Source organism: Lathyrus oleraceus, chromosome 5 (genome assembly GCF_024323335.1).
Source record: "Lathyrus oleraceus cultivar Zhongwan6 chromosome 5, CAAS_Psat_ZW6_1.0, whole genome shotgun sequence".
Classification (NCBI taxonomy): Eukaryota; Viridiplantae; Streptophyta; class Magnoliopsida; order Fabales; family Fabaceae; genus Lathyrus; species Lathyrus oleraceus.
In genome coordinates, this window is record NC_066583.1 from 459,488,091 (window position 1) to 459,560,179 (window position 72,089).

The window sequence follows — 72,089 nt, forward strand, 5'->3', positions numbered from 1 at the left end:
GAAACTTGTTAGACTTGAAGATAAAAGGATTTTGAGGATCAGACCTAGAAGAAACACACACTGATGCTAGGAAAGAGATTCCCATTAGCATCAAAAGTGGAAATGAAGCTTTCATTGTAGTAGCAGCCATGTTGATTGAAACTAATATCTCACTTTGGTCGCTCTGGATGAATAAAGTACAGTGAGATGAGTGTATTTATAGATATAAAAAATAAAACTATATAATTAACATGCACCAACAGTTGGCCATGTTGTGCCATGCATATGGACGTGTGTTAAAATGTACAAAATTGAAGTGGCAAAATGAAAAGAACATTACTTGGGTGGTGGAGTTTTGTTTGAATTTGATGAATTTGGACATTCTTATGGAAAAGGAGGATGCTTTATTATTGTCTTCGGCCATGTGTATATGAATTAATGAATTGACTAGAGAATTTTAACAAGTGTTGTATCCTACAACACAAGCTCCAGCTCTAAGACATGCAAATAACTCCATAAACTTGCACTTAGAAGTGCATATGTTTGTACTTGTCATGTGAAAAATGTAATTGTACATATACGTCATTTAATTATCTATCTATTATTTATCCGTCTACTTTATATATACTATACTATACTTAATATATAAAAATGTAATTGTAGATATATGTCATTTAATTATTTATCTATTATTTATCCGTTTACTTTACATATACTATACTTTATTTAATATATTAAAAAAGAAAAAATATAATATATATTATAATCTACTTTTATTACAATCCTCAATTAAAAAAAATATAGTTACATAATTCTCCATCACAAAGATGATAAATTATTAAAACGGTTATATTTGTCATGTCCAAATATTTCAATATTCTCAGGGCATTATTAGTAAAGAGAAGATGGAGTAATAAGGATAAACATACAATTATTTTTTAATAAAAACATTTAAAACTAATATTAATTTAATATTAGTAATTATTATGTTTTATCACACCAAGATCGTTCTATCATTTATCTACACATGATAACTAATACTAATGACAATTTTATAATTGTTAAAATTGTGAATTAAAATTTTTAAATGTTATCTGTGTCCAATAACAAATGAGTTTGTAAAACTGTTCCTAAAAAAATTTAAATGTTTTTTAAGTCCAAGAACAGTTAAGAAATTAGACACGGTCAAAACCATGATACTCACTCCGTCCCAAAATAATTGTCATAGTTGATCATTTCACAAAATTTAAAAAAATATAATAAATGGAAGAGAGAGAATAGTATTTTTACTACAAATAAAAAAAATTAAATGGATGAACATTAGCGATGAAATTTGTTATGAAAATATTCAGTCACAAATAATCCCTCACAAACTCCCTAAATATATGATAAAAGTAAATTTTGTGAAGAGCTTTGAGATGAATTTTATCTATCTTTAACATTTTCCTCACAAATTCCATCAAAAATGTGCAAGATGTCATTGTAATGAATTTTGTGAGGGAAATGTTTCCTCTCTAACATTTTTTTTTATATATAAAAATTGAAGATAATATCTTTTAATGATATTGTAGCTTAAATGTTTATTAAAATTAAAATAGTAGTCAAATATTTTAATTAATAATAATATTTAATAAATATAAAATATAATTTATTTTAGGAATTGTCAACTTTTATTAATATTAATTTTGATATATATGTTCATAAATATAAATACTAATTCTAGTATTTATGTTTTTCAAATTGAAAGAAAACATTTTTTAAATGAAAGAAGCTATATATTTATGTCATAATTTTTTTTCTATAAAATGATTTCTTTTGAAATTTAATAATTAAAAAACATTAACAAATTGCTTCTTCAATTTCTTCTACTTCTTCAACTACATGGGAAGTAGTTAACTTTCTCATAAAGCCCTAACAATATTCACACAGTTTGATTTTGGAACTAATTCCTAGCAGTTTAACAAATTCAAATAAACAGTAGTTATAAGTAGCCGAAATTGAAGAAACATGTGAAATTCCCAGATCTGTAACATGTACGAAGAATGAGTTACAAATGCTTGAAATTGTTAACTGCTTCCCACTTGATCCCTTGAACAATTCCAAAATCAAACTGTGTGAATATTGTTAGGGCTTTATGACAAAGTTAACTACTTCTAAGTGCAAGTTTATGGAGTTATTTGCATGTCTTAGAGCTGGAGATGTGTTGTAGGATACAACACTTGTTAAAATTCTCTAGTCATTCATTAATTCATATACACATGGCCGAAGACAATAATAAAGCATCCTCCTTTTCCATAAGAATGTCAAATTCACAAATTCAAACAAAACTCCACCCACCCAAGTAATGTTCTTTTCATTTTGCCACTTCAATTTTGTACATTTTATGATATGTAGTTTTATCATATGCATGGCACAACATGCCAACTGTGGTGCATGTTAATTATAGTTTTATTTTTTATATCTATAAATACACTCATCTCACTGTACTTTATTCATCCAGAGCGACCAAAGTGAGATATTAGTTTCAATCAACATGGCTGCTGTACTACAATGAAAGCTTATTCCACTTTTGATGCTAATGGGAATTCTTTCCTAGCATCAGGTGTGTTTCTTCTAGGTCTGATCCTCAAAATCCTTTTATCTTCAAGTCTAACAAGTTTCAAACTCTTTTGGAGAATGAAAATGGGCACATTCGACTCTACAGAAATTTGACCAACTTTCTAAAATTTCGAGAATCTACAAAACTACCGTCTTTTGGAATATAAGTCCAAACCTCACACAATATTTCTTCCACAGCACACCGATGCCATTACATCCTTGTTGTACTCAGTGGTAATTTATTATTTATCAAGTTAAATATTTAAAACTAATCACTCATAGTTCATTCAAAAAGAACGGTATTTATTATTTTGAGGAGTGCTAGTAACACTCTCTTTTCAACACTCTCAAACACTCACTTTTTTATTGGTTGAAACATGTGTGGGCCCCTCGCTTTGGAAATAGGTCCCACATAAAGTGGTAAGAGTCACACATATTTCAACAAATGAAAGAGTGTGTGTTTGAGAGAGTGTTGAAAAGAGAGTATTATTAGCATTTCTCTTATTACTTTACATATTTGTTTTGTAAGGATAAATTAAATTCAGTTATAAAATCTAATGTCATTGTAATTTTCAGGAAAAGCTATACTCACAGTGTTGAAACCCGATGATAGAAACTCCTTCAACCTTGAGCGCGGAGATACGATAAAACTTCCTGCTGGCACAATTGCTTATTTGGTTAACAGAGATGACAACAAGGAGCTTAGAGTATTAGATCTCGCCATTCCCGTAAATAGACCTGGCCAACTTCAGGTAATATAACCAATGTTTACCTATTCTCATATCAAATATGCTATGCATTCTAATGTACAAACAAATTTAGGGGCCTCTACCATAACATCACAACAAAAATTGCGCCTGTACATATTTTTCTGTAATGTTTCCCTAATATTTTCTTTATTTTTTTTGTCCTTTTCAACAGTCTTTCTTATTGTCTGGAAATAAAAACCAACAAAACTACTTATCTGGGTTCAGTAAGAACATTCTAGAGGCTTCCTTCAATGTAAGCATAACACACATTTTTTTTTCATTTATGTATGTATTAGTTTGGTATTGTATATGTTAATACTCACTTTGTCAATGTATGTACTGTAAAAAAATATAGACTGATTATGAAGAGATAGAAAAGGTTCTTTTAGAAGAGCATGAGAAAGAGACACAACACAGAAGAAGCCTTAAGGATAAGAGGCAGCAAAGTCAAGAAGAGAATGTAATAGTAAAATTATCAAGGGGACAAATTGAGGAATTGAGTAAAAATGCAAAGTCTACCTCCAAAAAAAGTGTTTCCTCTGAATCTGAACCATTCAACTTGAGAAGTCGCGGTCCTATCTATTCCAACGAGTTTGGAAAATTCTTTGAAATCACCCCAGAGAAAAATCCACAGCTTCAAGACTTGGATATATTTGTCAATTCTGTAGAGATTAAGGAGGTATGATAAAATTATTTTATAATATAGGAAATTTACCAAATTACACAATGAGATTTCACTTGATCAAATTACAATTGTTCTAAATGATTTGATTTTTGTCCTTTGAAGTTATAATGTCAAACTTTTGTTACTAACTTGACATCTCATACACGTCAAGTTTTACATACTCAATAACAAGTTTTATTTATAGAACATATATCTAATGTATTTATTTAATTATTCTTTCAAATTAAATATTAGGGATCTCTATTGTTGCCACACTACAATTCAAGGGCCATATTAATAGTAACAGTTAACGAAGGAAAAGGAGATTTTGAACTTGTGGATCAAAGAAATGAAAACCAACAAGAGCAGAGAAAAGAAGATGACGAGGAAGAGGAACAAGGAGAAGAGGAGATAAATAAACAAGTGCAAAATTACAAAGCTAAATTATCTTCAGGAGATGTTTTTGTGATTCCAGCAGGCCATCCAGTTGCCGTAAAGCTTCCTCAAATCTTGATTTGCTTGGGTTTGGTATTAATGCTGAGAACAATCAGAGGAACTTTCTTGCAGGTATATTATATTATCACCCAGTCTCTGTCACTATTTATTCATTTAAGTGTGTATTTTAAAAGTCGACTTCTATTTAAATCAAGGGGAAAATATTAAGATATGCTTATTATTTTGGTGATTAAAAATTTGAAGGCGATGAGGATAATGTGATTAGTCAGATACAGCGACCAGTGAAAGAGCTTGCATTCCCTGGATCAGCTCAAGAGGTTGATAGGATACTAGAGAATCAGAAACAATCCCACTTTGCAGATGCTCAACCTCAACAAAGGGAGAGAGGAAGTCGTGAAACAAGAGATCGTCTATCTTCAGTTTGAAATGTTTCTTAATGAGTGGACAAAATACTATGTATGTATGCTATCAAGAGATATATCTCACGGGGAGCAATGAATAAAACAATGTTATCTTATAACTATAATTATATATCCACTTTTCTACTATGAATAAATAAATCAAGAGTATTTTGGTGTGTACCTCTTAGATATTATATTATTTTAAGAAAGTCAATAACTAAAAGTACAAAACACTCATTAAATTTAAACTAATGTAAAGACTTAATATCTCATATCCATGATTCATGATATACAATCATCAATCAATTAATAGAATTCAAAAGAATATATTGGGGTTGCTCTTGTAAGTTAGCAAACATTTATACTTGGGGTTGGGGTACTAGAGAAATTGGTCAAAATAAAGAAAAATAAAAATAAAATCTAGGTGTTAAGAATGACTTCTTCAAAAAAATTGTTAAAAAGAAAAGGAATGCAAGCTAGTGGGATACACTGACTCATGTTGGTATGGTGATGATAGAAAATGTGTTTATACTATGTGGTGCACCAGTTGCTTAGAGCTCATGAAAAGAACCAGTTGTAGCTCTGTCATCATGTGAGACTGATTACATAGTTGCCTTTCTTTGTGCATGTCAAGCAACATGAATGGTAAATTTGATCGAAGAGATTATAGGTCAAAATCATGAAGCAGTAATCATGAAGATTGATAACATTTTTGCTATAAATTTGTCCAAGAACCCAATATGATACGGAAGAAGAAAACACAATGAGATGAGGTTCCATTATCTTAGAGAGAAAGTATCAAATGTGAAATTTTGTTTCTCATAGGACAGATGTTGGACACGGTGTTGGGACAATTGATCCAACTTGTTAAAACCATTAAGACAGTAATATAATAGAAACAGTAACACGAATTGAGAATTTCAAAAACAGAGATCCAAGTAAAAAAAATACGAAAAAATCATGTGAAACCTAAATGGAAGAAAGCGTATGAATAAATAGGGATGGAGCCAGGAATTCTAAATAGTGTGGGCAAATTTATAAATTTATTATGAGAAAAGTATAATATATATTTATAAAGAAATATTATTTTATTTTTTAATTTTTTTAATGATTTAAAATTATTAATGGTTTCTTAATTTTCTACTTATAATTATATAACATATTTCATCCTCACCAATCAATTGATAGTTCATAGATTATTAATTTTTCTTTAATTCTAAAAATATAGGATTAAAAAGATAAGATAATAATATCCAGACTATTAAATTTTTTTATCAAAAATAGTAGAGACTATTTTGGACTAAAATTTGAAATGAACTAAGTATTTAATGCAATATACACCATCATTACTATTACCACATGAGTAGTATATTATAATTAAATTTTAATTATAATGGGGCATAGACCTACATAGTTGTGTATGTAGCTCCGTCTCTGTGAATAACATGTTTATCTTTTAGAAAAAGAAGAAGAAACAACGTTTAAATAGTTAGATAAAGAAGAAACAACGTTTAATTTGATTACCTTTTAGTACAAAGAAGAAGAAAGACGAGTTGTATGGAAGAAGAAGAGAGACGATTTCGCAGGATGTGGAAGAGGAGAGAGAGAGAGAGATTAGGGTTTTGTAATTTGAGTGAGAGGACTGAAGTTTGATAACTTTGCTTATATATATGTAAAACTTATCACCGTCGTTGGCAAGAAAAACCGTGATAAACTGTCAGTACTATCCACAATGGTTCCTGGTACTAACCGGGGTGATAGATATTTTAATTTTAATATATTTATAAGACGATATGGACAAACTCTTTTTGTAGCGATAAAAAATGGTTTGTGCTGGGATTTGAAGCATGTAACCTTTCATCTATAACCACAGTTGTTATTATGAACCGTGAAGAAATGTCTTTTAATAAAATATAAAAAATTGCAGGTGCGTTAAGATAAGTTATTACAACGGTTGCTTAAACGGCCTTGGTAATATCGTGTTAAGAAAGGTATATTTTGTAGTAGTGTATTTTCCCATGGTGGATGCTACTTGTGGTAAAATTGAAAGGTTCAACCACGCCATGATTTTTTGTTGAAAAAGTCTAACAATAATATTAATCACGTGATAAATATTGATGTGTGGGACAAAGAACAATGAAAAATAAAAATAAATATCCTCAAGAAAAAAATCACATGCCAAACAATGAAGGTAAATCCACAATAAACAAGAGAAAATTAAAATACTAGTAAAAATAATTCGTCCTAATAAATTTTTTTAATGCATTAGGCATTTCATTATACTTAACAAAAATTTAAATAGCACAATAATATTAAATATTGTTAATAGAATATAACAAAGGACAATATCACATGGATCATATATAAATCATTCCACTTCTTGATAACAGTGAAATTATTTTAACTAACAATAGATAAGTAGAATGCTAATATATTTCACTTCTTTTCTAATCAACTTCATAGAATCCAGGACAATGATAGACAAAATACTGAAATAAGACTCTAAGGAATTGAGCACCTAGAAGTATTGGTCATATTCCTCTAAACTTTTCTTCTCTTTTCTGTAAAATGATTTTGTCTATAATTCAAACATAAAGCTCACACATGCCATGTATTGAGACGCATGCAGGATTAACACCAAACAGCTACTCAAAAGGATGCTAAAGTCTACAAAAACTACACTTAATTTCTCAAATGGTGATGTAACCTAATAACACTTTGCAAGCTATAATATAAAGAATGTGACCTACACATATAACTCATACTTGCTACACACGTTGAATATTGTTAACTTCAGCATTCAACCAATACTTTCTACACACGTAGGAAAATTAATTTCCTTGAGTTTATGCCAAAAACTAATAAAATAGGGTAAATATAAAAGGCATAATAATGCATAATGAAATTGAAAGAGAATTGTTACTTCAACAAACAGAAAATGCTAAAAGGTATTTCTTACTGCAAAAACTCAATTCGTCAACTATCATTCCTTGAGCGACCAAACATAACATTAATATTATTTAAAAAAAAGGAGTTGAAATGGTCAAATGGAGGAGGAAGAAGAAACTCACACTTTAAGTAGTTAGGTCTTGCGAATTGATCAATATGAATTAAGATCTAATTCCACACCAATTGATATGTTAAAGAAATCAAAGATTATAAAAATAAAATTATTCCTTTCAATCTATAGACATGACAGACATGGAGGTTAAGAAAGGTGATAACATCAAGGAGCAAACGAGATAGATGTTGGGTTAAATGATCATTATTAATTGAAAATGTAAAGCTAATTTACATTGTCGATATACCATTCATTTTCTTATTATATTATTTATTATATATATATAATATATATATATATATATATATATATATATATATATATATATATATATATTAAGAGTGAAATAATTTTATGAAATGTTAAACAATGAATGGATTTCTCTCTAGTTTATCGTAGGAAGAATAATAATAAGTATAATAAACACAATATCTTTAAACTGATGCTTGATCGGCCTCATCTACGAAGCTACTTAAAACATTTCAATGTAGGTGGTGATATCCAAGTATAGATAAGATACCCTCACTTATGATAACCTGTAAAAAAAACTTGTAGAGTTTAATGTAAACAAATTAAGTTATACTCTAAAAAAAATTAAGGTAATGGGTTATTTACTAGTGTTCCATGAACTTGAAAACGGGAAACCTATATCTAGTTTTGTCATTCTAAACTAAACTTTTAGACTTCCAAATTCTAATTTCCACTGTCTAAGAGTTTCACAATAAAACTAACATTAAACCATATTATGTGTTAGTATTGGTTGCAGGAAGAAAACAAACTGACTTCAGTTTAAACAAATTAACCCTGCAACTAATACTAACACATGGCAATTGCAATCACCATGCCAAATATTTAACTGCCACCTCAGATGCCTCTGTCAAATATTTAGCAGCCACACTAATTCCATCTAATTTAAATTCTTGCTTATTGTCGTACCTCATTGAAAAAAATGTGGGATACGACTTTTAAGCGAAGTGCAATCGCACGCTCGCAATGATGGACTGAACAGAGTCGCCACCGAACTTTTTTTATTCCTAAAAAGGAAAGGGGAAATATCGATAAAACCCAAGACAAAATGACAATGATTATTGGTCGTCGCAACCAAATCAGGGTTCGGGAGTCGATTACACAAGGGGAAGGTATTAGCACCCCTCACGTCCGTTATACTCAACGGGAACCATTAGGTTAGTTGTGTGCGTTAGTGTTAATTGAAATGTTAGGCTTTTTGAATTATTAGGTGAGAAAGAAAGAAAGGATGAGAAGAGAATGTTTTTGGATTTTTGACGAAGGACTAAACCTAAGTTTTTTTATTAGTGGGCCTGACAAGATTTACAAATCCTGCTCCTACGTATCTCAATAGAGAAGTCAAGGCTTACGTAGTTCTGGGTAGAAAAATGTTTGTTTGTTGGTCGATTTTAGCGAAAGCTACTTTGTGTCAAATCGACGAAAACATTGTTGGACTACCCAAAACAGGTGGAAAAACATTGCCTTGCATTGTTTTGAAACAAAGTACCTTTCATTTGAGAAAATGTTTGAAGGGTTAATCACACGGCGGCGAGAAAAAGAAATTGATTGGTTTGATGTGTTTTGAGTAATGGCGAGAACTTGGATGAGCGAGATATACATCTCGAATCCTAGTCTCAGGAGTGCGCGGTATACACCACGTTCCATTTCCATCTTATTTGAAAAAAAGTGTTTAATAAAGATTAGGTGTTTTGAATTTGATTGAGAAAGGGTTTGAAAGAACCGCATTGACAATTTTAAATGATGGCGAGAGCTAAGATAGGCGAGACATACGTCTCGAATCTTAATCTCAGGAGTGCACGGTATACACCATGTTCCATTTCCACCTTTATTGAAAAAGTGTTAAATAAGAATTAGGTATCTTGAGTTTTATTGTGAAAATGACTTGACGCTAGATCAAGTGTTGATGGACGTTTAAGAGAAATTTGAATGAGTGTTTGAGAGAAAACAAAGTGGATAAATTTGGATGATGGCGAGAGCTAGGATTGGCGAGATATACATCTCGAATCCTAGTCTCAGGAGTGCGCGGTATACACCACGTTCCACTTCCATCTTTATTGAAAAGGTCTTAAATATGAATTAATATTTTTTGAGTTTTTATTATGAAAATGGCTTGACGTTGGATCAAGCGTTTGATGAAAGTTTGAGAGAAATGGAATAGAATGGGAAAAAGAAATGGATTGATTTGTTTATTGAGAAAATACTCGACGTTGGATCGAGTCTTATTTTTGATCTTTGGAAATTGTTGATTTTATTCTTGTGTTAGTAGCTAACTAAACAGCCAAGCAATAAAGAAATCAAACAGTAAAATTATTACACATCGGGGGAGTGGGGTACATTTTGTCAAATGGGGATTCAAAGTATTGGAATAATTAAATCGGGCCCAAGCAACAAATAATACAATGTATGAGTGTAGGTGCAAGAGAACTGTCTCATTGTAAGAAGGCCCAAGAGTAAGCCATGTGAAGAAAATAACACAACAAGTTATATTTACAACACACTTAAAAATTAAATCGAAAAAAGGTAAAATCGGGATTTGCACGGATAAAAATTGAGGGACACACAAAACCTAAATAATGTGCTCAAAGTCGGTTTGCGCATGTTGACAATAATTGAAATGTCATATGCGATTAATCGAAACGCGGCGAAATACTATCAATGTATCGATAAAAATAATTGTGGATAAATAACAAGAGAATTGTCAAATCCATAAATTAAAAATCGATGTTTAACATTAAAATCAACAAGTGTTTAAAAAAAGGAGAAAAAATAAAAATAAAATAAAATAAAATAAAATGTTTAAAATAATAATAAAAAAATGGTAATAATAATAAAAACTAGTAAAAAATAGAAAGTATGTTAAAAATGAGAAATGCTGAAAACCAGGGATTGAACTCGGAACCTAGAGTTTACCAAAGCACCTCTTTACCAACTCAACCAGGTAAACATCCTTGTTATATAGTTTCAAACACTAATACATAATATAACAAACGGACCAAGCCTTTTAAATAAAACACAAAGTTTAAAACAGTAGCAGAATTCAAGCAAGCTCATCTTAACGTACAGAGATTTCTTTCCATTTTGAACATCAAAGGTTTACGGCAAGATATTATCACAAACAGGCAACAGTATTGCTAAATGAAATCAAATTGGAACAACAACCATGGTTACCTCAGAAAGATGCAAAGCAGAATCAAAACATAGAAATAAAGTTCGGAAAGGAAGCTAACCGGTTGCGGCGAGCTCGACCGACGAATGTAGGTAAACGTTGCCTTCAATTCTCTTCTTTTCTTTTCTGAATGGTAGCCGCCAATCCTCTCCAAAATTAGGGTTTTTCAGCTCTCTCCCCAAAATGAACAGTGGCCTCTCTTATATATGACTCATCTCCTCTCTGCTGTGTTGCTGTGTTTCCTCAGAGTAGTGGAGGTCTGCTGTGCAGTGGAGAGGTTTTGAATTTTGTCCATATCCAACTTGTGGTCCCCTTCTCAATTCTCTTCATTTTGAAAACTCTATTGTTGGTGAGAAAAACTTTCACCACTGTAACTTACTTAGCTGAAAAGTTTGTTTTAGAATTAACTGATTTTGGGTATTTGTATTGCAACAGCTTCGGCGTGGATTGAGGTTGGTCTTTTCGAGCCTCACTGTAAGGTCGTCGGCTCAGACATCCACAGTTGAGACAATGAATGACATACCGGTCAATTTTCCATTCAATGCAGCAAGCACTTTGCCGGCAACCTTAGCAGCCTTAGCAGCTCAAACACTTGGCAACAATTTAAACCGATGGCTTGGAGTGCTTTTGTGCTACAACCGGCCGACGGTTAATGTTAATGAGGCGGCGCCTGATAATGATGAGGATGAGCATACAACATGTAATGATATGGATACATCATCGTCTGCTGCTGCATCATAGCCATAGCAGTAGCAGGATACCGCATGGACATCCACTACTGCTGATACTGATGCGGCTGCAAACTATTAGCGGCGATCTTAAGATCATCAATTTCCACAGAAGAAGATTGTCTTGGAGATCCCATATCAGATCTTCCTTGTGTGTTTTCTCCTATTGGAACTGACCTTGTACTAGACTTAGCACCATGCTCAAGTGTAGAATGCAGACTTGCATTCATGCTACTAGCTTTGTCTTCATTCCACTAGTTCTTCTCAGAAACTGCATCTTTAACACTATCCAACATATCTTCAAAGAAAGGTTCAAACAACTCACTGTCGGAACTATTCTATTTGGCACCATCATTCAACAGTGGAAAATAAGGTTTTGAATTGGATGCATTAGGACCGTGGTCAACTTTTCCTTTCGACGACCCTGGTATCTCCAATTCGAACTGTCTATCAAGAATATTTTGTATGGTGTCAGTTTTAAGTCTACAGCATTCAAGTTTTTTCGCATTTGATATGGACCTTCCATTGGACAAAGCTGCCATTATTCATTGTAGGTGAGACTACGGTGGATGGTGAAGGAAAGCAATTCAAAGCAACAAAAGTATCTGGAACTGCAACCATTAAATACCGAAGCATCTCAACAAGAGCAAACACCATCCTTAAAATGGTGGAATCTATTAGTGTCTCTAACAACAATTTCACGTTCAACTATTTTGGAGATTAACTTTGCAGCAATGTGACAATCTCCACAAACACGAAGGTTTTTGGTAATTCTAATTTGAGACTCTTGTGCATTTAAAAGAGCAGACACAATAGCTAACTTTTCATTGTGAACAGCTAGATGGCCTTCCTTATCCTCCTTTGTATAAATAGACTCCGGCATCTTACAATCAACCATGGCATCTAAAAAAAAACCTAGCACGAAGTGGAACAAATGCAGTTGAATTTAAACTTATATCAGAGCTGTTCAACTCTAGCAAGGTTGCAAATTCCAAATCACTCGTATCTGCAGCCATTAGTTTAAACTGTAATCCACTCAAGGAAATATCAGATGATTTTACAGGAGATAAAGCTGCATAGATCGTGTAGTTTTTCATCATTTGGAAAATAGCCCTACTGGTTAAAACTGCACTAATGATAACACTTAATCCAAGTTCTGTGAGGACAATATCAGAAGCACCTCTTGCGGCATCCGTAGCATCGGCAACAACGATTCCAATATCGGCCTTCATATTTGTGCTCTGGAAATACCCCAGCAAATCCATCTGTCTTCTCAATCAGCTCTTCAACTGGAAGTGCAACAATACTCGCATCCTTGTCTTGTCCAAGCAAGGTAGCAGATGAGTACATACTAGTTCTCATCCCAAGTCTCCTCCCAGTCTCCTTTGCTATGGAAAGTTGTTCACCAGTAATCATCTTAACATTGACACCAAGATAAAGAGCTCTCCGAATAGTTTCATCACTGTCATGCCTAGGTGGGTCAAACAGTGACAACAAACCAACAAACTGCCAAGGACCACCAGCGTTTTCTTTAGTTTTCTCAGGAACCTCTTGTCTAGAAACAGCAAGAGAACGAAGACCTCGCTCTGCAAACTTGTCAATAATAGCATGGATGTTCCGCTTTGCATCTTCCCTAAGGTTACACAGGTTCATGATCTGCTCTGGAACACCTTTGCTTGCACGGTGCCAATTTCCATTGCTATCAATGTAAGTCAAGGCAGTTTTCTTATCCACGGGATTAAATGGTAAGAAATGAACCTCTCTTACTCCAGCCCTTGCCTCTTTTGGATCAGTTAGAGTTCCAACAATGGCGGCATCCATGGCATCCTGGTTTCCAACTAGCAGACTAGGACCCTTATTGTCTCTAGATAGCCTCAATTTATCTTCCTTTCCAGCATTACCAGCAGATAAAGCAACAGGATTCTTGGTCATCTCAATAAGTTGTTACAATGATTCGGGGTATCCAGGCTTTGTAGTAAGCTTTGTCGAAGCATCGATAAGATTGTGAAGTCCTGAAACAACTTTTGGTTCATCAATGACCAGGGTTTTAAGAAGAGAGATTGAAAACTCTGTAGCAGCCTTGTTTCTTCCCCCGTCAATAAGTTTTGCCAAAACCTCCAGCACCGAGTATATTCTTGGAGCTGAAACTATCCGTTGCATGTTAGAGCTCTCTGAAACCAAGATTTTTAAGATTCCCTAAGCTAACAACAGCCTCCTCTTTATAATCACCAATATACAAGATAACTCCATGCCGGTTCCAATGCAGGTTCCTCTTCTTCAGGTTCATATGCTTCCGCAAGCTTACCATCATGATTCGAACACGGTAGAGTTCGAAACAATTTTGCCGCTGCCATCTTAGTGATCTCCTGCATTGTCGCTTCACTGAACTTTGAATTCACAGCTGAAATATAATCAACAAGTTCAAGCAAAGTTTGCCTCTCTCCAATGATACGATCCCTGTTCCTTCTACTACCGGCAAGAACTTTTGGTATTTTCCTTTAACTTGTTCTGTTTCTGCAGGTTCGGCGGTTTTATGCATAATGGCTTTTGGTCGTAGTCAAAACCGTGCTCTCACACCAAGCTTCCTAACAACATCATCAAACTGTGGCAACTGAACTTGCAATGGGACTCAATCATTCTATGGCATCTGTAGCATGGTTAACGGTATTGGAATCACTACTTAAATTAAGGACTCATTCATTCCTTCTGGACCAATGCCTTGTTGGAATGTACCCGCAATCTCATCCACGTTTTCATTTTCTTCAATTATGCAGGGTAGCTTTGGTTTGATGATTGTGTATTTTCCAATCAGTTTGCAACCCTTACAGTCTGATCATCACCAGCCAATGGAACGAGAATAGAAGGAAATTCGGCCAAAAGTTCAGTTTGACATTTATCTTGCGACAAACTACATAGAAATGCATAGCACTGAAGACATTCAACCTGAACTGCAGCAGGAACACCTTCATTTATGAAAAACTTAGATAATAGGCGGGCGGTGATACACTGCACTGTGCAGCTAAGAAATGGAGGTGTTCACGGAATACATGTTTGAACTTTGAGGAAGCAAAAAATACAAACAGATCCTTTATCATGCTATCATCCGGCCGATTTCCTGACGATTCTGCTGACATCAAAGAAATCGAGTCATCAACTTTTGCGATAGTTTCACACAAGTTGATAGGATTTTGGTGACCACATGATGAACAGAATCATTTATGGGGACCTTTTCTATCAAGGACAGCAAAGCCTGCTGGCAGTATTCATCTTTAGAACTGCAGTCAATTAGGGAGTCCAATAAAACAACAAGAAACTTTTCAATGTTGAACTCCTTGGACAATTCTAATAAAACCCCTGGCAAATCCCTTAGTTCCTTTAAAATCTCCAAGGCCTTTATTGGAAGTATTTGAACATTTTGGGACCGGACAAGATTGATTAAGGCAATAAGGGACAACCGAAACCAATGAAGATCTATCAACTCATTAGCCTCCTCCCGAGCAACCTCGGCAACAGAACGTATCAAAATATTCAAAAGTTTAGAAGCCAATGCAGCTTTATTCCCAAGTAAGCCAACTGTCATCAATGAAATGGCCTTGTGATCTGAAAGCCCCTTAACACCTGACTGAAGACCCGAGACCACAAAAGGAAGTATTCTCTTGACAATATCATCATCAACGGTCACAACAGTCCCCAAAATTTCAATGAAAACGGCAGTACAAAAGCCAGTTACATTCTTCGAAGTTTGAGACTTTTTAGACAGAGATGCGTAGTTGCATGGAACTTCTAATACACCCTTATCACGACTGCATTGCTGCACTATAACCATTCTAGGTGGCGGTGCACCCCTTGTGCAGCAGCATATGCCCTCAGTCTCATTTCGCCTGCTGTAGGAGATTTCAGGAGCCAAAGTGCACTGTTGGACACACGTTTAAGTATATTGCACCCTGTATTAAATATTTCAGGATCCTTCAAATTAAGAGAATTTCATAAAGGGTTGACCAGGAAGCTTTTTGATTCTATCATTCTCTTTGAAACCCTTTTGAGTATCAGCAACGGCATCAATGTCTTACACAATTTCTTGTACTTCAAATTCACTCTTATCAATTTCTGAATTTCCTATGTATTTTGCTTTGTGAAGACTGTCAAGAGTTCCAACTTGTTTGTTTTTTCGTGGATTTCAATCACAAAGTGTGAGAAAATAATGAGAAAGGATAGAAGAAGAGAAGTTTTCATTGCTTTACTCATTGTGTTTTTCTTCAACGGTGTTCTGGTGATGAGATACCTTATCCACATGCCATGTAGATGGATGAATGACGTAATTGAAATATGAATGAATATGTGGAAATTCTTGAATATTGAATGGAATTTTTTTCAATGCGAATGAAGAAAATATGAATGTAAATTTGGAAAGTGAAAAATGTAAAAAAATATGAAATAGTAAACATGAACATGAATGAAGGATATGAAGGTGAATGAAGAAAGAATGCAAACGAGTGATTGATGGGGAAAAATTTTCAGGGCCAAAATTGGGGTATGACAGTTGCCCCTATTTAAACATCCTCCACCAGAGGAAAATGAAACAACAATTTTCATCTGATCGCAGTGGGGGATGGTTAAATACTATGGAGACCCAGATTTTGATCCTGAAAAATGCAAATGTTATGATATGATATGCATGGATGCATGACTCTTTATTTTTTTGAATTTATCTATTAGGGACACAGTGACTCCTTAACAGGAGATGCTACTGGACAGACCGATCTGTGGGGAATACTGATGGTCCACAGGGAAACAGACAAATGGTAAAAACCAACTCACTGGGGAAAACAATCTTGCTGGAGAAATAGGCAAACACTAGAGAGTACTCAAAGTGAAATTCGATGAACGACATTTAGAATACAAGAGATTTTGGCAGTAAGTTCACACATGACTTACTAAACCCGAACATTTTTGAGAAAATTTCCACAACAAGTTCATACATGACTTGACAACATTGGAACAAAAGGTTCAGCAACAGGTTCATACATGACCTGACAATACTGGAATAATCAAAGAAAAAGATTCTTCAAAATAGGTTCAGACATGACCTGGTAATACAGGAATAAAAGCTCAACAGCAGGTTCATACATGACCTGACAATGCTGGGGAATACCAAGAACGGTTCTGACAGCAAGTTCAAACATGACTTGACAACAAACAGGAAAATTCAAAAAGAGTGTATCAACAAGTTCATACATGACCTGACAACACTGAAATAAACATAGAGAAAGATTCTTCAAAAACAGGTTCATACATGACCTGGTAATACTGGAATGAAGGCTCAACAACAGGTTCATACATGACCTGACAATGTTGGGGAATATCAGGAATTTCTGACAGTAGGTTCAGACATGACCTAACAAACTCAGAAAAATTCAAAAAGAGTATATCAACAGGTTCATACATGACCTGATGACAAACTTGAATACTTTGAGAAAATTTCCACAACAAGTTCATACATGACTTGTCGACACTGGAATAAAAGGTTCGGCCACAGGTTCATACATGACCTGATAATACTGGAATAAAGGCTCAACAGCAACGGGTTCATACATGACCTAACAATGTTTGAGAATATTAAGAAGTTCTGACAGTAGGTTCGGACATGACCTAACAAACTCAGAAAAATTCAAAAAGATTATATCAACAGGTTCATACATGACCTGATAACAAACTTGAACATTTTGAGAAAATTTCCAGAACAAGTTCATACATGACTTGACAACATTGGAAAGATTCTTCAAAAATAGGTTCAGACATGACCTGGGAATATTGGAATAAAAGCTCAACAACAACGGGTTCATACATGACCTGACAATGCTGGAACATCCAAAGAATTTTCAATAACAGGTTCATACATGACCTGACAACACTTGACTATTCAAAGAGTTTTCAACAACAGGTTCATACATGACCTGACAACACTTGACTATTCAAAGAATTTCAGTTAACAGGTTCATACATGACCTGACATCACTTGGGAAAAATCAAAGGGAGTTTTACCAATAGGTTCATACATGACCTGAGAATATTGGAAAACATACAAAGCAAGTTTCATCAATAGGTTCATACATGACCTGACACTTTAGAATACATCTGATAGTTCTGGAGATTTCTCACAAGAAATTCATCCATCACAGATTTTGGAGACTCCTAACAGGGAATTTATGCAAAACAAAGATAAACAGAAGTCTTCTTATAAGTAGACCATCCACGCAAAAGGCTACAATGATTCTTTACAGAGAAATCAAACAGAACCTCCAAGCTTCTGGGAACTCCTCAAGATGGTGAGTCATACATGACTTTCACGGAACCATCAGGAAAGACAAGGTATTCAAACTCTCTGTACGTGCCAACAACAATTGGACTTTATGAAAATCATTAGTAAACAATTACCGGCTACAACGGAGTTTGCCAGCAACAACTGGACTTGAAAAGATATTGGCGACAACCAAACTTCAAATATCAATCACAAATGTATTTATAAACAGACTGACAATGATGCCAACGACAATTGGGTTTAAAATAAATGTTGGTTGCAACCAGACCTTAAAGGATACCAGTTACAACTGGATTTGGTCAAAGACACTGGTGACAACCAGACTTAACAGACGATGCCAGTAACAACTGGTCTCAGAGGTCAAGGGATACAATCAACAACGAGACCTGAGATTATGCAAATGAGCGCGAAGCACTTCGGGCTATGCATGATTTGGATTTTGCTTATATGCATGATGTATGAATGATCATGAAATGTAAATGCTGACAATATACAGACTAGAAATTAGGGAAAGCTTTATGGAGGTACTGAATCCTCAACACCAATAACTCAACCGACAGAGTGAGTAAATGCATCAAAGAAGGATCAATCAAGCTGAACAATTACAACTGGCCCAATAATCCTTCCAGAGAATGATAAATTTGTGCTCTCTGGAGATAGATATTGATCATCCAAGGGGAGTCTTGCAACTTGAGACTTGCGGGGAAAGACGAAAGATTTCCTTTTAATATTTCCACATGTCAAAGCAAAAATTGTGTTTCTCAATATGTTGAAAAATTCTTTTTTGAGTTCAAAATTTCATTATTAACAAATAAATAACATTTTGCATAACAAAGAAAATCAGAGAGAAACAGCAAACGATAGAATTTGACGGGCAAACTTGTATTTATTCAAGAATGGTAGCACACAAATGGCGTAGCTCCATGGAATTGTTAACTTCAGCATTCAACCAATACTTTCTACACACGTAGGAAAATTAATTTCCTTGAGTTTATGCCAAAAACTAATAAAATAGGGTAAATATAAAAGGCATAATAATGCATAATGAAATTGAAAGAGAATTGTTACTTCAATAAACAGAAAATGCTAAAAGGTGTTTCTTACTGCAAAAACTCAATTCGTCAACTATCATTCCTTGAGCGACCAAACATAACATTAATATTATTAAAAAAAAGAGGAGTTGAAATGGTCAAATGGAGGAGGAAGAAGAAACTCACACTTTAAGTAGTTAGGTCTTGCGAATTGATCAATATGAATTAAGATCTAATTCCACACCAATTGATATGTTAAAGAAATCAAAGATTATAAAAATAAAATTATTCCTTTCAATCTATAGACATGACAGACATGGAGGTTAAGAAAGGTCGTAACATCAAGGAGCAAACGAGATAGATGGTGGGTTAAATGATCATTATTAATTGAAAATGTAAAGCTAATTTACATTGTCGATATACCATTCATTTCTTATATATATATATATATATATATATATATATATAATATATATATATATATATATATATATATATATATATATATATATATATATATATATATATATATATATATATATATATATATATATATATATATATATAGATATTAAGAGTGAAATAATTTATGAAATGTTAAACAATGAATGGATTTCTCTCTAGTTTATCGTAGGAAGAATAATAATAAGTATAATAAACACAATATCTTTAAACTGATGCTTGATCGGCCTCATCTACGAAGCTAGTTAAAACATTTCAATGTGGGTGGTGATATCCAAGTATAGATAAGATACCCTCGTTTATGATAACCTGCAAAAAAAACTTGTAGAGTTTAATGTAAACAAATTAAGTTATACTCTAAAAAAAATTAAGGTAATGGGTTATTTACTAGTGTTCCATGAACTTGAAAACGGGAAACCTATATTTAGTTTTGTCATTCTAAACTAAACTTTTAGACTTCCAAATTCTAATTTCCACTGTCTAAGAGTTTCACAATAAAACTAACATTAAACCATATTATGTGTTAGTATTGGTTGCAGGAAGAAAACAAACTGACTTCAGTTTAAACAAATTAACCCTGCAACTAATACTAACACATGGCAATTGCAATCACCATGCCAAATATTTAACTGCCACCTCAGATGCCTCTGTCAAATATTTAGCAGCCACACTAATTCCATCTAATTTAAATTCTTGCTTATCACATTTAAAAAAGGTCATAGAAGAATCACAAAGTATACCATGTATCTTCCGAGACACAGTAAGAAACAAAATATAGTGTCATTATATAAACTAATAGCCACTCTGCAATGCATGAAAAACAAATTGAACACAAGATCGGTACACAATATACATGTTTTCATTCTATATAGTGTCATTGTGTAGCCTCATGAATAAACCATTTATGTACATCCCACTCTAACATAGAACATCATAGCTCGAATAACCTTAACAATTAATCCTAACAAAACATTACGGTAAAGAAAAACCACTCACTTTAGAAACAAGAAATACCATATTTTTTGCCACTGACCTCCATGTAATTTGTGCAATAACATTGATAATTCTGAATTCACCATGTTTGCTAAGTCCGTCATACTTTGATTAGAAATTTCTGCCCAGCCATATATTTTAAAAATCTAAAAAATAAAGAAATTAAAACACTTAAAAGAGTCTCAGCTAATCTTAAAAGTCTAACAAAAATCAAATTTACTCTTTCTTCTATGTAAAAAAAATATTTATGATCCTGTATATAGCTAAGTAACATCATGGCACATTGATAAAGACACCTACAACCAAAAAAACTTTTAAAAAAATTAAGAAACTAAAGAACTTAATTTGTAATTGATTAAAGAAATAGTAGCATAGTTCTAAATTGCATGGCGCATTAAAAATATTTGAGAAATCTTCATTACGACAATACAACTACAACCAAAATTTAGAACTATGAAAGCACTAGTAGCAATAAGAAATTATGAAAGGAAACCAATATGAACATTTTCAAAGTCAAATACAAAAACGATGGTTGAGATTCAACAAGAGAAAAAAATAACTATAACTATAATTAGGCAAAAGTATCTTAGCATGACTAATTTCCTAATTACTCAAATTGACATGTTCGAAACTAATACTTTTCCATGAAATCCAACCTGATCTTTATCCTTCATCCTCTTTCTTAAGAGAATCATATAAATTCTACGACCAAGCAAAACACTCTTCACTTGAAACCTCTTTAGCGAATCCAACACCATGTTTGGCTCGAAAGACAAAAAAAAAGCATAAAAAATAATTAAAAGTGATTTCAAAGTATTTAACCAAACCAACATGAGTCGTCAAGCTAGCTTCATATTCACCGAAAGTAACCGTTCTAGAATTCTAATATTTTGCAAAAAGAAGCATTTCAACATAATTTGTAGTTTCATCCAGAATATTATACAACTAGAGCATATAATTAACAATTAAATCCTTATTTTAGTATAAAAGCTAGACTCAGTAAACAACTGGATTTCAGTATAATCAGTATAAATTTGAAACTAATTCCTAGCAGTTTAACAAATTCAAACAAACAGTAGTTATAAGTAGCCGAAATTGAAGAAACATGTGAAATTCCCAGATCTGTACATGGAATGAGTTACAAATGCTTGAAATTGTTAACTGCTTCCCACTAGATCCCTTGAACTATTCCAAAATCAAACTGTGTGAATATTGTTAGGGCTTTATGAGAAAGTTAACTACTTCCCATGTAGTTGAAGAAGTAGAAGAAACTGAAGAAGCAATTTGTTAATGTAGCAACGATTGAGCTTGTTTTCGCGAGCGGCTATGGGTGGCAACAATAGAGATGGATCAAAATAGAAAGAAAAAAGAGGGAAGAAAAGGGATATACCGCATGGAACTAGGAATTAGGGTTAACAAGTGAGTGAGAGAGCAAAAATTAATTTTATCAAAATTTTTGGGGAACATTTAACTTTAAGATTTTAAGAGTGAGCGACAGAGGAAAAACAGGAGAAAGGTAAACATTATTTTATCCAAATTTTTTGTTTTTTAATTATTAAATTTCAAAAAAAATCATTTTAAATCATTTTATAGAAAAAAAATTATGACATAAATATATAGCTTCTTTCATTTAAAAAATGTTTTCTTTCAATTTGAAAAACATAAATACTAGAATTAGTATTTATATTTATGAACATATATATCAAAATTAATATTAATAAAAGTTGACAATTCCTAAAATAAATTATATTTTATATTTATTAAATATTATTATTAATTAAAATATTTGACTACTATTTTAATTTTAATAAACATTTAAGCTACAATATCATTAAAAGATATTATCTTCAATTTTTATATATAAAAAAAAATGTTAGAGAGGAAACATTTCCCTCACAAAATTCATTACAATGACATCTTGCACATTTTTGATGGAATTTGTGAGGAAAATGTTAAAGATAGATAAAATTCATCTCAAAGCTCTTCACAAAATTTACTTTTATCATATATTTAGGGAGTTTGTGAGGGATTATTTGTGACTGAATATTTTCATAACAAATTTCATCGCTAATGTTCATCCATTTAATTTTTTTTATTTGTAGTAAAAATACTATTCTCTCTCTTCCATTTATTATATTTTTTAAAACTTTGTGAAATGATCAACTATGACAATTATTTTGGGACGGAGTGAGTATCATGGTTTTGATCGTGTCTAATTTCTTAACTGTTCTTGGACTTAAAAAACATTTAAATTTTTTTAGGAACAGTTTTACAAACTCATTTGTTATTGGACACAGATAACATTTAAAAATTTTAATTCACAATTTTAACAATTATAAAATTGTCATTAGTATTAGTTATCATGTGTAGATAAATGATAGAACGATCTTGGTGTGATAAAACATAATAATTACTAATATTAAATTAATATTAGTTTTAAATGTTTTTATTAAAAAATAATTGTATGTTTATCCTTATTACTCCATCTTCTCTTTACTAATAATGCCCTGAGAATACGGATATATTTGGACATGACAAATATAACCGTTTTAATAATTTATCATCTTTGTGATGGAGAATTATGTAACTATATTTTTTTTAATTGAGGATTGTAATAAAAGTAGATTATAATATATATATATTTTTCTTTTTAATATATTAAATAAAGTATAGTATATGTAAAGTAAACGGATAAATAATAGATAAATAATTAAATGACATATATCTACAATTACATTTTTATATATTAAGTATATTATAGTATATATCAAGTAGACGGATAAATAATAGATAGATAATTAAATGACGTATATGTAGAATTACATTTTTCACATGACAAGTACAAACCTATGCACTTCTAAGTGCAAGTTTATGGAGTTATTTGCATGTCTTAGAGCTGGAGCTTGTGTTGTAGGATACAACACTTGTTAAAATTCTCTAGTCAATTCATTAATTCATATACACATGGCCGAAGACAATAATAAAGCATCCTCCTTTTCCATAAGAATGTCCAAATTCATCAAATTCAAACAAAACTCCACCACCCAAGTAATGTTCTTTTCATTTTGCCACTTCAATTTTGTACATTTTAACACACGTCCATATGCATGGCACAACATGGCCAACTGTTGGTGCATGTTAATTATATAGTTTTATTTTTTATATCTATAAATACACTCATCTCACTGTACTTTATTCATCCAGAGCGACCAAAGTGAGATATTAGTTTCAATCAACATGGCTGCTACTACAATGAAAGCTTCATTTCCACTTTTGATGCTAATGGGAATTTCTTTCCTAGCATCAGTGTGTGTTTCTTCTAGGTCTGATCCTCAAAATCCTTTTATCTTCAAGTCTAACAAGTTTCAAACTCTTTTTGAGAATGAAAATGGGCACATTCGACTTCTGCAGAAATTTGACCAACGTTCTAAAATTTTCGAGAATCTACAAAACTACCGTCTTTTGGAATATAAGTCCAAACCTCACACAATATTTCTTCCACAGCACACCGATGCCGATTACATCCTTGTTGTACTCAGTGGTAATTTATTATTTATCAAGTTAAATATTTAAAACTAATCACTCATAGTTCATTCAAAAAGAACGGTATTTATTATTTTGAGGAGTGCTAGTAACACTCTCTTTTCAACACTCTCAAACACTCACTTTTTTATTGGTTGAAACATGTGTGGGTCCCTCGCTTTGGAAATAGGTCCCACATAAAGTGGTAAGAGTCACACATATTTCAACAAATGAAAGAGTGTGTGTTTGAGAGAGTGTTGAAAAGAGAGTATTATTAGCATTTCTCTTATTACTTTACATATTTGTTTTGTAAGGATAAATTAAATTCAGTTATAAAATCTAATGTCATTGTAATTTCCAGGAAAAGCTATACTCACAGTGTTGAAACCCGATGATAGAAACTCCTTCAACCTTGAGCGCGGAGATACGATAAAACTTCCTGCTGGCACAATTGCTTATTTGGTTAACAGAGATGACAACGAGGAGCTTAGAGTATTAGATCTCGCCATTCCCGTAAATAGACCTGGCCAACTTCAGGTAATATAACCAATGTTTATCTATTCTCATATCAAATATGGTATGCATTCTAATGTACAAACAAATTTAGGGGCCTCTACCATAACATCACAACAAAAATTGCGCCTGTACATATTTTTCTGTAATATTTTCCTAATATTTTCTTTATTTTTTTTGTCCTTTTCAACAGTCTTTCTTATTGTCTGGAAATCAAAACCAACAAAACTACTTATCTGGGTTCAGTAAGAACATTCTAGAGGCTTCCTTCAATGTAAGCATAACACACAATTTTTTTTTCATTTATGTATGTATTAGTTTGGTATTGTATATGTTAATACTCACTTTGTCAATGCATGTACTGTAAAAAAATATAGACTGATTATGAAGAGATAGAAAAGGTTCTTTTAGAAGAGCATGAGAAAGAGACACAACACAGAAGAAGCCTTAAGGATAAGAGGCAGCAAAGTCAAGAAGAGAATGTAATAGTAAAATTATCAAGGGGACAAATTGAGGAATTGAGTAAAAATGCAAAGTCTACCTCCAAAAAAAGTGTTTCCTCTGAATCTGAACCATTCAACTTGAGAAGTCGCGGTCCTATCTATTCCAACGAGTTTGGAAAATTCTTTGAAATCACCCCAGAGAAAAATCCACAGCTTCAAGACTTGGATATATTTGTCAATTCTGTAGAGATTAAGGAGGTATGATAAAATTATTTTATAATATAGGAAATTCACCAAATTACAGAATGAGATTTCACTTGATCAAATTACAATTGTTCTAAATGATTTGATTTTTGTCCTTTGAAGTTATAATGTCAAACTTTTGTTACTAACTTGACATCTCATACACAACAAGTTTTACATACTCAATAACATGTTTTATTTATAGAACATATATCTAATGTATTTATTTAATTATTCTTTCAAATTAAATATTAGGGATCTTTATTGTTGCCACACTACAATTCAAGGGCCATAGTAATAGTAACAGTTAACGAAGGAAAAGGAGATTTTGAACTTGTGGGTCAAAGAAATGAAAACCAACAAGAGCAGAGAAAAGAAGATGACGAGGAAGAGGAACAAGGAGAAGAGGAGATAAATAAACAAGTGCAAAATTACAAAGCTAAATTATCTTCAGGAGATGTTTTTGTGATTCCAGCAGGCCATCCAGTTGCCGTAAAAGCTTCCTCAAATCTTGATTTGCTTGGGTTTGGTATTAATGCTGAGAACAATCAGAGGAACTTTCTTGCAGGTATATTATATTATCACCCAGTCTCTGTCACTATTTATTCATTTTAAGTGTGTATTTTAAAAGTCGACTTCTATTTAAATCAAGGGGAAAATATTAAGATATGCTTATTATTTTGGTGATTAAAAATTTGAAGGCGATGAGGATAATGTGATTAGTCAGATACAGCGACCAGTGAAAGAGCTTGCATTCCCTGGATCAGCTCAAGAGGTTGATAGGATACTAGAGAATCAGAAACAATCCCACTTTGCAGATGCTCAACCTCAACAAAGGGAGAGAGGAAGTCGTGAAACAAGAGATCGTCTATCTTCAGTTTGAAATGTTTCTTAATGAGTGGACAAAATACTATGTATGTATGCTATCAAGAGATATATCTCACGGGGAGCAATGAATAAAACAATGTTATCTTATAACTATAATTATATATCCACTTTTCTACTATGAATAAATAAATCAAGAGTATTTTGGTGTTCCTCTTAGATATTATATTATTTTAAGAAAGTCAATAACTAAAAGTACAAAACACTCATTAAATTTAAACTAATGTAAAGACTTAATATCTCATATCCATGATTCATGATATACAATCATCAATCAATTAATAGAATTCAAAAGAATATATTTGGGGTTGCTCTTGTAAGTTAGCAACATTTATACTTGGGGTTGGGGTACTAGAGAAATTGGTCAAAATAAAGAAAAATAAAAATAAAATCTAGGTGTTAAGAATGACTTCTTCAAAAAAAATTGTTAAAAAGAAAAGGAATGCAAGCTAGTGGGATACACTGACTCATGTTGGTATGGTGATGCTGATGATAGAAAATGTGTTTATACTATGTGGTGCACCAGTTGCTTAGAGCTCATGAAAAGAACCAGTTGTAGCTCTGTCATCATGTGAGACTGATTACATAGTTGCCTTTCTTTGTGCATGTCAAGCAACATGAATGGTAAATTTGATCGAAGAGATTATAGGTCAAAATCATGAAGCAGTAATCATGAAGATTGATAACATTTTTGCTATAAATTTGTCCAAGAACCCAATATGATACGGAAGAAGAAAACACAATGAGATGAGGTTCCATTATCTTAGAGAGAAAGTATCAAATGTGAAATTTTGTTTCTCATAGGACAGATGTTGGACACGGTGTTGGGACAATTGATCCAACTTATTAAAACCATTAAGACAGTAATATAATAGAAACAGTAACACGAATTGAGAATTTCAAAAACAGAGATCCAAGTATAAAAAAATACGAAAAAATCATGTGAAACCTAAATGGAAGAAAGCGTATGAATAACTAGGGATGGAGCCAGGAATTCTAAATAGTGTGGGCAAATTTATAAATTTATTATGAGAAAAGTATAATATATTATTTATAAAGAAATATTATTTTATTTTTTAAATTTTTTTAATGATTTAAAATTATTAATGGTTTCTTAATTTTCTACTTATAATTATATAACATATTTTATCCTCACCAATCAATTGATAGTTCATAGATTATTAATTTTTCTTTAATTCTAAAAATATAGGATTAAAAAGATAAGATAATAATATCCAGACTATTAAATTTTTTTTATCAAAAATAGTAGAGACTATTTTGGACTAAAATTTGAAATGAACTAAGTATTTAATGCAATATACACCATCATTACTATTACCACATGAGTAGTATATTATAATTAAATTTTTAATTATAATGGGGCATAGACCTACATAGTTGTGTATGTAGCTCCGTCTCTGTGAATAACATGTTTATCTTTTAGAAAAAGAAGAAGAAACAACGTTTAAATAGTTAGATAAAGAAGAAACAACGTTTAATTTGATTACCTTTTAGTACAAAGAAGAAGAAAGACGAGTTGTATGGAAGAAGAAGAGAGACGATTTCGCAGGATGTGGAAGAGAGAGAGAGAGAGAGATTAGGGTTTTGTAATTTGAGTGAGAGGACTGAAGTTTGATAACTTTGCTTATATATATGTAAAACTTATCACCATCGTTGGCAAGAAAAACCGTGATAAACTGTCAGTACTATCCACAATGGTTCCTGGTACTAACCGGGGTGATAGATATTTTAATTTTAATATATTTATAAGACGATATGGACAAACTCTTTTTGTAGCGATAAAAAATGGTTTGTGCTGGGATTTGAAGCATGTAACCTTTCATCTATAACCACAATTGTTATTATGAACCGTGAAGAAATGTCTTTTAATAAAATATAAAAAATTGCAGGTGCGTTAAGATAAGTTATTACAACGGTTGCTTAAACGGCCTTGGTAATATGGTGTTAAGAAAGGTATATTTTGTAGTAGTGTATTTTCCCATGGTGGATGCTACTTGTTGTAAAATTGAAAGGTTCAACCACGCCATGATTTTTTGTTGAAAAAGTCTAACAATAATATTAATCACGTGATAAATATTGATGTGTGGGACAAAGAACAATGAAAAATAAAAATAAATATCCTCAAGAAAAAAATCACATGCCAAACAATGAAGGCAAATCCACAATAAACAAGAGAAAATTAAAATACTAGTAAAAATAATTCGTCCTAATAAATTTTTTTAATGCATTAGGCATTTCATTATACTTAACAAAAATTTAAATAGCACAATAATATTAAATATTGTTAATAGAATATAACAAAGGACAATATCACATGGATCATATATAAACCATTCCACTTCTTGATAACAGTGAAATTATTTTAACTAACAATAGATAAGTAGAATGCTAATATATTTCACTTCTTTTCTAATCAACTTCATAGAATCCAGGACAATGATAGACAAAATACTGAAATAAGATTCTAAGGAATTGAGCACCTAGAAGTATTGGTCATATTCCTCTAAACTTTTCTTCTCTTTTCTGTAAAATGATTTTGTCTATAATTCAAACATAAAGCTCACACATGCCATGTATTGAGACGCATGCAGGATTAACACCAAACAGCTACTCAAAAGGATGCTAAAGTCTACAAAAACTACACTTAATTTCTCAAATGGTGATGTAACCTAATAACACTTTGCAAGCTATAATATAAAGAATGTGACCTACACATATAACTCATACTTGCTACACACGTTGAATATTGTTAACTTCAGCATTCGACCAATACTTTCTACACACGTAGGAAAATTAATTTCCTTGAGTTTATGCCAAAAACTAATAAAATAGGGTAAATATAAAAGGCATAATAATGCATAATGAAATTGAAAGAGAATTGTTACTTCAACAAACAGAAAATGCTAAAAGGTATTTCTTACTGCAAAAACTCAATTCGTCAACTATCATTCCTTGAGCGACCAAACATAACATTAATATTATTTAAAAAAAAGGAGTTGAAATGGTCAAATGGAGGAGGAAGAAGAAACTCACACTTTAAGTAGTTAGGTCTTGCGAATTGATCAATATGAATTAAGATCTAATTCCACACCAATTGATATGTTAAAGAAATCAAAGATTATAAAAATAAAATTATTCCTTTCAATCTATAGACATGACAGACATGGAGGTTAAGAAAGGTGATAACATCAAGGAGCAAACGAGATAGATGTTGGGTTAAATGATCATTATTAATTGAAAATGTAAAGCTAATTTACATTGTCGATATACCATTCATTTTCTTATTATATTATATATATATATATATATATATATATATATATATATATATATATATATATATATATATATATATATATATATATATATATATATATATATATATATATATATATATATATATATATATATATATATATATATATATATATATTAAATAATTTTATGAAATGTTAAACAATGAATGGATTTCTCTCTAGTTTATCGTAGGAAGAATAATAATAAGTATAATAAACACAATATCTTTAAACTGATGCTTGATCGGCCTCATCTACGAAGCTACTTAAAACATTTCGATGTAGGTGGTGATATCCAAGTATAGATAAGATACCCTCGTTTATGATAACCTGTAAAAAAAACTTGTAGAGTTTAATGTAAACAAATTAAGTTATACTCTAAAAAAAATTAAGGTAATGGGTTATTTACTAGTGTTCCATGAACTTGAAAACGGGAAACCTATATCTAGTTTTGTCATTCTAAACTAAACTTTTAGACTTCCAAATTCTAATTTCCACTGTCTAAGAGTTTCACAATAAAACTAACATTAAACCATATTATGTGTTAGTATTGGTTGCAGGAAGAAAACAAACTGACTTCAGTTTAAACAAATTAACCCTGCAACTAATACTAACACATGGCAATTGCAATCACCATGCCAAATATTTAACTGCCACCTCAGATGCCTCTGTCAAATATTTAGCAGCCACACTAATTCCATCTAATTTAAATTCTTGCTTATTGTCGTACCTCATTGAAAAAAATGTGGGATACGACTTTTAAGCGAAGTGCAATCGCACGCTCGCAATGATGGACTGAACAGAGTCGCCACCGAACTTTTTTTATTCCTAAAAAGGAAAGGGGAAATATCGATAAAACCCAAGACAAAATGACAATGATTATTGGTCGTCGCAACCAAATCAGGGTTCGGGAGTCGATTACGCAAGGGGAAGGTATTAGCACCCCTCACGTCCGTTGTACTCAACGGGAACCATTAGGTTAGTTGTGTGCGTTAGTGTTAATTGAAATGTTAGGCTTTTTGAATTATTAGGTGAGAAAGAAAGAAAGGATGAGAAGAGAATGTTTTTGGATTTTTGACGAAGGACTAAAGCTAAGTTTTTTTATTAGTGGGCCTGACAAGATTTACAAATCCTGCTCCTACGTATCTCAATAGAGAAGTTAAGGCTTACGTAGTTCTGGGTAGAAAAATATTTGTTTGTTGGTCGATTTTAGCGAAAGCTACTTTGTGTCAAATCGACGAAAACATTGTTGGACTACCCAAAACAGGTGGAAAAACATTGCCTTGCATTGTTTTGAAACAAAGTACCTTTCATTTGAGAAAATGTTTGAAGGGTTAATCACACGGCGGTGAGAAAAAGAAATTGATTGGTTTGATGTGTTTTGAGTAATGGCGAGAACTTGGATGAGCGAGATATACATCTCGAATCCTAGTCTCAGGAGTGCGCGGTATACACCACGTTCCATTTCCATCTTATTTGAAAAAAAGTGTTTAATAAAGATTAGGTGTTTTGAATTTGATTGAGAAAGGGTTTGAAGGAACCGCATTGACAATTTTAAATGATGGCGAGAGCTAAGATAGGCGAGACATACGTCTCGAATCTTAATCTCAGGAGTGCACGGTATACACCATGTTCCATTTTCACCTTTATTGAAAAAGTGTTAAATAAGAATTAGGTATCTTGAGTTTTATTGTGAAAATGACTTGACGCTAGATCAAGTGTTGATGGACGTTTAAGAGAAATTTGAATGAGTGTTTGAGAGAAAACAAAGTGGATAAATTTGGATGATGGCGAGAGCTAGGATTGGCGAGATATACATCTCGAATCCTAGTCTCAGGAGTGCGCGGTATACACCACGTTCCACTTCCATCTTTATTGAAAAGGTCTTAAATATGAATTAATATTTTTTGAGTTTTTATTATGAAAATGGCTTGACGTTGGATCAAGCGTTTGATGAAAGTTTGAGAGAAATGGAATAGAATGGGAAAAAGAAATGGATTGATTTGTTTATTGAGAAAATACTCGACGTTGGATCGAGTCTTATTTTTGATCTTTGGAAATTGTTGATTTTATTCTTGTGTTAGTAGCTAACTAAACAACCAAGCAATAAAGAAATCAAACAGTAAAATTATTACACATCGGGGGAGTGGGGTACATTTTGTCAAATGGGGATTCAAAGTATTGGAATAATTAAATCGGGCCCAAGTAACAAATAATACAATGTATGAGTGTAAGTGCAAGAGAACTGTCTCATTGTAAGAAGGCCCAAGAGTAAGCCATGTGAAGAAAATAACACAACAAGTTATATTTACAACACACTTAAAAATTAAATCGAAAAAAGGTAAAATCGGGATTTGCACGGATAAAAATTGAGGGACACACAAAACCTAAATAATGTGCTCAAAGTCGGTTTGCGCATGTTGACAATAATTGAAATGTCATATGCGATTAATCGAAACGCGGCGAAATACTATCAATGTATCGATAAAAATAATTGTGGATAAATAACAAGAGAATTGTCAAATCCATAAATTAAAAATCGATGTTTAACATTAAAATCAACGAGTGTTTAAAAAAAGGAGAAAAAATAAAAATAAAATAAAATAAAAGGTTTAAAATAATAATAAAAAAATGGTAATAATAATAAAAACTAGTAAAAAATAGAAAGTATGTTAAAAATGAGAAATGCTGAAAACCAGGGATTGAACCCGGAACCTAGAGTTTACCAAAGCACCTCTTTACCAACTCAACCAGATAAACATCCTTGTTATATAGTTTCAAACACTAATACATAATATAACAAACGGACCAAGCCTTTTAAATAAAACACAAAGTTTAAAACAGTAGCAGAATTCAAGCAAGCTCATCTTAACGCACAGAGATTTCTTTCCATTTTGAACATCAAAGGTTTACGGCAAGATATTATCACAAACAGGCAACAGTATTGCTAAATGAAATCAAATTGGAACAACAACCATGGTTACCTCAGAAAGATGCAAAGCAGAATCAAAACATAGAAATAAAGTTCGGAAAGGAAGCTAACCGGTTGCGGCGAGCTCGACCGACGAATGTAGGTAAACGTTGCCTTCAATTCTCTTCTTTTCTTTTCTGAATGGTAGCCGCCAATCCTCTCCAAAATTAGGGTTTTTCAGCTCTCTCCCCAAAATGAACAGTGGCCTCTCTTATATATGACTCATCTCCTCTCTGCTGTGTTGCTGTGTTTCCTCAGAGTAGTGGAGGTCTGCTGTGCAGTGGAGAGGTTTTGAATTTTGTCCATATCCAACTTGTGGTCCCCTTCTCAATTCTCTTCATTTTGAAAACTCTATTGTTGGTGAGAAAAACTTTCACCACTGTAACTTACTTAGCTGAAAAGTTTGTTTTAGAATTAACTGATTTTGGGTATTTGTATTGCAACAGCTTCGACGTGGATTGAGGTTGGTCTTTTCGAGCCTCACTGTAAGGCCGTCAGCTCAGACATCCACAGTTGAGACAATGAATGACATACCGGTCAATTTTCCATTCAATGCAGGAAGCACTTTGCCGACAACCTTAGCAGCCTTAGCAGCTCAAACACTTGGCAACAATTTAAACCGATGGCTTGGAGTGATTTTGTGCTACAACCGGCCGACGGTTAATGTTAATGAGGCGGCGCCTGATAATGATGAGGATGAGCACACAACATGTAATGCTGTGGATACATCATCGTCTGCTGCTGCATCATAGCCATAGCAGTAGCAGGATACCGCATGGACATCCACTACTGCTGATACTGATGCGGCTGCAAACTATTAGCGGCGATCTTAAGATCATCAATTTCCACAGAAGAAGATTGTCTTGGAGATCCCATATCAGATCTTCCTTGTGTGTTTTCTCCTATTGGAACTGACCTTGTACTAGACTTAGCACCATGCTCAAGTGTAGAATGCAGACTTGCATTCATGCTACTAGCTTTGTCTTCATTCCACTAGTTCTTCTCAGAAACTGCATCTTTAACACTATCCAACATATCTTCAAAGAAAGGTTCAAACAACTCACTATCGGAACTATTCTATTTGGCACCATCATTCAACAGTGGAAAATAAGGTTTTGAATTGGATGCATTAGGACCGTGGTCAACTTTTCCTTTCAACGACCCTGGTATCTCCAATTCGAACTGTCTATCAAGAATATTTTGTATGGTGTCAGTTTTAAGTCTACAGCATTCAAGTTTTTTCGCATTTGATATGGACCTTCCATTGGACAAAGCTGTCATTATTCATTGTAGGTGAGACTACGGTGGATGGTGAAGGAAAGCAATTCAAAGCAACAAAAGTATCTGGAACTGCAACCATTAAATACCGAAGCATCTCAACAAGAGCAAACACCATCCTTAAAATGGTGGAATCTATTAGTGTCTCTAACAACAATTTCACGTTCAACTATTTTGGAGATTAACTTTGCAGCAATGTGACAATCTCCACAAACACGAAGGTTTTTGGTAATTCTAATTTGAGACTCTTGTGCATTCAAAAGAGCAGACACAATAGCTAACTTTTCATTGTGAACAGCTAGATGGCCTTCCTTATCCTCCTTTGTATAAATAGACTCCGACATCTTACAATCAACCATGGCATCTAAAAAAAAACCTAGCACGAAGTGGAACAAATGCAGTTGAATTTAAACTTATATCAGAGCTGTTCAACTCTAGCAAGGTTGCAAATTCCAAATCACTCGTATCTGCAGCCATTAGTTTAAACTGTAATCCACTCAAGGAAATATCAGATGATTTTACAGGAGATAAAGCTGCATAGATCGTGTAGTTTTTCATCATTTGGAAAATAGCCCTACTGGTTAAAACTGCACTAATGATAACACTCAATCCAAGTTCTGTGAGGACAATATCAGAAGCACCTCTTGCGGCATCCGTAGCATCGGCAACAACGATTCCAATATCGGCCTTCATATTTGTGCTCTGGAAATACCCCAGCAAATCCATCTGTCTTCTCAATCAGCTCTTCAACTGGAAGTGCAACAATACTCGCATCCTTGTCTTGTCCAAGCAAGGTAGCAGATGAGTACATACTAGTTCTCATCCCAAGTCTCCTCCCAGTCTCCTTTGCTATGGAAAGTTGTTCACCAGTAATCATCTTAACATTGACACCAAGATAAAGAGCTCTCCGAATAGTTTCATCACTGTCATGCCTAGGTGGGTCAAACAGTGACAACAAACCAACAAACTGCCAAGGACCACCAGCGTTTTCTTTAGTTTTCTCAGGAACCTCTTGTCTAGAAACAGCAAGAGAACGAAGACCTCGCTCTGCAAACTTGTCAATAATAGCATGGATGTTCCGCTTTGCATCTTCCCTAAGGTTACACAGGTTCATGATCTGCTCTGGAACACCTTTGCTTGCACGGTGCCAATTTCCATTGCTATCAATGTAAGTCAAGGCAGTTTTCTTATCCACGGGATTAAATGGTAAGAAATGAACCTCTCTTACTCCAGCCCTTGCCTCTTTTGGATTAGTTAGAGTTCCAACAATGGCGGCATCCATGGCATCCTGGTTTCCAACTAGCAGACTAGGACCCTTATTGTCTCTAGATAGCCTCAATTTATCTTCCTTTCCAGCATTACCAGCAGATAAAGCAACAGGATTCTTGGTCATCTCAATAAGTTGTTACAATGATTCGGGGTATCCAGGCTTTGTAGTAAGCTTTGTCGAAGCATCGATAAGATTGTGAAGTCCTGAAACAACTTTTGGTTCGTCAATGACCAGGGTTTTAAGAAGAGAGATTGAAAACTCTGTAGCAGCCTTGTTTCTTCCCCCGTCAATAAGTTTTGCCAAAACCTCCAGCACCGAGTATATTCTTGGAGCTGAAACTATCCGTTGCATGTTAGAGCTCTCTGAAACCAAGATTTTTAAGATTCCCTAAGCTAACAACAGCCTCCTCTTTATAATCACCAATATACAAGATAGCTCCATGCCGGTTCCAATGCAGGTTCCTCTTCTTCAGGTTCATATGCTTCCGCAAGCTTACCATCATGATTCGAACACGGTAGAGTTCGAAACAATTTTGCCGCTGCCATCTTAGTGATCTCCTGCATTGTCGCTTCACTGAACTTTGAATTCACAGCTGAAATATAATCAACAAGTTCAAGCAAAGTTTGCCTCTCTCCAATGATACGATCCCTGTTCCTTCTACTACCGGCAAGAACTTTTGGTATTTTCCTTTAACTTGTTCTGTTTCTGCAGGTTCGGCGGTTTTATGCATAATGGCTTTTGGTCGTAGTCAAAACCGTGCTCTCACACCAAGCTTCCTAACAACATCATCAAACTGTGGCAACTGAACTTGCAATGGGACTCAATCATTCTATGGCATCTGTAGCATGGTTAACGGTATTGGAATCACTACTTAAATTAAGGACTCATTCATTCCTTCTGGACCAATGCCTTGTTGGAATGTACCCGCAATCTCATCCACGTTTTCATTTTCTTCAATTATGCAGGGTAGCTTTGGTTTGATGATTGTGTATTTTCCAATCAGTTTGCAACCCTTACAGTCTGATCATCACCAGCCAATGGAACGAGAATAGAAGGAAATTCGGCCAAAAGTTCAGTTTGACATTTATCTTGCGACAAACTACATAGAAATGCATAGCACTGAAGACATTCAACCTGAACTGCAGCAGGAACACCTTCATTTATGAAAAACTTAGATAATAGGCGGGCGGGTGATACACTGCACTGTGCAGCTAAGAAATGGAGGTGTTCACGGAATACATGTTTGAACTTTGAGGAAGCAAAAAATACAAACAGATCCTTTATCATGCTATCATCCGGCCGATTTCCTGACGATTCTGCTGACATCAAAGAAATCGAGTCATCAACTTTTGCGATAGTTTCACACAAGTTGATAGGATTTTGGTGACCACATGATGAACAGAATCATTTATGGGGACCTTTTCTATCAAGGACAGTAAAGCCTGCTGGCAGTATTCATCTTTAGAACTGCAGTCAATTAGGGAGTCCAATAAAACAACAAGAAACTTTTCAATGTTGAACTCCTTGGACAATTCTAATAAAACCCCTGGCAAATCCCTTAGTTCCTTTAAAATCTCCAAGGCCTTTATTGGAAGTATTTGAACATTTTGGGACCGGACAAGATTGATTAAGGCAATAAGGGACAACCGAAACCAATGAAGATCTATCAACTCATTAGCCTCCTCCCGAGCAACCTCGGCAACAGAACGTATCAAAATATTCAAAAGTTTAGAAGCCAATGCAGCTTTATTCCCAAGTAAGTCAACTGTCATCAATGAAATGGCCTTGTGATCTGAAAGCCCCTTAACACCTGACTGAAGACCCGAGACCACAAAAGGAAGTATTCTCTTGACAATATCATCATCAACGGTCACAACAGTCCCCAAAATTTCAATGAAAACGGCAGTACAAAAGCCAGTTACATTCTTCGAAGTTTGAGACTTTTTAGACAGAGATGCGTAGTTGCATGGAACTTCTAATACACCCTTATCACGACTGCATTGCTGCACTATAACCATTCTAGGTGGCGGTGCACCCCTTGTGCAGCAGCATATGCCCTCAGTCTCATTTCGCCTGCTGTAGGAGATTTCAGGAGCCAAAGTGCACTGTTGGACACACGTTTAAGTATATTGCACCCTGTATTAAATATTTCAGGATCCTTCAAATTAAGAGAATTTCATAAAGGGTTGACCAGGAAGCTTTTTGATTCTATCATTCTCTTTGAAACCCTTTTGAGTATCAGCAACGGCATCAATGTCTTACACAATTTCTTGTACTTCAAATTCACTCTTATCAATTTCTGAATTTCCTATGTATTTTGCTTTGTGAAGACTGTCAAGAGTTCCAACTTGTTTGTTTTTTCGTGGATTTCAATCACAAAGTGTGAGAAAATAATGAGAAAGGATAGAAGAAGAGAAGTTTTCATTGCTTTACTCATTGTGTTTTTCTTCAACGGTGTTCTGGTGATGAGATACCTTATCCACATGCCATGTAGATGGATGAATGACGTAATTGAAATATGAATGAATATGTGGAAATTCTTGAATATTGAATGGAACTTTTTTCAATGCGAATGAAGAAAATATGAATGTAAATTTGGAAAGTGAAAAATGTAAAAAAATATGAAATAGTAAACATGAACATGAATGAAGGATATGAAGGTGAATGAAGAAAGAATGCAAACGAGTGATTGATGGGGAAAAATTTTCAGGGCCAAAATTGGGGTATGACAGTTGCCCCTATTTAAACATCCTCCACCAGAGGAAAATGAAACAACAATTTTCATCGGATCGCAGTGGGGGATGGTTAAATACTATGGAGACCCAGATTTTGATCTTGAAAAATGCAAATGTTATGATATGATATGCATGGATGCATGACTCTTTATTTTTTTGAATTTATCTATTAGGGACACAGTGACTCCTTAACAGGAGATGCTACTGGACACACCGATCTGTGGGGAATACTGATGGTCCACAGGGAAACAGACAAATGGTAAAAACCAACTCACTGGGGAAAACAATCTTGCTGGAGAAACAGGCAAACACTAGAGAGTACTCAAAGTGAAATTCGATGAACGACATTTAGAATACAAGAGATTTCGGCAGTAAGTTCACACATGACTTACTAAACCCGAACATTTTTGAGAAAATTTCCACAACAAGTTCATACATGACTTGACAACATTGGAACAAAAGGTTCAGCAACAGTTTCATACATGACCTGACAATACTGGAATAATCAAAGAAAAAGATTCTTCAAAATAGGTTCAGACATGACCTGGTAATACAGGAATAAAAGCTCAACAGCAGGTTCATACATGACCTGACAATGCTGGGGAATACCAAGAACGGTTCTGACAGCAAGTTCAAACATGACTTGACAACAAACAGGAAAATTCAAAAAGAGTGTATCAACAAGTTCATACATGACCTGACAACACTGAAATAAACATAGAGAAAGATTCTTCAAAAACAGGTTCATACATGACCTGGTAATACTGGAATGAAGGCTCAACAACAGGTTCATACATGACCTGACAATGTTGGGGAATATCAAGAATTTCTGACAGTAGGTTCAGACATGACCTAACAAACTCATAAAAATTCAAAAAGAGTATATCAACAGGTTCATACATGACCTGATGACAAACTTGAATACTTTGAGAAAATTTCCACAACAAGTTCATACATGACTTGTCGACACTGGAATAAAAGGTTCGGCCACAGGTTCATACATGACCTGATAATATTGGAATAAAGCCTCAACAGCAACGGGTTCATACATGACCTAACAATGTTTGAGAATATTAAGAAGTTCTGACAGTAGGTTCGGACATGACCTAACAAACTCAGAAAAATTCAAAAAGATTATATCAACAGGTTCATACATGACCTGATAACAAACTTGAACATTTTGAGAAAATTTCCAGAACAAGTTCATACATGACTTGACAACATTGGAAAGATTCTTCAAAAATAGGTTCAGACATGACCTGGGAATATTGGAATAAAAGCTCAACAACAACGGGTTCATACATGACCTGACAATGCTGGAACATCCAAAGAATTTTCAATAACAGGTTCATACATGACCTGACAACACTTGACTATTCAAAGAGTTTTCAACAACAGGTTCATACATGACCTGACAACACTTGACTATTCAAAGAATTTCAGTTAACAGGTTCATACATGACCTGACATCACTTGGGAAAAATCAAAGGGAGTTTTACCAATAGGTTCATACATGACCTGAGAATATTGGAAAACATACAAAGCAAGTTTCATCAATAGGTTCATACATGACCTGACACTTTAGAATACATCTGATAGTTCTGGAGATTTCTCACAAGAAATTCATCCATCACAGATTTTGGAGATTCCTAACAGGGAATTTATGCAAAACAAAGATAAACAGAAGTCTTCTTATAAGTAGACCATCCACGCAAAAGGCTACAATGATTCTTTACAGAGAAATCAAACAGAACCTCCAAGCTTCTGGGAACTCCTCAAGATGGTGAGTCATACATGACTTTCACGGAACCATCAGGAAAGACAAGGTATTCAAACTCTCTGTACGTGCCAACAACAATTGGACTTTATGAAAATCATTAGTAAACAATTACCGGCTACAACGGAGTTTGCCAGCAACAACTGGACTTGAAAAGATATTGGCGACAACCAAACTTCAAATATCAATCACAAATGTATTTATAAACAGACTGACAATGATGCCAACGACAATTGGGTTTAAAATAAATGTTGGTTGCAACCAGACCTTAAAGGATACCAGTTACAACTGGATTTGGTCAAAGACACTGGTGACAACCAGACTTAACAGACGATGCCAGAAACAACTGGTCTTAGAGGTCAAGGGATACAATCAACAACGAGACCTGAGATTATGCAAATGAGCGCGAAGCACTTCGGGCTATGCATGATTTGGATTTTGCTTATATGCATGATGTATGAATGATCATGAAATGTAAATGCTGACAATATACAGATTGGAAATTAGGGAAAGCTTTATGGAGGTACTGAATCCTCAACACCAATAACTCAACCGACGGAGTGAGTAAATGCATCAAAGAAGGATCAATCAAACTGAACAATTACAACTGGCCCAATAATCCTTCCAGAGAATGATAAATTTGTGCTCTCTGGAGATAGATATTGATCATCCAAGGGGAGTCTTGCAACTTGAGACTTGCGGGGAAAGACGAAAGATTTCCTTTTAATATTTCCACATGTCAAAGCAAAAATTGTGTTTCTCAATATGTTGAAAAATTCTTTTTTGAGTTCAAAATTTCATTATTAACAAATAAATAACATTTTGCATAACAAAGAAAATCAGAGAGAAACAGCAAACGATAGAATTTGACGGGCAAACTTGTATTTATTCAAGAATGGTAGCACACAAATGGCGTAGCTCCATGGAATTGTTAACTTCAGCATTCAACCAATACTTTCTACACACGTAGGAAAATTAATTTCCTTGAGTTTATGCCAAAAACTAATAAAATAGGGTAAATATAAAAGGCATAATAATGCATAATGAAATTGAAAGAGAATTGTTACTTCAATAAAGAGAAAATGCTAAAAGGTGTTTCTTACTGCAAAAACTCAATTCGTCAACTATCATTCCTTGAGCGACCAAACATAACATTAATATTATTAAAAAAAAAGAGGAGTTGAAATGGTCAAATGGAGGAGGAAGAAGAAACTCACACTTTAAGTAGTTAGGTCTTGCGAATTGATCAATATGAATTAAGATCTAATTCCACACCAATTGATATGTTAAAGAAATCAAAGATTATAAAAATAAAATTATTCCTTTCAATCTATAGACATGACAGACATGGAGGTTAAGAAAGGTCGTAACATCAAGGAGCAAACGAGATAGATGGTGGGTTAAATGATCATTATTAATTGAAAATGTAAAGCTAATTTACATTGTCGATATACCATTCATTTTCTTATTATATTATTTATGATATACTTATATATATATATATATATATATATATATATATATATATATATATATATATATATATATATATATATATATATATATATATATATATATATATATATATATATATATATATATATATATATATATATATATATATATATATATATATATATATATATATATATATATATATATATATATTAAGAGTGAAATAATTTTATGAAATGTTAAACAATGAATGGATTTCTCTCTAGTTTATCGTAGGAAGAATAATAATAAGTATAATAAACACAATATCTTTAAACTGATGCTTGATCGGCCTCATCTACGAAGCTATTTAAAACATTTCAATGTGGGTGGTGATATCCAAGTATAGATAAGATACCCTCGTTTATGATAACCTGCAAAAAAAACTTGTAGAGTTTAATGTAAACAAATTAAGTTATACTCTAAAAAAAATTAAGGTAATGGGTTATTTACTAGTGTTCCATGAACTTGAAAACGGGAAACCTATATTTAGTTTTGTCATTCTAAACTAAACTTTTAGACTTCCAAATTCTAATTTCCACTGTCTAAGAGTTTCACAATAAAACTAACATTAAACCATATTATGTGTTAGTATTGGTTGCAGGAAGAAAACAAACTGACTTCAGTTTAAACAAATTAACCCTGCAACTAATACTAACACATGGCAATTGCAATCACCATGCCAAATATTTAACCGCCACCTCAGATGCCTCTGTCAAATATTTAGCAGCCACACTAATTCCATATAATTTAAATTCTTGCTTATCACATTTAAAAAAGGTCATAGAAGAATCACAAAGTATACCATGTATCTTCCGAGACACAGTAAGAAACAAAATGTAGTGTCATTATATAAACTAATAGCCACTCTGCAATGCATGAAAAACAAATTGAACACAAGATCGGTACACAATATACATGTTTTCATTCTATATAGTGTCATTGTGTAGCCTCATGAATAAACCATTTATGTACATCCCACTCTAACATAGAACATCATAGCTCGAATAACCTTAACAATTAATCCTAACAAAACATTACGGTAAAGAAAAACCACTCACTTTAGAAACAAGAAATACTATATTTTTTGCCACTGACCTCCATGTAATTTGTGCAATAACGGACTTAGCAAACATGGTGAATTCAGAATTATCAATGTTATTGCACAAATTACATGGAGGCCAGTGGCAAAAAATATGGTATTTCTTGTTTCTAAAGTGAGTGGTTTTTCTTTACCGTAATGTTTTGTTAGGATTAATTGTTAAGGTTATTCGAGCTATGATGTTCTATGTTAGAGTGGGAGGTACATAAATGGTTTATTCATGAGGCTACATAATGACACTATATAGAATGAAAACATGTATATTGTGTACCGATCTTGTGTTCAATTTATTTTTCATGCATTGCAGAGTGGCTATTATTTTACTTGAATATTTCTAGACATTTCATTTTGTTTCTTACTGTGTCTCGGAAGATACATGGTATACTTTGTGATTCTTCTATGACCTTTTTTAAATGTGATAAGCAAGAATTTAAATTAGATGGAATTAGTGTGGCTGCTCCTTCCCATCTTCCAATGCAACCGCATTATAACGATAGGGAACAACTTTGTCGAAAGAGTACGGAACAGGCCCAGCTGGCTTAATAATCAGAGAGGGAGAAGCCTTCTGCTTGCTGCCATCATATCTGACAACAACAGGGTCAGGTATTCTGAATATAGGTGATATCACATTCACTTCGTCCTCATCACGATTCTGAAGTATCTCAATTACACCCTGATCCAGCATTTCTTGGATGTATTTTCTGACTCGACGACATCCTCTCTCATTGACAGTGCAAACACGGCAACTGTCATGGTCATGCTCGTAGTGACTGTATCCACATAACAGTCTATGCATCTCGACCAGAGATTGTCGGATATGGCTGACATATCGGACCTTGTATTTGCCAGGGCAACGCTGAACCATATTAACAGCAGATTTCCCATGCTCGGGCAATGGGTTTTTCTTGATGTTAGGACCTAAGTCCTCGAAAAACAAGATACCACTTCTAACAAGGTCTTGAACCTTGGTCTTGAGAGGGTAACAGTTCTCCACATCATGTCCGGGAGCGCCGGAATGATAAACACAATGAAGCTCTGGCTTATACCACCACTGAGGGTTGGTAGGTATATCAGGTGGGTCACGTGGAGTAATCAACTTCCTTTCAATTAATGAAGGATAAAGCTCGCATAGGTCATCGGAATAGGATCGAAATTGACCCTCTTCCTATCATAGCTCGTGCTGGTTTGATTGTTGTTTCGAGGCTGGTGTAGCGGGGTATTCGTTACCATTAGAGATATTGACTAAATCCAAGGTAAATCATACAAGTCGAGTCGCCACCGCACTTCTATTTATCCAAAGGAATGGTTAGAAAGCGAACAAAATCCTAATAGCTTTAACAAAAACTAGTAAAAGAAAACAGAGATCTGGGTAAGGGGGTTGGTTATGTAATGGGAAGGTGTTAGGCACCCAAAACATCCTAGGTACTCCTAGGGAGCCCTTTTCACACTTGTTGTAAAGGTTGTTGTTTTGTGGAAATTTGTTTGTGCAAACATGATTAAAGAGATGAGAAGAGAATATACAAGTTATTTACATTTTGTGTTTGGATGGATAAACCCATTGCCTACGTACCATCTTATAAAAAGATTAGGATCAAAACCTCGTAGTTCGGGGTAAAAATCTCAAAATGAGTTGGTGAATTGATTGGTCAAAAATCCTTAAGGTCTTTTGTTATCTAAGGGAGAAAACTCAACCTAAAACCACAAATCCACCATGTGAGGATAACTTCAACATTCTAGTGAGGGGTTAACCCTATAATAAGCATGGAAGACTCATTGTCCATCACTAAGGATATAGGTGAGTATTACATCTACCATAAGGATAACTCAAACCTAATAGCTAAAGGTTATGAAAGATTTTGATTAAGCAAGTGGCCATTGGAACCACAAAAAGAAATTTGAATGGGTTATATTTATCAATTAGAAGTATATACAAAAGTTGTCAAAGTTGATTTAAAGGTTCAATTCAAAATAAGTGTTATGAAAGGAAAGTTTGAAAATCAAAAGCATAAGGCTTAGGTTTCTAATGTTTGAAAACAATAGTTAAATGTTTGCACAAAAAGTTTTGACTTGAGTTAAAGTGGAGAGAAGAAGAAGAAGGGATAAGATCCTAAGCATACAAGAAGGTGAGGGATAAAGAAACAAAACCACAATGGAGTCCCTCTCTTGAGATCATATTGATGATCCAAGTAGCTCCCATCCTTTGGAATAGGCAATCACAAAAAGCATAAGCAATCAAACAAGTCTCCTAAGAGATCCTCAATGTGTCTTGTATCTTTCACTTTGGATGAACATGGCAATGGTTTCTCCAATTAATCCCAAATAGAATTCCCTAGCACAAAAGCAAACACATCAAAAGTTCCATGAAGTAAAACAACAATGGACAAGAGTGAGTTTAGAGATTTGGTCCTTCTAATCCATCTTCATCATTAAGGTTCATTTACTCCAATTTTGCATAAGGAAAGTCCTAGAATCTAAGTCCAATTCTCTATTCTTTTCATAGGGAAAATCCTAGAAACTAAGTCCATTTCTTTGCATTTGGTCCACAACAATCAAAACAAAAACATAAGCACAAAATTATATACACAATTATGTGCTCAAGTGAGAAAAAGGCAAATGGAATTAACATAAACATGTGCTCAAGTGAGCAAAGAGAAAAGCAAATGGATAATATGTGCAAGAATAGTAAATTGCATAAAAGTAAAGGGCAAAAAGTAAATGTTAATTGTTAATGGTTAGTGTTAGTAGTTAGTGTGCCATAAGGCAAATTTAGCGCTGTGTTAAGCAATCGTAATTGGACTTATGTAGAAGTCACAACTATCTGAGGCCGGTCAATAATAATGTAGGCAACAACATAAGTTATAAGCCTTGATTAGTGAATCAAGTTCCAACAACTTGCCATGCCAAAAAGAAAAAAGAGAATTGATCTTGTATTGGTTTAAGCCTTTTGCATGATTTAGGAAATAACCTATCCTTAATGCAAAGTTATTCACTTGATCAATTGATCAAGATGAATTAGATTTGAATCAAGGAATATTAAGTCTTCCTAATCAATGCTAACTTATCAACCTTCCACTCATTGATCAAAAAAAGAAAGAAGAAGAAGAAGAAGGAGATGGAGAATGGATGAAGAAAGGATAAGGAAATGGAAAGATCAAAATGCATTAAATGAAATAAGATGTACCAATCCATATGTATTGACCAAATGACATTGAAAGTCAAAGTCAAACAATAAGAAATCAGAAATGAGATGAAGATTGGAAATCAAACAATAAGCAAAATATTTTTGGCATTTTTAATATTAAAATAAACTTGAATTAAAAATAAAAGAAATGTCAAACTTCAAAATCACTTCAAATCAACCTTGAAAGGTCCAAGCAATTTATCCCAAGTTCAACAAGGTCAAACAAAGTTTGACAAAAAATCTCAGCATTTTTAAAAGTCAGAAACTATTTTTAATCAATTAAAAATGAATAAAAATAACCTAATTGAACTAAAATCTCAAATAAATCTCAAATCAATTTAAAAATTGATGAGAATATTTTTTATGGATCCATCATCATTCAAATAGGTTAGCAAAATATTTTTGTATTTTTTGAACATCAAAAACTATTTAAAATGAATTAAAAACAACCGGAAAAGAGAAAATTCACAAAAAATATCAAATGACAAAATAAAAATTATTAAAAATCAGAAATGAAAACTAGAATTTATTTGGAGACTAATGCAATTAGTCCCATAATTTTTGGATTAAAAATGAGAGAGATATTGATTTTTGAAAATAATTGGAATTAAAAGAAATAAAGAAAATAGAAATCAGAAATTAGAAATGGCAAAAAACGAGAGCCCTTGGATCCGAGCTCATTAATTGAGCTGGCAGATCCAAGCATCCAGAGGCGCGCGTCCAACGTGTTCCACAGTCAATGCAACCACACGTGGTATTTAAATAAGTCATAAGTTTGGACAGCCAGAATTAGATCTGGAAATAGAAACGGACGGCCACGATTGGATCTGGAGTTGGGACGGTGGCCAGCGCCACCGTCTTCTCCGGCTAGCTCCGGTGAGAGCTCAAATTTGCAGAAGAGCAAATGTGCGCCAAAACATGCGATCCAGGCATCAATCGAAAGAGGAAGTGATGTACATCACTCCTATACCATTCACTTACACTCTAGATTTCTATAAATGGAGAAATCAGAGATGGAAGTATGATGGTGTTCATCATGAACTTCATGTTTTTACAAAATTGAAAGCACAAATCAAATGTCTCTATTGAGAGGACTTCAGCCAAACCAAGGAACTCAAGAAATAAGCAAGGATCAAAGAGTTTCGAAGAGAAAAAGTTCTGATATCCACCTTTGAAATGCAGGTATGGAGAGCACGATCTTCACAACCAAAGCTTGCAATGAGATCTAGTGATGAAGAGGAAGCAAGGCTGAGGAATTATAGGTCTGAAAATCAACCAAGGAAGTTGAAATTCAGATCTGAATTTTTTAGAAGAAAATTGAAATTCCTTTAGTAATGGCTATGGAGAGATTTATGCAGCATAACAGGTTGAATCAGGGATCCCTTTTGAATGGAATGAGGTCTCTATTTATAGAGTGAGTGGCAAGGAAATCATAATCCAATCCGTGTGCATGAACATGGACAATCCTTGCATGGGCTTGCATGATCATGCACAAGGCCCAAAAACAATGCCAATTGCAAGCTGAACTCAGTCTGGAATGAAATGGACGTGTAGTTTGCTTTGAATTTGCTTGTGCATCAAGATTTCAACATGAATTCCACAATTGAACCTAAACATTCACCTCTTCGAAAATTCCAATTAGAAAATTCAAACATAAGCATGTGGGTAATGGTTGGAAAGGTATTTGTATAAGGAACAAATGTTATTTTGGACAAAGACTCAGTTGAAGTGTGGAAATTAGTGAATTTTGAGTTTAAAGTGTGGTGTGCAAAAAATGTCAATGCAAGGTTTCCAAATTTGGCCCATGTTCAAGCCCTTCTGTTTTGATGATGCAAGCTTCAAATGAAAAAATCTCCAACATCAAAGTTGTAGATGTTTTCAAGACAATCAAAATGGACTTAAATTGTTCATCATTTGAATTTTGGATGAAATAGTTATGGGCACTTGAAGTTGGAGTTTTTTGCCTTTTAATGCATTTGGCCCAAAAGGACCTATAATGTCTTGCATTATCACATGTATTTACTTTGAGATTTTGAAATTTTGTTCAACATAACATTTGAAGCAGACATATTAATCTTTCCAATGCATTTGATCCCACCTCAAAATAATAAACAATGAATGAGTTATGTCCTTGGGAAGTTGACCCAAAATTAGGGTTTCAGTCAAAATGACATCTAATGTATTGGAATGGGAGATGGCCTTCCAAGCTTAAAATCAATTTTTGATGAACATGAAAGTTGTTTATATTGTCCTTAGCAACACTGTTTCTTTTGGAACCATCTCCATTTGACCAACACATAAAAAGTTAGGTCTCAGTGCATTTCAAAATAGTCAGATGAATTGACTGATCAACTTCTCAAGTCCATGACTCATATCTTGATGAATTGATGATTGAGTACACTCAAATAAGTTCTAATATGGATGAAATTATGAATTAAAGAACTTCCCTTGATTGCATTTGATCATGGGCTGAGGTTGCTTCATGAGCAAGGCATTGTGGTGCATAGATGAATTAGGGTTTCTTTGGGGAACCAACCTCAAATCCTTTGACTTGCTTTGATCAAAATGATGAATTGAGATACTATGGAGGCATATTTGATGGATGAGAGCTTTGGGAACCATTACCATGCTTGCTATCATCTTCTCTTGGCCATATCTCTATACAAAGGATCTTCTTGAAGCTTTGGACATTGTGATTGCTCAAGCTACAAACAAAAGATGTTAGTGACATATTTTTGTGCTTTTGGTTAGTGAACAAAATAAGAAAAGCAATGATATACAATTCAAGCATGCTTGTTGATCTCAAATCACTCTCAAGAAGTCTCATCCCAAGGGTAAAGGGAACCAAGATGCTAGTGATCCTTGAGGCAATGCAAATGCAATGTTATGATGCCATGAGGGATCTTAGGGACAAAATTAGGGTCTTACAGATGCCCCTATTTAAGGTCATTCTAGCCGAAGAAGTGAAGGTTAAAGTCTTTGTCTCGACGGGGTAGAATGGGCTTAAATAATAACAAAGAGATGAATTTTGGTCCCTAAGAGACCTCATGATGCAGATGTATGTATGCAACTGGTAAAACTCTGTGGGGATAGGCGTCCACAAAAGAAAAGAAATCCGGGGAAACTAAAAATCCCAAAGGAGTAATACACTCACTAAGGAGACAGAGACTCTGGGGGAGTAAAGGGTGAAAATGCGTGAGCAGGTCACGACTTGAGACTTGCTGAGATACACGGAGAGAATCCATGAAATAAATCAATGGAAGAACTCGAGCCGACTCGAAAATGCATGTATTGGGGAATATGCCAATACATCCAAAAATTATCTGCAATGGATACTTCGGATGAAAATCCGGACTCAGGTGGGGATGCCCACTAAGGACTCAACTGAGGAAGATCCCAACAGAAACTCCTGGGGAAGCAACGGGATGAGGTATTATCGGTTACTAGGTAATAAGCTCAAAGAGACGTGTGATATGAACACCGGTATAAGGGTGAGAGAATAACATGCTCGGGAAGAATGAGTATCTAAGACCGGTATAAGGGTGAGTGATATCAATCAACCAAACCATCTGAGGAAGACCTAAAAGGTATATTTCAACTCAGGAAAATCTGACTCCACAGGGGACATAAGTCATAATAGAGAGAAGAAGGAAGGAACACCAGGGATGCCGGTTACTGGGCATATAATAGGTGACCAACCAAAGCGTGAATTAGGGAATACTCCCAAAACACTCATCATCCGAAAAGAGGGCAAAAAGCAAACTCGATTATGGGATGGACATTCGATTCCAAAACAGGGATGCGAATCTTATTCAACTGGGGAAGAACAAAAGGCTTCGACCGAAGAGTGCATGAGATATATTATCTATTACCGTCAGAACATAGATAATATACTCGTATGGAAGATTATCCACAACCGGTTACTGGGTTAACAAAGGATAAATCGACCGACAAAGAGAAAGGCATCGGGACACCGAAACTAGGTATATAATGATGTCCAAACAAGGAGAGCAACAAACATTACCGGTAACCGGTACATGAAAGATGACTTGTTGGGGATAAACTGCCTAATCAGAGCAATTATCCAAAAGAACAAGGGAATATCACCACCGAATATTGGATAATGATAACCGTCAAGGAGGGGATTACATCTACCGGATACTGGGTAGAAAACCATGGAAGAGTAACCGTCATCGATTAGGATGAACAAGAAGGTTAACTCTGCAAGGGGAAAAAGGGTTTACAACTACCGGTATAAGGGTAGAAAACCACAGACTCCGTTGGGGATAAGATGAACGATTACTGATTACTGAGCAATTATTCATTTATACCACAAGGAACCAAAGGAAACAGTCACAAGAGGCCAAATTAGGATCAAACCAAAGAGGCACACTGAATCAAGACTCGTCCTAGTGAGGATATAACTCAATAGGGAAACCCATCCCAATATATGTGTTGGGAGGAAACGAAAACAACCGTTGTCCACGAGGATATAACTCAGTGGGGAATGCGGAAGGAAAGATAAACACTTTCTGCTTAATGGGCTGACTCTACATTGAGGGATCAGACACCGACATTTGCTTGGGGAATGTATTACCAACTAGCAGAGGATAACAAACACAGATATATGGCAAAGAATGCAACATGAATATCCGACTGTTTGAAAATTAAATGCACACATGCATGATTTATGTATGATGAATGCTGACAGACAGACATTTCTAACACGAACAGTTTCAAAGAATAAGCACACAAACATCCGGTACTACATCCCAAGAGAGAAAACCAGGTTCACCGGAGAGTATCCAATCCGCCGGGGATCAGAGATACCAGGAAGCAACAAAAACTCTGCAGGGGATGAATCATCGGTCAATCTGGCTGGGGACCGGAGTTATTGCACAAATAAAATCTGCCACATAAGCCAATCTACTGGGGAATCCATCCGAGGAGGTAAAGGTATTCTGGGGGTCAACCACCAAATACCGTACCAACCAAGGAGATCACATCGGCTGAGGAGGAAAGGCCGCTACTCCGTTAAAGAGGAGAGTAGTGAATATCTCAACAAGCGTTCCACTCAGCAGGATAAACCACAAAAAGGCTCCGGAGGAAGAAGGTACAGTCATGCCAAGAATATGAACAAAAGTCTTACCGTGTTGGAGATCATACCATCATTGGGAGAGCACTGAGGATCTTCTAAGTATCTTTTCGTCGTTGTGAATGTTCACTTTGTTTAAAAACAGGTTATGAAAAATTTGTTTTTTCAAAACAATGATATTTTCTCAATTAAAAGCATGCAAAACATTTGTCGAATATAAACAAATAAGAGTGCAAACAGTTGGATAAAAGGCTCAAGTTTATTTGATGGAATGGTAGTCTGCAAATGGCAAGACTCCATAGATCTATACAAATTTGAAATTGGTGATATATATTGGAAAAGGGCTACATTGAACATAATGACCATTTCTCCACCAATTCTGAATCCGATGTATTCGAAGCTTCGGTTGATGACGAATGAGCAAGAATCTCCGACGGATGACAGTTGTAGAACAAAGTCTTGTCAGAATGCAGTTACTTGCCAAATCCCTAATTTTTGCCTAGATTGCCCCAGAATGAGGTACTCAATCTAGCGGGATACAAATAGTCATTTTTTGTGTCTCTAACTTTTTCCTGGACCGACCTTTCGGGTTTTCAATCCACCGAGACGCTCATTTTTGCCTAAGCTGCCCTTTCGGGTTTTCAACTTAGCGAGCTATTCTATTTTTATTTTTAGGCGAAGTATTTCTTGACTGCATCTGAATTCACAGGACGAGTGAAATCCTCCTCATCCATAGTTGTAAGCATCAAAGCACCGCCTGAAAAGGCTCTCTTAACAACATATGGACCTTCATAGTTTGGAGTCCACTTGCCCCTGGAATCGGGCGCGAAAGACAAGACTTTCTTGAGCACAAGGTCACCTTCTCGGAACACACGAGGCTTGACCTTTTTATCAAAAGCTTTCTTTATTCTGCTGATATAACTGACCATGGCACATGGCAGTCAATATCTTTTCTTCAATCAAATTCAGCTGGTCATAACGACTCTGAACCCATTCAGCATCAGTCAACTTAGCCTCCATCAAGACTCTCATTGATGGGATCTCCACCTCTACTAGGAGTACAACCTCCATGCCATAAACAAGAGAGAAAGGGGTTGCCCCTGTTGAAGTGCGGATAGACATACGATATCCATGTAAAGCAAATGGCAACATCTCATGTCAATCCTTATACGTGACAACCATCTTTTGGATAATCTTCTTGATATTCTTATTAGTAGCTTCAACAGCCCCATTCATCTTGGGTCTATAAGGAGAAGAATTATGATGGGCGATCTTGAACTCACTACACAACTCTTTCATCATTTTGTTGTTTAAGTTAGATCCATTATCAGTAATGATCTTATCTGGCACACCATAACGGCATATAAGCTGATTCTTGATAAACTTCATGACCACCTGCCTGGTCACATTTGCATACGATGCCGCTTCAACCCACTTGGTGAAGTAATCGATTGCTACGAGAATAAATCTGTGTCCATTAGACGCTTTCGGCTCTATCATGCCAATCATGTCAATTCCCCACATGGAGAAAGGCCATGGTGATGAAATCACATTCAGAAGTGTCGGGGGAATATGAATCTTATCCGCGTAAATCTGACACTTATGGCATTTCTTCACATATTTGCAACAGTCAGACTCCATTGTCAGCCAATAGTAGCCTGCTCTCAACATCTTTCTAGCCATGGCATGTCCATTGGAATGAGTGCCAAATGAACCCTCATGGACTTCAGTCATCAACAAGTCTGCTTCGTGTCTATCCACGCATCTGAGCAGCACCATGTCAAAATTTCTTTTGCAGAGTACCTCTACCATTAAGGTAAAAACTTCCTGATAATCTCCTCAGAGTCTTCCTATCTTTCACAGATGCCCCAGGCGGATAAATCTGGTCCTGAAGGAAGCACTTGATATCATGATACCATGGCTTATCATCTTTCACCTCTTCAACTGCAAATACATGAGCTGGTCTATCCAAGCGCATCACAGTGATATTGGGGACTTCATTCCAAAGTTTTACCACAATCATCGAAGCCAGCGTAGCAAGAGCATCCGCTCGATTCTCATCTCGAGGAATATGATGGAAGTCAACCTCAGTAAAGAACGTTGAAATCCTCCCCGCATAATCCCTATATGGAATGAGACCGGGCTGATTCGTTTCCCATTCGCCCTTAATCTGATTGACAACGAGGGCCGAATCACCATAAACATCAAGATGCTTGATCCTAAGATCAATGCATTCCTCCAATCCCATAATGCAGGCCTCATACTCAGCCATATTATTTGTGCATTTGAAAGTTAACCTTGCTGTAAAAGGAATATGTGTGCCCTGAGGAGTAATAATCACTGCCCCAATACCATTTCCATACTGATTTACAGCGCCATCAAACACCATACTGCATCTGGAACCAGGCTCTGGCCCTTCATCGAGTGTAGGCTCATCACAATCTTTCATTTTCAAATACAGGATCTCCTCATATGGGAAGTCATACTAAAATGATTGATAATCTTCAATCGGCTGATGTGCCAAGTGGTCAGCCAAGATACTACCTTTAATAGCCTTCTAAGCTCGATACTCAATGTCATACTCAGATAACAACATCTGTCAACAAGAAATCCTCCCTGTTAAAGCAGGCTTCTTGAAGATGTACCTGATTGGGTCCATTCTGGATATCAACCAGGTCGTATGATTTATCATATACTGGCGTAAGCGCTTAGCAGCCCAAGCCAAAGCGCAACATGTCTTCTCAAGCATCGAGTATCGAGACTCACATTCTGTGAACTTCTTGCTCAGGTAGTAAATAGCATATTCCATCTTTCCTGATTCGTCTTGCTGACCAAGGACACAACCCATTGAGTCTTCAAGAACAGTCAGATACATAATCAAAGGTCTCCCTTCCACAGGCGGAGACAGAATCGGGGGTTCGGACAGATACTTTTTAATACTGTCAAAAGCTTTCTGGTAATCCTCGGTCCAATCATGGTTCTGATCTTTCCGGAGGAGCTTGAATATCGGCGCACATGTGGCAGTCATGTGGGATATGAATCTGGAAATATAATTCAAGCGGCCAAGAAAACCTCGGACTTGCTTCTCAGTTTTGGGCGCAGGCATCTCTTGTATTGCTTTGACCTTTGCAGGATTAACCTCAATACCTCTTTCACTGACGATAAAGCCCAATAACTTGCCGGAACGGACTCCAAATGTACACTTGTTGGGATTCAGACGAAGCTTGTACTTCCTCAAACGCTGAAAAAGCTTCAACAATTGCTCTACATGTTCAACTTCCTTTCTTGACTTAGCAATCATATCATCAACATACACCTCAATCTCCTTGTGCATCATATCATGGAACAAGGTGGTCATAGCTTGTTGATACATGGCTCCGGCGTTCTTCAAACCGAAGGGCATCACTCGATAACAGAATGTTCCCCAAGGTGTGATGAATATTGTCTTCTCCATATCCTTGGGTGCCATCTTGATCTAGTTATATCCGGAAAATCCATCCATAAATGAAAAGACATTGAATTTAGCTGTATTGTCTACCAACATATCAATGTGTGGTAGAGGAAAATCATCTTTCGGACTAGCTTTATTCAAGTCTCTATAGTCCATACACATCCGGACTTTTCCATCTTTGTTAGGCACGGGAACGATATTGGCCACCCATTGAGGATATGTAGAAGTCACCAGAAACCCTGCATCAGTTTGCTTCTGAACCTCCTCTTTGATCTTCACTGCCATATCGGGATGAGTTCTTTTGAGCTTCTGCTTCACAGGCACGCACTCAGGCTTCAAAGGTAAGAAATGTTGCACAATGTCAGTATCTAGACCGGGCATGTCTTCATATGACCATGCAAAGACATCAACATATTCTCGTAGCAATTCAATCAACCCCTTCTTAACAGACTCTTCTAGGAGTGCCCCAATCTTCACTTCTCGCACACAATCCTCAGACCCCAAGTTGACCGTTTCCAGATTCTCAAGATGCGGCTGAATGATCTTCTCTTCATGCTCAAGTAAACGGGTGATCTCATTAGGAATCTCTTCAACATCATCCTCTTCCGCTTCAAATACAGGAAATTCAAAATTGGGAGATGGTGTTGGATCATTATGTTCAATGGGTTTGATCAACCTACATAACGATTTTGGATATGAAAAGCTTTAGAATTCAAACAAGGCAATCATTATGCAGATGAAAAGATTGATTTTATTCTATTTTTAAGGTTTTATGTGATCACCAATTTCATGCAAAAAGCAAAAAGGGAAAATAATTGGAAAAACAAACATTTAACATGAATTTATTGAATGAAAATATCAGTGTATTAATGCGCAAACAATGTCATCACTCCTCCTTTTGGCATGGGAGGAGGGTTTTTAAACACAATGAACATTACTTTGACTTATGGATTACTGTTGGAATATCCACAGCGACCCAATCATTGCAGATTCCCCCAGGGATGACGAAGTTGCCAGAATCCTCTTCGTCCTCTTCCAGAATGGCAGCAGCTTCCTCGCCTTGACTGGTGTGGATGAATCCTCCACTCTTAAACAGCCCTTGCGCGTTGAACACCCCAGAAGAAAAGCCTATGCCAGCCCGAGACTTGTTGTCTTCTAGCTCAATCATCTTTCCTAAACCAGCAGTTGCACCACACTCAATGGCCAACTTTGCATCTTTATAGGAAGCAAATGAAGGAGTTTTCTTCTCAATAGGCTCAACAATAGACAAAGCTTGGAAAGGAGTTCCAACTTCATCTTCAGCATCTATATATGAGAAAGAAGACAAATGGCTAACCAGGAGAGCCTTTTCTCCCCCTACCACCACCAGCTTCTTATTCTTCACGAATTTCAGTTTCTGGTGTAGGGTGGATGTCACGGCGCCCGCCTCATGAATCCATGGTCTGCCTAAGAGACAACTATACGATGGGTGAATGTCCATGACCTGGAAGGTGATCTGGAAATCACTCGGTCCGATCTTGATTGGGAGATCAACTTCCCCAATCACAGTTTTGCGAGACCCATCGAAAGCCTTCACAACAATTCCACTCTGCCTCATGGGAGGCCCTTGATATGACAGTTTCGAAAGAGTGGTTTTTGGAAATACGTTCAATGATGACCCAGTGTCCACCAGCACATTGGACATGGCGTCATCTTTGCAACCCGTAGATATATGTAATGCCAAGTTGTGGTCTCTTCCCTCCTCGGGGAGATCAGAGTCACAGAAACCCAAGTTGTTACAAGCAGTAATGTTTGCAACAATGCTATCGAATTGTTCTATCGTGACATCATGATCTACATATGCCACATCCAAAACCTTCTGCAGAGCCTCTCGGTGTGGTTCTGAATTCAACAGCAAGGATAACACCGATATTTTGGATGGTGTTTGTAGAAGCTGGTCTACAACATTGTACTCGCTTTTCTTGATGAGCCTCAGCATCTCATCACAGTCTTCTTTCACATTGTCGCTTGGGCTAACAGAAGAATGAGTTATCAATGTAGAGGAGGGCTTAACAACAGGTGCCGGATTCGGAGTGCTCACAGCATCCCCAATCGGGCGCTCAACAGAATCAGCATTAGCCTGGGGCTTTGAAGGTGTTGAAAACACACGACCACTGCGGGTCAAACCACTAACATCTGCAATGTTAACAACAGAGGAAGATGGTAAGGACACTTCTTTCCCATTTTCTACCGCAACAGTATTGTAGCGATAGGGAATCGCCTTTTCGGAAGAGTATGGTACTGGTCCGGCCGGCTTGATGGTTAATGCGGGAGAAACCTTCTGCTTGCTACCATCATACCTGCTGATAACAGGCTCGGGGATCCGAAACACTGGAGAAATCACATTGACTTCGGGCTCATCTTCGTCAACATTTCTATTCTGAAGGATCTCAATGACTCCTTCATCCAGCATTTCCGGAACATCTTTGCGCACCTGGAGACAACCTCTTTGATTAACAGAACAAACTCGGCATCTATCATGGTCATGCTCATAATGACTATACTCACACAGCAAACGATGCATCTCGACCAGAGATTGTCGAGTATGACTGACATACTTGACTTTGTACTTGCCATGGCAGCCCTGGACCATGTTGATAGATTTCCCATGCTCGGGGAATGAGTTCTTCTTCACATTAGGGCCTACGTCCTCGAAACACAGAATGCCACACCTCACAAGGTCTTGAACCTTGGTCTTCAAAGGGTAACAATTCTCCACGTCGTGGCCGGGAGCACCAAAATGGTAAACACAGTGTAACTCGGGCTTATACCACCACTGGGGGTTAGCAGGTATAGCCGGTGGGTCTCTCGGAGTAATCAACTTCCTCTCTATCAAAGAGGGATATAACTTTGCATACGTCATTGGAATAGGATCGAAAGTGACCCTTTTCCTTTCGTAACTCGTGCTGGTTTGATTACTGTTTCGAGGCTGGTAGGCCTGCTGCTGCGGACGGTGCTGCTGATGTTGATATTGCGGATGTGGTTGCTGATTGGTGTTATGTTGTTGGTACTGTTGATTGTCTCTGAAGACAGGTGCTATATGAGCCACCTAGTGCTGGTTACCGGCGGGACGCACGGTCTTCCTCCTCACAGAGGGTCTTTTTGGTTTTACATGGGAGGTCACAACATGTGCCTCTCCATCTTTCTTCTTCACAAACGACCCATAGCGTTTGGCAGAAGAGCATTCCTCTCTAGTCAGACATCCTTCTCTAACCCCTTCTTCTAGACGCATCCCCATATTCACCATCTCGGTGAAGTCAGAAGGAGCGCTAGCGATCATCCGCCCATAATAAAAAGAACTTACGGTCTTCAAAAAGATCTTAGTCATCTCTTTCTCTTCTAGCGGAGGCACGATCTGAGCTGCTACCTCTCGCCACCTCTGGGCGTACTCTTTAAATGTTTCTTTGTCCTTCTGGGACATGGCCCTCAATTGATCCCTATCGGGAGCCATATCCACATTGTACTTATATTGCTTGACGAAGGCCTCGCCAAGATCGTTGAAGGATCGAATGTTCGCACTGTCTAAACCCATGTACCAACGCAGAGCGGCACCGGACAGACTATCCTGAAAGCAGTGGATGAGCAATTGGTCGTTGTCGGTCTGAGTCGACATCTTCCTGGCATACATGACTAGGTGGCTGAGAGGACAAGTATTTCCTTTGTATTTTTCAAAGTCAGGGACCTTGAATTTTACAGGGATCTTCACATTGGGGACCAAGCAAAGTTCTGCAGCAGACTTGCCGAAAAGATCGTTTCCTCTAAGAGTTTTCAATTCCTTGCGAAGCTCAAGAAATTGATCGTTCATAGCGTCCATCTTCTCATAGACATTTGGGCCTTCAGATGGCTCAGAATGATAGATGGTATCGTCTATCCTGGGTATAGTATGCACAACAGGAGGAGGAACAACAAGGACCGGGCTAGATGTCGGCATAGAAGCAAAGGTAGGAGTAGGACCCTCGGGCATGAAATTGGGAGGCATCCCCCACGGGAATCCGGCTGGCATGGCCGTCGGAGCAAAGTGTGCACTGGCTGCAGGCACAGTTGAGGAGACAATCTCAGAGATGATTGTCCTCTGGGGAGGAGTTGAAGGTGTCGGAGAAGACTGGCTCTGGGCAGCCAAGAATGATTCCATCAAGGCACTCAATCTGGCCACTTCCTCTTTCAGCTCGCGGTTCTCTTGTTCCAGATGATCCATCAGTCTTGAAATGTTGGCTCTGGTGTAGTACCGGTGAGTCAGCTTGTCTTTGAAATAAATGAAGAACACAGAGTTAGACCATAGGACAAGAAGCCGGGAACAAAACCTGCTTATGCACATGATGCATGCAATGCTTGTGCATATGATTTGTTTTTTTTATTTTCAAAGGAACTTTTAGGGTTCTATTTGCAAATTTTTGGAAATATTAAGCATTTATCACATATGGAAATATTTTATCAAATAATATCGGGGAAAAGAAGTACAACATTGTCAATCATATACAAGAGAAAAGGAAAATAATCATCCTATGGATCCCTAGAAACAATCATCCAAAGCTTGGGACACGGGAAGATAACATGCGCGAAGCCTCTTAACCTCCTCCTCATAGGCTTCCTCCATATCTGCCTTCTCCTTGGCGAGTCGATCGTACTTCCTCTTCCAAAACTTAGAAGACTGAGGAAGTAGAGAAGTCCATGCATCATTACGATCGTCAATAACCTGATGCTCGAGGAACTCAATCAAAGCATCCTTCTCCTTGATCTGCTGAAGCAACTCTTCTCGTTCACGGATCCAGGCATGTGATCGGTCTTCGTCTCTCAACTCCTCTACTCCTTGATTAGGGAGGGTTGAAGGCCCGACCATAATCATAGGTGTAGGTCTCGGATATTCGTAAGGCATGAGATAATCATACGCTCTCTTCCTAACCCAAGCAGTGTAGGGCTCCCAAGCGATGCAATTCTTAGGACCCAAGTCTTTCCTTCCTTTCCTATGAATCTTGCGCCAAGCGCGGACCATTCTGCCCTTCAAGCCTTGGGGATCTTTACCCTCCTGAAAGAACACACCTTCTAACAAAATGTTATTGGGTTTATCCTTTAGGGGGAACCCAAGCTGACGACGTGCCAAAACAGGGTTGTAGTTAATTCCACCACATGTATCAAGAAGAGGTACATTGGAGAATTCACCACAAGAGTCGATAATCTGCACACCATCATACACACGGTTGTACCAAGAGATATCATCATTAGTGAGAGACATAAGTCTCGTGGACCACCATAGACATCCCTTGTTCTCCTTGAAGGTGACCGTTTGCGGTAAGTGAGAAATAAACCACTTTTACAACAGGGGCAAACAGCAGACAATGGCACCACCACCCTTTGCATTCCTCAGATGCAAAGAGAAATAAGTATCACCCAACAGAGTCGGAATGGGATTAAGAGTAGAGAAAATCCTAATAACGTTCACATCCACAAACTTGTTGATGTTGGGGAACAATACTAATCCATAGATGAGAAGTACAAATATGGCCTCAAAGGCATCCTCACTCATGGCCTTCCCATATACAGTAGCTTGAGTAATGAGGAACTCAGAAGGGAGACCTTGAATTCCACCTTTGGCAGTCATATGAGCACCAACCAGAGATTCATCTATGTGCAACATGTCTGCTATCTCTTGAGAAGTAGGAATACTCTCCAAGCCACTGAACGACAACTGGTCTAGAATAGGTATACTCACAAGGTAGGCATACTCCTCAAGGGTAGGTAAAAGCTGAAAATCTGGAAACGTGAAGCAACGGTACAAAAGATCATAAAACTGTACCAATACACTCATCAACCCTTCATCCACCTGAGTAGTCAGAAGAGGCAGAAGCTTCCCAAAACGAGCCTTGAAACCCAAAGGATCTAATACATAGGATGTTAGATTCCTTAACTCTTTCAAATCTGGTTGTCTGAAACTGTACTTCTTTGTATTCCTTCTTTGTCTTTCCATGTCTGAAAATTTGCAAATAAACCCCTTAAGTTCCTTGATAATTTTCTTCATTGATGATATGGATGAAAATTAGTGCATGAATGCATGAATGCAACAATCATACTCAAGGATCAAGCAAAGCACACCAAACAAAAGTCATGGGATGGATCATATCATCCTTAATATCAATCATCCATTTTGGTGGATTATGGTTTACACCTTATCAACACCCAAGTTCCATTGATATTAAGGATATATGAACGGATCAACCATGAATCAAGGGTTTGTTACAAGTCACGAGCATGGAGTTTCGGTTAAGAACCACCCAAAGGGAGTGTACTAGGGTTTAAACCTGCCAAACATGTTTTACAAGAGGTTCCCATAGTCATCATCCCATCTTTCGGATATTATCGGAGAAACGACTACTCGTGTTCCAAAAATATTCTCAAGAGAGACTCTTATGAGTGTAGTATCGCGTAACAATCGTATCAAATCTTACACTTGAACGACTTTCGCACTACATCCTAAGAATAGGCCAAGATGGGCTTGGTAAACTAAGGTCCTTGGCTTCTAAGGTCTATATTGGAAAGAGTAATGTCTAACCACAACATACTTGTGTGACATTATTGATCCCAACATGACCTCCACCAAGTGAATGGACTTGCAATTCAACTTGCTAATGAATAACTCCACACAAGTCAACAAGACTACGCCATTCTCCTATCCTAAGTGCACTCGAGTCCAGGTATAGAACTCATCTCACAAAGATCACCAAGCATACAAGGAATTAATATCAAGCAAATCAACCATTACATACAATACAGTAATCCCAATTTGCACAAAAATATGTCACAAGACAAATACAATACAACAAATATGAAAAGTAGGAAAAACCCACTAGGCAAATGATCCCCAGAAGAGTTGCCACTTTTCTGTAGCGGGGTATTCGTTACCATTAGAGATATTGACTAAATCCAAGGTAAATCATACAAGTCGAGTCGCCACCGCACTTCTATTTATCCAAAGGAATGGTTAGAAAGCGAACAAAAACCTTATAGCTTTAACAAAAACTAGTAAAAGAAAACAAAGATCTGGGTAAAGGGGGTTGGTTATGTAATGGGAAGGTGTTAGGCACCCAAAACATCCTAGGTACTCCTAGGGATCCCTTTTCACACTTGTTGTAAAGGTTGTTGTTTTCTGGAAATTTGTTTGTGCAAACATGATTGAAGAGATGAGAAGAGAATATACAAGTTATTTACATTTTGTGTTTGGATGGATAAACCCATTGCCTACGTACCATCTTATAAAAATATTAGGATCAAAACCTCGTAGTTCGGGGTAAAAATCTCAAAATGAGTTGCTGAATTGATTGGTCCAAAAGCCTTAAGGTCTTTTGTTATCTAAGGGAGAAAACTCAACCTAAAACTACAAATCCACCATGTGAGGATAGCTTCAACATGCTAGTGAGGGGTTAACCCTATAATAAGCATGGAAGACTCATTGTCCATCACTAAGGATATAGGTGAGTATTACATCTACCACAAGGATAACTCAAACCTAATAGCTAAAGGTTATGAAATATTTTGATTAAGCAAGTTGCCATTGGAACCACAAAAAGAAATTTGAATGGGTTATATTTATCAATTAGAAGTATATACAAAAGTGGTCAAAGTTGATTTAAAGGTTCAATTCAAAATAAGTGTTATGAAAGGAAAGTTAGAAAATCAAAAGCATAAGGCTTAGGTTTCTAATGTTTGAAAACAATAGTTAAATGTTTGCACAAAAAGTTTTGGCTTGGGTTAGAGTGGAGAGAAGAAGAAGAAGGGCTAAGATCCTAAGCATACAAGAAGGTGAGGGATAAAGAAACAAAACCACAATGGATTCCCTCTCTTGAGATCATATTGATGATCCAAGTAGCTCCCATCCTTTGGAATAGGCAATCACAAAAAGCATAAGCAATCAAACAAGTCTCCTAAGAGATCCTCAATGTGTCTTGTATCTTTCACTTTGGATGAACATGGCAATGGTTTCTCCAATTAAGCCCAAATAGAATTCCCTAGCACAAAAGCAAACACATCAAAAGTTCCATGAAGTAAAACAAGAATTGACAAGAGTGAGTTTAGAGATTTGGTCCTTCTAATCCATCTTCATCATTAAGGTCCATTTACTCCAATTTTGCATAAGGAAAGTCCTAGAATCTAAGTCCAATTCTCCATTCTTTGCATAGGGAAAATCTTAGAAACTAAGTCCATTTCTTTGCATTTGGTCCACAATTTTCAAAACAAAAACACAAGCACAAAAGTATATACACAATTATGTGCTCAAGTGAGCAAAAGGCAAATGGCATTAACATAAACATGTGCTCAAGTGAGCAAAGAGAAAAGCAAATGGATAATATGTGCAAGAATAGTAAATTGCATAAAAGTAAAGGGCAAAAAGTAAATGTTAATTGTTAATGGTTAGTGTTAGTAGTTAGTGTGCCATAAGGCAAATTTAGCGCTATGTTAAGCAATCGTAATTGGACTTATGTAGAAGTCACAACTATCTGAGGCTGGTCAATAATAATGTAGGCAACAACACAAGTTAGAAGTCTTGATTAGTGAATCAAGTTCCAACAACTTGCCATGCCAAAAAGAGAAAAGAGAATTGATCTTGTTTGGTTTAAGCCTTTTGTATGATTTAGGAACAACCTATCCTTAATGCAAAGCCATTCACTTGATCAATTGATCAAGATGAATTAGATTTGAATCAAGGAAGATTAAGTCTCCCTAATCAATGCTAACTTATCAACCTTCCACTTATTGATCAAAAAAAGAAAGAAGAAGAAGAAGAAGGAGATGGAGAATGGATGCAGAAAGGATAAGGAAATGGAAAGATCAAAATGTATTAAATGAAATAAGATGTACCAATCCATATGTATTGACCAAATGACATTGAAAGTTAAAGTCAAACAATAAGAAATCAGAAATGAGATGAAGATTGGAAATCAAACAATAAGCAAAATATTTTTGGCATTTTTAATATTAAAATAAACTTGAATTAAAAATAAAAGAAAGGTCAAACTTCAAAATCACTTCAAATCAACCTTGAAAGGTCCAAGCAATTTATCCCAAGTTCAACAAGGTCAAACAAAGTTTGACAAAAAATCTCAGCATTTTTAAAAGTCAGAAACTATTTTTAACCAATTAAAAATGAATAAAAATAACCTAATTGAACTAAAATCTCAAATAAATCTCAAATCAATTTAAAAATTGATGAGAATATTTTTTATAGATCCATCATCATTCAAATAGGTTAGTAAAATATTTTTGTATTTTTTGAACATCAAAAACTATTTAAAATGAATTAAAAACCACCGGAAAAGAGAAAATTCACAAAAAATATCTAATGACAAAATAAAAATTATTAAAAATCAGAAATGAAAACTAGAATTTATTTGGAGACTAGTGCAATTAGTCCCATAATTTTTGGATTCAAAATGAGAGAGATATTGATTTTTGAAAATAATTGGAATTAAAAGAAATAAAGAAAATAGAAATCAGAAATTAGAAATGGCAAAAAACGAGAGCCCTTGGATCTGAGCTCATTAATTGAGCTGGCAGATCCAAGCATCCAGAGGCGCGCGTCCAACGTGTTCCACAGTCAATGCAACCACACGTGGTATTTAAATAAGTCATAAGTTTGGACAGCCAGGATTAGATCTGGAAATAGAAACGGATGGCCACGATTGGATCTGGAGTTGCGACGGTGGCCAGCGCCACCGTCTTCTCCGGCTAGCTCCGGTGAGAGCTCAAATTTGCAGAAGAGCAAATGTGCGCCAAAACATGCGATCCAGGCATCAATCGAAAGAGGAAGTGATGTACATCACTCCTATACCATTCACTTACACTCTAGATTTCTATAAATGGAGAAATCAGAGATGGAAGTATGATGGTGTTCATCATGAACTTCATGTTTTTACAAAATTGAAAGCACAAATCAAATGCCTCTATTGAGAGGACTTCAGCCAGACCAAGGAACTCAAGAAATAAGCAAGGATCAAAGAGTTTCGAAGAGAAAAAGTTCTGATATCCACCTTTGAAATGCAGGTATGGAGAGCACGATCTTTCATAACCAAAGCTTGCAATGAGATCTAGTGATGAAGAGGAAGCAAGGCTGAGGAATTATAGGTCTGAAAATCAACCAAGGAAGTTGAAATTCAGATCTGAATTTTTTAGAAGAAAATTGAAATTCCTTTAGTAATGGCTATGGAGAGATTTGTGCAGCATAATAGGTTGAATCGGGGATCCCTTTTGAATGGAATGAGGTCTCTATTTATAGAGTGGGTGGCAAGGAAATCATGATCCAATCCGTGTGCATGAACATGGATAATCCTTGCATGATCATGCACAAGGCCCAAAAACAATGCCAATTGCAAGCTAAGCTCAGTCTAGATTGAAATGGACGTGTAGTTTGCTTTGAACTTGCTTGTGCATCAAGATTTCAACATGAATTCCACAATTGAACCTAACATTCACCTCTTCGAAAATGCCAATTAGAAAATCCAAACATAAGCATGTGGGTAATGGTTGGAAAGGTCTTTATATAAGGAAAAAATGTTATGTTGGACAAAAATTCATTTGAAGTGTGGAAATTAGTGAAGTTTGAGTTTAAATTGTGGTGTGCAAAAAATGTCAATGCAAGGTTTCCAAATTTGGCCCATGTTCAAGCCCTTCTGTTTTGTTAAGCTTCAAATGAAATAATCTCCAACATAACGTTATAGATGTTTTCAAGACAATCAAAATGGACTTAAATTTTGCATCATTTGGATTTTTTATGAAAGAGTTATGGGCACTTGAAGTTGGACTTTTTTGCCTTTTAATGCATTTGGCCCAAAAGGACCTATAATGTCTTGCATTATCACATGTATTTCCTTTGAGAGTTTGAAATTTTGTTCAACATAACATTTGAATTAGACATCTTAAGCTTTCCAATAAATTTGATCCCACCTCAAAATCATAAAAAATGAATGAGTTATGTCCTTGGGAAGTTGACCCAAAATTAGGGTTTCAGTCAAAATAACCTCTAATGTATTGGAATGGGAGATGGCCTTCCAAGCGTCAAATCAATTTTTGGAGAACATGAAATTTGTTCATATTGTCCTTAAGAACATTTTTCCTTTTGGAACCATCTCCATTTGACCAACACATAAAACTTTAGGTCTCAGTGCATTTCAAAATAGTTAGATGAATTGACTGATCAACTTCTCAAGTCCATGACTCATATCTTGATGAATTGATGATTGAGAACACTCAAATAAGTTCAAATATGCATGAAATGATGAATTAAAGAACTTCCCTTGATTTCATTTGATCATGGGCTGAGGTTGCTTCATGAGCAAGGCATTGTGGTGCACAGATGAATTAGGGTTTCTTTGGGGAACCAACCTCAAATCCTTTGACTTGCTTTGATCAAAATGATGAATTGAGATACTAGGGAGGCATATTTGATGGATGAGAGCTTTGGGAACCATTACCATGCTTGCTATCATCTTCTCTTGGCCATATCTCTATACAAAGGATCTTCTTGAAGCTTTGGACCTTGTGATTGCTCAAGCTACAAACAAAAGATGTTAGTGACATATTTTTGTGCTTTTGGTTAGTGAACAAAATAAGAAAAGCAATGATATACAATTCAAGCATGCAAGGTGATCTCAAACCACTCTCAAGAAGTCCCACCCCAAGGGTAAAGGGAATCAAGATGCTAGTGATCCTTGAGGCAATGCAAATGCAATGTTATGATGCCATGAGGGATCTTAGGGACAAAATTAGGGTCTTACAGCTGGTAGGTGTCGCATTACGCGAAAAACCGGCGGGAAACGAAGAACAACAGAGCCGCCACCGTGCGTTATTTATCCCAAAAGAGGGAAAGGAAACGCTCGAAGTAAACCTGGAAAAGACGTGGTCTCGCGACCAAAGAGAATGGGATCGGGAGTCGGTTATGCGAAGGGAAGGTATTAGCACCCCTACGCATCCGTCGTACTCGACGGGATCCACGCACAATAGGAAGGGAAATGGTTGCTAAAACACTGCTCACACATACATAAACTGGCTGAAAGAGACACAGGAAAACAGACTGAAACTGACTCGGCAGGATATCGCATCCTGGGCCTACTTAGTCTATCAAGCATAGACATCAGAGTCTAAGTAGTTCGGACTAGGGAAACGACACATGCTCGCTAGGATGTCGCATCCTATGCATACGTATCTCCTTTGGACGAAGGAGAATCAGAGCATTCGTAGCTCGGCTAACACGCACACAAACAACCACAGGCAAAGGCAAACGTGGAGCCTGAATGCCAATCACTGGGCTTACATCAGCATCCGAACCAAAACACACACAAGGAGGCAAACGTGGAGCCTGACCACCAATTGATGGAATTATGTCAGCATCCGAACCCAAAACACACTCAAAAGGGCAAACATGGAGCCCGACAACCAATTGATGGAATTATGTCAGCATCCGAACCCAAAACACACAACAGCATGCAACAAGAAGAAGGGTCTCGATTGCAACTTGGGCAAGAGAAAGGGGAGGTCTCAATCGCAACGAGGGCGAGAGAAAAGAATTAGTGTTAGTTGTTAGTCAAACTCGACAAGACATCGCATCTCGTGCCTACGTATCTCATCTGGACATGAGAATCAGAGTTGCCGTAGTTCGGCTAAACTATTCCTGTTGGTTTGTGTTTTTTAGGTGGACAACGTCACTGCGCAATCTACCGGATGCTCGACCTTTGGAGACTTACTCACCTGTAGTAGAAGGAGTGGACGTATCCTTAAGAGGGGATAATGTTTGTTTGTGTTTTAGGAAAGCTCAAGCAAGAAAGGAAGTCCTATACGAAGGAACCGTGCTACCTTAATTGACATGCAAACGAGACTACGCGGAGTCTAGTAAACCTAGGGGATACAATCACACCACACAAACATATACAGCATGAAATAAACACACCAACAAGGGGCTCAAACATCAGGGTTAGGCTTTAGTCGAGGGGTCATATCAACCTCAACAAACAAGCCTCTGTATCGGGGTCAGGTTAGCTCTTAACCTTGCCATTGAGGGGCTAAGGTGAAGCTGATGAAAGGTGATGAGGGGTGTGCCTCATTGCTTCTATCTCAAGTCAGAGAGAGCATCAGACAAGGGAGCGTGGGTCCAGAATGGGGGGACCCTTCTACGCTCAGGACATAGACTCGACTGTACGATGTACAAGATCTTGGGCTTGGATCTCAATGCTACAACCATGTGATGGGAGCAAGGAGAAGACTCACAGAATAGTGGGGGATAGATTGCTTATCCCTACCTTCCACCAATTGCCTCAAATGAGGACTTTTCCTGCTTGGGACAAATATAAACATACACAAGCATTGCCTCTTAAGGAGGACTTCAGACAATTTGCCCGGCTCGGTAACAGCCGGGTCTCCAGACTACATGAAGTTAGGAAGCTATACCTCAATGCCAATTGCTTATAAGCAAAGCAATGCAAGTTCTTAAGAGAACTGAGCAACTAAGCGTACCTGTACAAAAGTCAAACAGAATCAGCATCCCATTCATAATCAGACAACAATATAATGACCAATTAACAATCCCAATCAAACAATGGTGTGCATAGCACAAGTCCATGTGGACCAACATCCTACAAAACAGCCACATTAGTTTACAAGTATCAAGCAAAACATCCCAAATGCGAAACAATATCCTTAAGCCTTAACCTCTTAACCTGAAAAGCCACAATCACATTCAAATGTAAGTAACATGACCACTAGGACTAGCCTAGGGTCAAAAAGATGGAAAAATCTTAAAACAGCAACCAATTTATGATCAAAGTCAAGCTATTTCAATAACAAAGGGATCCCAATTGGTCCCATATCCAAACTATGTACACATCTCAATCTATGCAACATGTAAGGCAAAGTGAGCAATGTTAAACCACATATGAGCAATCAGCAAGATCACATCACAAAAAATATCAAAACAGCATGGAAAATTCCACAAAAATTATATCCTAAACAGAGGACATTCAACAAGCTACATGTCAATTTTCAAGCAATTTGGATAAATGGAACTACGGGAATTAATTCAACATGTCTAAGCATGCAAAACCACAACCGAATGAAGTCACAAAATGTACACTAACTTCAATCAAATGGTAAACAGTGACGTTACATGGGAAATTAGTAGGACCAAAGCCAAATGAAAGCTACACAGGTCAGGAACTATTCTACCAAATTTCATGGTCATATCATTCATCATGCTCATTCTATGCACAAAATAAGGCAAACTAGTTCAAAGGAAGCACTAAGCCTACAAACAGAATTATTGCATTCAAATCCACATCAACACAATCCCAAAAATTCTCAAACAATTTCCACCTAAACAGGACCTAATCCAGGTATGGCACACCAAATTTCAGCTTAATTGGGCAAATGGAACCATGTCAATGAAAATCAACAAAAACAGGCACAATTATAGGCTACAAATCACAACATCAACACATACTTCCACTTCAAAAATTCATAATTCAATGAAAACAACAAAGAAATGGATGAGACCAAAACAGGGAGGTCCTAACATGTGTCTATTACAAGCATATCAAATTTCATGAGTTTCCAATACACTATGAGCATTTTACAATGATTCTACCAACCTAGGTCATATGAGCATGCACAAATGAACATCAGAAATGAAAAATCATGATCAATTAGAAAACACAATGAACAATTCCACAAAAATTCACAAAGGATCCTAACATGTTAATGAGCATCCATACCAAATTTCAATCAATTCTAACAAGGATAAGTCATACTAAAAAATCCAACAAATTGGCATCAAGAGGTGTGACACCAATTGTCACACCTAAGTTCAAAAATTCATAACTCCATGGCCAGGTATCAAAAACTCAAGAAATTTACATGGAAAAAAACCTCAGCCAGTCAACAATCAACACAAAAATTTTCAGCCATTTATCATACAATATGAGGATTTCATGATCAAATCATTCAAAGGTATCAAATTATGCACATGTGGAAGAAACCCTAGGTCAAATGAAAAATATACCAAGCACAACTTTGACCAATAGGTCAAAAATCATCTACAGTCAACCACAAAGTCAACAAAATTATTTTCACAATTTTCTGATTTTTCTATGGTTTTATATGATTTTTCTAAGGTCACATGTATTTTTTATGATTTTTTGGAATAATATAAATTAAATTGGTTTTCATTAATGGCATATCTGTAATTACGTGAACAGTACCGCGGGAAACATCCTATTCAAATTTTCAAACAGAATTTCGGATCAAACAGGTTATTTTCTCCAGGAACTTCATCTTCTTTACCAGAAACACAAGGACACGATGAACATCGAATCATCACCAAAATGAACAAATGAATATTCGTTGGAATCGTCTAAGAACGAGGAATGCGAATATGTCCATGATCTAACCTACAAGTTCCTAAATCTCACGGATCGAGCCAAGAAAGTTTCACAGTCAAACATTCAGATCCACATAACTTCATCAATACCTAACGAAAATTCATGATCTAAGTTGCAGTGTAATCTATGTTCCACGATCTACCTAAACCACATGCTGATTTCAAGAATCGAAGGATTCGAAATCTCACCTTATGAATGTGCAGTTCGTGTTCTTGAGCTTTTCGAGCCTCCAATTGTCAAAACAGATGTCCTATGGTGTTGTGGAAGATGAATGCAAGTAGAAGTTTAGCTCGACACAGCTTGATGATGTAGAAACTTCAAGATGCCATGGATGAACAAGGTGATGACAGTTGCGGTTTAGCCAAGTTCTTCACGATTTCTCCTGCAACAGTTCCTCAATAACACCTACAAATGATGATTAACACAAGAGAAACCAAAAAGAATCATGAAATTCGAAGGAAAAAATGAGAAAAAGTTTGAAGAATTTTGAGAGAATTTTGAGAATTTTTGGTTTGGATCTGAGAAAATGAATTGTGATTAGCTGTTTCTGTTATGATTAGTCTATATATATGATGCACTAATGATGCTTGCTAATCACAATTAAGCAGATGCCAAGGGATTAATGAAAACCAAGGTGTTTTGCAAATCTGCCAATTAGTGGTGCATGAAGTAATATGGACGTGAACAGTAAACAATGCATGATCAAAACAGAGTTATGTGTTGATACCCAAGCTTCTGCATCAATGCATAGCACATATTTAACAGTATGCATCGATGCCAAACTCGTATGCATCGATACATAACACTTTTTAACAGTATGCATCGATGCGTAACTTGTTTGTATCAATACACAGCACTTTTTAACAGTATGCATCGACACATAACTCGTATGCATCGATACATAGCATTTTTTAACAGTATGCATCGATGCGTAACTTGTTTGTATCAATACATAGCACTTTTTAACAGTATGCATCGACACATAACTCGTGTGCATCGATACATAGCCCTTTTTGCCTTGCATGCATCGATGCGAAACTCGTATGTATCGATACATGGAAAATTTTGCCATGCACGCTCGGTGGTAATTTGATCATATCTCCTCAACCGTTCATCCGATTCTCACGATCTTGGACTTTTTGGAAATGGGAGAGAAAGATCTACAACTTTCATGTTGAACGAAATTCCATTTGAAGATTTTTTGACAATGGAAAGTTGAGTTGAAGTCGTTCCAAAAACTTGCCATTTTTTGGAAACTTGAAACCATAAGTCACTTTTCCCTTTGGAAACTTTTGGTATGACCTCAAATCCTTCAATGTGAGTATTTGAAATGTCAAATGAGACTTGTTTGAACATGAATGGAGTATTTCTAATCACTCCCACCCTCCAAATCCACAATTGACTTTGCAGTTGACTGGCTAGGGCTTCAGTTGAAATGATGAATGCCTTGATGAGATTCAAGCCTCTACCACTTGAGATTTTGATTCAAAATGATGTCACAACTCAAGTGAACTCTTGATTAATGATCATGGTGCCCAAATTCTTCAAGAATGGCCACCATCTATTGCTCAATGACTTGCTTGACTGATTGACTGATCCTCCTAACCAGTTTGACCCAATTGGTCAGCTGAGCTTGCACTTGGGCAAATGGACAATGCAATGTTATGCAGTGGACCATGTTATGTTAATGACCTAATATGAAATGAATGTACAAAATGATAGGGTGCAAATTTGAGGTGCTACAGCTGCCCCTATTCAATCAACTGGGAACCCGAATGGATGAGAGCAACGGCTGTCAGACTTTCAGGGTAAACAGGGATTGAATACCAAGAACCGTAGAAATTTGCACACTGCTGGGAAATTCTTTTTTGTTTTCTTCTTCGTTAGAGGTACAACCACATCCAGGCATCGACACACGATGCATGGGAACAGGAATCATCTCAACTAGATGCCAACGGACAACTAGGAAACACTCAACGTTTACCAAAACCAACGGAGAGGTAACTCAACTCTACTGGGGATAACCAGGAAAGGATACAACCATACGTCAGCGGACGTAATGGGGAAAAACTCAACGTTTACCAAGACCAACGGAGAGGTAACCAGACATCATAGGATGAAAGGGAGAGAGATACAACCATACGTCAGCGGACGTAATGGGGAAAAACTCAACGTTTACCAAGACCAACGGGGAGGTAACCAGACATCATAGGATGAATGGGAGAAGGAGAAAACTCAGCCAGACGTCATAGGACGAAAGGGAGACTCAACCAGACGTCATAGGACGAAAGGGAGAAGGAGAAAACTCAGCCAGACGTCATAGGACGAAAGGGAGACTCAACGTTTATCGACACCAACGGAGAAGGAGAAAACTCAGCCAAGACGTCATAGGACGAAAGGGAAACTCAACGTTTATCGACACCAACGGAGAAGGAGGAAACTCAGCCAGACGTCATAGGACGAGAGGGAGACTCAACGTTTATCGACACCAACGGAGAAGGAGAAAACTCAGCCAGACGTCATAGGACGAAAGGGAGAAGGAGAAAGCCACTTCACGAGGGAAAGGCACCACAACCGAAAACCGAATAGGACGTCTACTGGGAATTCTGGTTGGGAATCAACCAGACATTAATGAATGAACTGGGAATAGGGTATACAATCAGACGTCATCGGACGAATGAGAAAAACACAACGTTTATCGAAACCAACGGGGAGGTAGATCCACTTGG

General features: G+C 36.0%; 3 protein-coding genes, 1 long non-coding RNA gene and 3 pseudogenes across 5 annotated transcripts in view; 3 read left to right on the forward strand and 4 right to left on the reverse strand.

Moving 5' to 3' along the window:
* The window catches only part of LOC127085421 (vicilin-like), a 2,550-nt gene extending 2,373 nt beyond the window's left edge, over positions 1-177 (reverse strand). The window contains exon 1 of the mRNA XM_051025935.1: positions 1-177. This exon is cut by the window's left edge and continues 174 nt beyond it. Within this exon, the coding sequence (XP_050881892.1) occupies positions 1-130 (130 nt within the window). The 5' untranslated portion in view covers positions 131-177.
* A 2,060-nt stretch (positions 178-2,237) lies between these two features.
* LOC127081329 (vicilin-like) lies at positions 2,238-5,024 on the forward strand (annotated as a pseudogene).
* Positions 5,025-12,466: 7,442 nt separating this feature from the next.
* LOC127081330 (plasma membrane ATPase-like) lies at positions 12,467-13,761 on the reverse strand (annotated as a pseudogene).
* Positions 13,762-19,774: 6,013 nt separating this feature from the next.
* On the reverse strand, positions 19,775-22,155 carry LOC127085424 (uncharacterized). Of its 2 annotated transcripts, none has more exons than XR_007789132.1 (3): positions 21,291-22,155; positions 20,638-20,780; positions 19,775-19,950 (listed from the first exon to the last, which is right to left on the reverse strand). XR_007789132.1 is itself a non-coding variant. In XM_051025939.1 (3 exons), the coding sequence occupies exons 1-3, from the start codon at positions 21,465-21,467 to the stop codon at positions 19,883-19,885; spliced, it is 351 nt and encodes a 116-aa protein (XP_050881896.1). In that variant the 5' UTR covers positions 21,468-22,155; the 3' UTR covers positions 19,775-19,882. The 2 variants fall into 2 exon arrangements, 1 of the variants encoding a protein (XP_050881896.1); XM_051025939.1 differs by having other exon boundaries at positions 20,675-20,780.
* Positions 22,156-23,834: 1,679 nt separating this feature from the next.
* Positions 23,835-26,367, forward strand: LOC127085423 (vicilin). Its single transcript, NM_001426899.1, has 6 exons — positions 23,835-24,175; positions 24,518-24,693; positions 24,863-24,943; positions 25,047-25,370; positions 25,611-25,923; positions 26,057-26,367. The coding sequence occupies exons 1-6, from the start codon at positions 23,872-23,874 to the stop codon at positions 26,236-26,238; spliced, it is 1,380 nt and encodes a 459-aa protein (NP_001413828.1). The 5' UTR covers positions 23,835-23,871; the 3' UTR covers positions 26,239-26,367.
* Positions 26,368-34,157: 7,790 nt separating this feature from the next.
* Positions 34,158-35,199, reverse strand: LOC127081331 (plasma membrane ATPase-like; annotated as a pseudogene).
* Positions 35,200-35,375: 176 nt separating this feature from the next.
* LOC127085426 (uncharacterized) lies at positions 35,376-37,508 on the forward strand. Its single transcript, XR_007789134.1, has 3 exons — positions 35,376-35,427; positions 35,534-35,931; positions 36,042-37,508. It is a non-coding gene; the product is annotated as an uncharacterized LOC127085426 (long non-coding RNA).
* Positions 37,509-72,089: the final 34,581 nt, after the last annotated feature.

Excerpts from the sequence above, each read along its gene's own strand:
- LOC127085423 (NM_001426899.1), top strand. The coding sequence starts at position 23,872 with ATGGCTGCTACTACAATGAAAGCTTCATTTCCACTTTTGATGCTAATG. Across the intron at positions 24,176-24,517 it reads CATCCTTGTTGTACTCAGTG|GAAAAGCTATACTCACAGTG; the intron begins GTAATTTATTAT and ends TGTAATTTCCAG. Across the intron at positions 25,371-25,610 it reads ATTCTGTAGAGATTAAGGAG|GGATCTTTATTGTTGCCACA; the intron begins GTATGATAAAAT and ends ATTAAATATTAG.
- LOC127085424 (XM_051025939.1), bottom strand. The coding sequence starts at position 21,467 with ATGTTGGTTTGGTTAAATACTTTGAAATCACTTTTAATTATTTTTTAT. Across the intron at positions 20,781-21,290 it reads GGATGAAGGATAAAGATCAG|ATTTTTAAAATATATGGCTG; the intron begins GTTGGATTTCAT and ends TTTATTTTTTAG. Across the intron at positions 19,951-20,674 it reads ATTGCACAAATTACATGGAG|GTTATCATAAACGAGGGTAT; the intron begins GTCAGTGGCAAA and ends TTTTTTTTGCAG.